Here is a 72,089-nt window from a genome sequence, read left to right on the forward strand (position 1 = left end):
TCCAGATGACAAGAAGCTTTTGAAGAAGTATGATGGGCTGCTGTCTGCTGCCTTTCAGACTTTCCAAGCCGGGGGAGCCGCTGTGTCCTCACTGGCAATTAGGACACAAAGACCAGAAGAACTCAGTGAATTCACGAGTGGGAGTAGCACTGACAACTCCTACTCATCATCCGAAGAACAGGAGGAGATGGAAGGGGAGGAGAGGATAGGGGGAGGAGGCATATGTGGTGGATTATCCCTCGTGAATGGGCCATCTGCAGACTTCTACCAGAGCAGTGGGACAAGTATGGTATGCCCCAAGAAGAAGTGCACCGTCACCGCCTACGTGGGTGGCACCAGATTCGAGATTGTTCAAATCGTCATCACTGAATTGGCTTTCCTCAAGACCTGGGACAAGGACAAGGTGGTCAACCTCATCTGGAAAGACACAGTGGTGCAGAAGAATACAATCGCTCAGCTCAAGGACTACCAGAGAATTAACCACTACCCCGGCATGGGAGAGATCTGCCAGAAAGACTTACTGGCAAGAAATATGGCCAAAATACTCAAGTGCCATCCTCATGAGTACAGCTTCACCCCCAAGGTGTGGATCTTCCCTGCTGAGTACACTCAATTCCAGAACTACACCATGGATCTGCGCAGGAAACACAAGAAGAAGACGTTCATTGTCAAACCCGTCAACGAAGCAGAGGGTCGCGGGATCTATTTGATCCGTAACTGTGAGAAGATACCTGCTCATAAGCACTTAATTGTCCAGGAGTACTTCGAAAAGCCCTTCCTTTTGGAGGGCTACAAGTTTGACCTCCGCATGTACGTCCTGGTTACTTCCTGTGATCCACTACGCATCTTTCTCTACAATGATGGCTTGGTGCGAATGTGCACTGAAAAGTATCGTGCACCCAATGAGGCCAACATGAGCCAGCATTACATGCACTTAACAAACTACTCTGTCAACAGACACAACAAAAAATTCACGCATGGCGAGACGGCAGACAAAGGCAACAAGAGATCCGTTAGTTGGTTCACTGAGTTTCTCCGTGCCAAGAACTATGATGTGGCCAAGTTCTGGGGCGACATCTCTGAACTGGTAGTTAAGACTCTGATTGTGGCAGAGCCCCATGTATCACACGCCTACCGCATGTGTCGCCCTGGTCAGCCTCCAGGGAGTGACAGTGTCTGCTTCGAGGTGCTGGGCTTTGATATCATCCTGGATCGTAAGCTCAAACCCTGGCTGCTGGAGATCAATCGAACTCCGAGCTTTGGGACTAAACGGAAGGTAGATTACGATGTGAAGAAGGGGATGCTTTTCGATGCCCTTACACTGCTCAACATTAAAGCTAGTGATAAGAAGCGTAATCTGGTTCAGCAGAAGGTGGAGGCTCAAACACGGCTCTATGGACACGGTTCCGGGAAGAGGTTGTCAGCCAATTACTCAGGCAGGGAGAAACAGAAGCACATGTTGGAACAAAGGAAAAAAGAACTGAAAGACCATCTGGCACAGGTCCAGAAGCGGATCTCCAGGGAGGAGCATGAAAAACTACATCTGGGTAACTACCAACTAATTTATCCTCCCGATGACAAGTTTCTTTTGGAGAAGTATGAGAGACTGCAGATTGCTGCCTTTCAGACCTTCCTCGGGCAAGGTGCCTCACTTCAGAAGGCAATGAATAATCCTCTGAAACGGTTGAAGGAAGAGGAGATCCTAGATCTGCTGTGTCAGTGTGAGCGGGACTATGAGAAACTGATGGGAAAGGAAGAGAAGAAAGAGGGAGAAGGCGAGGTTGTGGTGGAGCAGAGTAGAGCTGGAAGAGAATTTCCTACAACCTGAGTGAAGGCAAGAAGAGTTTGGCCGAGTGCTCAGGTGGTGTACAATGGAAACCTTCAATCGAGTCACTAAAATCCTACAAGTTACAAGCTTGTCCCCAAATCCTGCAGTTCACTGACTGGATTCATCCCAAGGGAGACAACACCAGGTACTACTAAGCTGTAGGAGCTGCCTCACTGCTCTGCCTCGGTGGATGGTGTCATAGAAAAGTCTTTAGAAAGGTTCTGACGTCTATGCCGTGGAACGATAGGTGTCTGCCGCCAGCGACCTCTTAGTTCATCATTGAAGTAGCCATCATCTTACCTTGGCCATGTCTCCTCGGCTGTGCTGTGCTCCCAGGGCCTCTTTGCTGCCAAGATTGGGCCAGTTCTATGGTCACCACCACCAGCCTGACATTTGACATGTACGTCTTTCATGTTAACCACCAACACATCTGTTGGACAAGTCCCAACAACATTTAGCTGCTTGTACCTGTATAAGTACCTGTATAAGTCAGTGACAAATAAAACTTCTTGAATCTTGAATCTTCAACATTGCCAAGCCTCTGACTGCCATATGTGACCTCTTCATATGGAATTGATGAAGCATTTTATCTTGCTTGGTTTAAGGGTGGCCTGGCCCATCCCAGCCCACCACTCCTCATCAACTGCTGTTAACATCAGACAATGGGTCTTCATTCAGTTTTTGTTTTGATGCAGCATTCAGCCTCAAGAGACTAAATACAATCTATAGTTACCATCTGGAATAACATCTTTGTCGATTTCGGATGCTGGCAGGACACTGGATAGGCTAGTTAGGAGAATAGTTTAACAGTTAAATGCAATGTATGGCTTTTCCAAAGTAGCATATTGCTTATTCTCTGATTCAGCTGTGTTCCTGCCCTCCTCCTGTGGCTGATATACTGTGCCTTTTTATGTTCCTCATTTGCATTGCAACTTCATATCGAACCACTTGTTTGCTTTTTTAACTCTGAATATTGTATATATATATATATACAGTATATACACATATATAAATATCAATGCCAAGCCATATAGTACGAACAAATGTCCTCTTATTTTTGTTCTTATCCATTTGTTCTTATTTGGTACCCATAGGACGTTTGGGATTCACCAATCTTTTCTTAGTTTTGCTCTTCTGTACCAGTATCTATATTTACAAGCTCTAGATCTACAAGCTCATAGCACTCTCAAAGCTCACAATGCTTCACAACATGCTGCGTTGCGACGCATTGTGAGTTTGTAGATCGGCTATCTTCGGCACAGTGTTGAGAGATGCTGTAAAAGGAGATGACCTACATGTACATCGTCGCTGTTGGGTGGAAACATGTCCAAAACTGTTACTTTTCAGGATTAAAATTCAAAAATAGCAAAAGTAGCAGATCTACAAGCTCAAAATGTGCCGCTCCGTTTCGAGCTTGTGGATCTGCTACTTATGATACTTTTATGTGACGCTGTAGTATGATCAAGAAAGGCGTTAATTTACAAAAAACACAAAAAGTTAAAATATGGAGATAAGAGGTTTCTGCCCGACAGCAACGATATAGTATGGAGCCCTGGGGGACTCCTGTCAATGAAGTATAAAGGGTTTGAGTGCGTGGCTTTCTGTGCAACGTCATCAGAAAGCAAAACAGCACTGTTCATGGCATATCTTGCAGCATCACACTGCTCTAAGCTATGTACTGTATGTTTCAGTGAAATTGTCAGCATATAAATTGCAACTTGAACGTTTGGGCGATATTGAGGAATTCAAGTTAATTCAGGATGCTCAGGCAGATTAAGTCGGAGATACTTCCTGGTTTTAAAGTCCTGCCTTGATCTATAGAGTCAAAGGCAAATTAAATGTATAAAGTACTACATCTGAATATTCAAAGATATCAAGGATAAATCTTTTATCAATTATGCCTCTACAAGCCATAAGCCATTCATCAATAATGACAGGTAGATAATGCAATCATTTTATAATCAGATGGGACGCCAATTAGGCTACTACATTAAGATATTTGTGGGGCTTTAGAGAACGTGGAGAAGCAGCATTTATTTTTTATTCACCACATCTGGAACCAGGGACGTGCTGGCCACTGGGAAATGTGGGACAATTCCAGAAAGGCCTCTCCATTCCAGGCCAACCAAAAAACGGCCGAAATTAAGTGAAAAACTTGAAAAACTGCAATTTACGGGCCTCTCTATCTGAGATTCCCAGGCTGAATTAGGGGCCCAGCACGTCCACATCTGGAACAAACTTCCAGAAAACTGCAGGTCTGCTGTTATTCACAGTTAAAGACCTTTCTTTCTGTTTGCCACTGCCTTCCATTTAGTTATTGTTTTCTTTCTCTTCTGCGCTGTAATTTTATTTGTTACTTTTGCTTTTACTTTAGTTATTATTGTATCCTAATGTAATTAGGATACAATAAAACATTTGTTTTATTTACTCTATGTTTTGTGTAAAGCACATTGAATTGCCTTGTTGTTGAAATTTGCTATACAAATAAACTTGCCTTGCCTTGCCTTTGGGATTACAGTATAAATTAAGCCTTTGGCATAGTGAGGGAGGGAGCTCTTCATTGTTGAAACTCGATAAGCAAAAAGGGGGCTGCTCAAAACGTTTGATGGAATTAAGAAGTCAACCTATCTATTCCAGGGGAATTGTTAAAATAAAGTTACTTAATAGTCTTGTGTCGTCTAACATTTACAAACATCACATATTAAATTTAATTAAATTAAAAAAGTAGATGTTTATAATAGAGATTCATAATAATTCCCACAAATATTAGTTATGTCTTTTGTATTGTAACTGTGTAGTCTCCAAGGACTCTGCGCTGGAATTGAAGCCCATTTCCGGGTTCTCTTAAAGGACGACTTCACCCATTTTCAACCTATCTTCATATAATTTGCTATTGCTCATGATAGAATGGTAAAAACTAAATCTACTGTCTGTGTCTCTTAGGAGGGCTGTGAATACTTAAAAAACCCGCCTGCCAGTGACATCATCATTGCGCAGATTTATTATTTAGATTAATGTAAATTAGCGAGAACAATGCCTCGAATCATGAACACAGCGTGCAATTTCTGTGACATTTTGCACGCACATTCCCACTAGGCAGAGGAAGAAATGCCACTAGAATTTTCTTCAAATCAGCCTCATGGTGGCGCTATAACAGGCTGATTCATGTTTTTACCTATAACTGCACGGATCGGCCATCTGTATACAACTTTGTATGTACACTCTTTAGAGGCCAAGGGAAAACCTTTGCCCTGCATTTTTCACATCTGCCTTTTATAGCGCCACCACGCAAATTGGTACACATTATCTCTATAGTCATGTGATCAAGTCGGATCTGTTTGATTTTTCATATTCCATCCTGATTGGCTAAGATTGACATCTAAAGTTTGCAGGAGTGGCCCGTTTTGAACAAAATGCCGCACATCATGAACGCAGCGTCCGATTGCAGTGAAACTTTGCACGCAGATTTACACTACGTTGAGGAACAAATGCCACCCTTTTAACATTGCCCTATTAAAGCGCCACCAGGAGGCTGATTTTTGCAACACTTTTCTTTTTTATATCACTCCTACAAATTTGGTCCAAACTCATCATGCGAATCAGTACACCATTATTTATCTCTATAGTCAAGTGACCAAGATGGTTCTGTCCGATTTTTCATATTCCATCCTGATTGGAGAATTCCGAACATTGCTGGCCCACAATAACCTGCCTGACCTGGCGGAGACCTGTGCTCCGAGGAGCACTTTTTCTAGTTTAAAGTATTGTTTGTTTGTTTGTGTGTGTGTGTGTGTGTGTGTGTGTGTGTGTGTGTGTGTGCGTGTGCGTGTGCGTGTGCGTGTGCGTGTGTGTGTGTGTGTGTGTGTGTCTGGGAGCATCTAATCCCCGGCACTGCTGGACAGATCAGTGATCAGTAGGCCAAGCATCAGTTGACCAAAGTCAGCTTCAAAGTGTTTTTGAATAAATCAATAATTCATTTTGTTTACAATTGTCTCTCAAACCTCAAAGATAAACTTAAAATAAGCATCACTGTAACCTGAAAGCTGGTTGTGAGCAAAACGCAGAACTGGTCCTCCTTGCTGAATCCAAAAGCAGGCATCAGAACAATCACTGTATCTTCTTGTTATCCACAAACAGAATAGAATAGTATAGAATAGAATGGAAAGCTTTTATTGTCATTGCAATGTGCATACAGGTACAACAGTTCCACTCATGATTGGTGCATTAAAAACAAAGTATTAAAAACATTAAGAAGGCTCAAATGGTTCCCGTTTCAATACCCGGCTCTGCTGCGTGTCAAAGTGTCCTTGAGCAAGACACTTACCCCTAACTGCTCCCGATAAACAGGTTGGTGCGTTGCATGGTTTCCTCTGCCGTCGGTGTGAGAAAATGAAGTACAAGCGCTGGAGAAAGGCGTTGTATAATTAAAGTCCATTTTCAATTTACGATTCTTTTGTACTGTGCCAACTACAAACGTTATTTTCCAAAGACTGGATCTTTTGTATTCTACCAAGTACCTATTATTGTCTTGCATGTCAGCAGTAGAGAGAAAGTTTATGGAAAGTTGCTCTCAACAGAACTTTCCAATCAGTGAGCCTTGCTCCTTGATAGTTTAACGGAAGAGGTGTTAGACATCTCTTTAAATCAACACATTCATATTGATAATAACTGATACTACTTTGAACAAGTTTTTGGCCAGACCCAAGGGGTCGGGCTTACATGAGGCTTTGTACCTGTTTCGTCCATACATGGGCATGGTCACTTTGTCCCCCGGCCCCAGCCAAAAAAGTCTGTCCCCCTTTCGTCCCCTTTCGTCACGAACTATTCATGACATCATTATTATGTCACAAGTATTATAAAGTGGTTTGTAGGTGTGTTACATACTAGGACTTCATTCTGGGTCTGGCAGAACCAGGTCTCCTGGTCTTGTTTAGCTTACAGTAAGTTGCACGTGCCTCGATTTGCCCTTTGTGACGTAGTGGTGACATCACATGTTGATGAATGTGGTCCTTTTAAAGGCAGCCATGACAGCTGACACGGTAGGACAGGAACATATAGAGATTGAGGCAGAGAGGGAGAAAGAGAGAAAGAGGGAGAAAGTGAGAGAAATAGAGAGAAAGAGAGACACAGAGATTGAGAAGACAGAGACAACAGAGAGAGGAGAGAGACGAGAGAAGAGAAGAGGAGAAAAGATAAAAGATTAGAGGAGAAAAGAGGAGAGATAAGAGGACAGAGAACAGAAGAGGACAGAGACTGAGAGACAAGGGAGAGAGAAGAGAGGAAAGCAAGCAAGAAGAGAAAGGCACAAGAGAGGAAGAGGAGAAAGAAAGGAGAGAGTGAGAGGGAAGAGAGAGATAACAGAGATGGACAAGTACCCGACCCCGCCTGTAATTGGTGGATTGGTTGCAATAATTGCATTTTTTCTTTTCTTTTGGACCTGGAAGAGAGAGAAGAGAGGGGAGAGAGGAGAGGAGAGAGATGATAGGAGAGGAGAGAATAGAGGAGAGAGAAAGGAGAGAGATTGGAGAGGAGAAGAGAGAAGTGAAGTGGTGCAGGTGAGGGTTGAGCTCTCTAACAACGAACAGCCAATGAGGAAGTTTGAGCAATCATTCATGCTCGCACCCAAGGATACTGTAGCGCTCAAGTGCTATGTTCACAATGATGTGTTCCGTTACCAGGATTCTGACACAGAATCCCCTGAAAAGTCTGAGGCAGAGGTAGAACAGAAGGAAGAGAGGGTTGCTTCCGACGTGTGCCAGTTTGAGTTTTCTCATGTCTATGGCCAGACACTCTTTTCAAAGAAAGACTTTCCAGGTGAGGAGGAAGAGGATGAGGATGAGGCAGACAACAGGCCATCATTGGTGAGGTCAGAGGCCAAGTCTGAAGCTGAGGAGGCTCAGAAGGAGGTTGAGTCTGCTCTCATGGAGATGAAAGAAAACATTCTTCTTGAGCCCCAGCCAGCTGAGAAGCCCACAGAGAAGATGAGCCCCACTCCTAATCAGGTCCGCTCTGCGGCAAACGGCCCAGTGACATGGGTGACAATCGCCAGTAAGAACCTCCCCCTCCCCATCAGCGGGGTGCTGAAGCCAACAGCAGCACAGAGACCTGGAAGCCTTCGTCCTGTACTTAGAGGCCCCAGGCCAGTGCGAGAAGGCAAGAAGGAGGCACAGGCATGGGGAGTCAGGTATCCCGACACCCACCAACTGTTTGTGGGAAACATCCCTCATGATGTGCTCAAGGCTGAGCTCAAGGAGGTCTTTGAGCAGTATGGGACAGTCATGAAGCTTAGTATCAAGAATGGTGGGAAGGTCCTTAACTTTGGCTTTGTGGCGTTTAATGACCCGGGATCTGTGCAGCACACCCTCAGGAAACGTCCCATACAGATTCGAGGTGACTGGCGCCTCAACGTGGAGGAGATGACCCGCTCACACTCCAGAAAGGTTGCAATGAGTGCCAGCCTTGAACCTGAGGCGGAGGCTCACAAGGCAGTGGAGCCTGCTGTCATGGAAAAGAACGCAGACCACCTTCTAGAACCCCAGCTAGCTGAAGAGCCTGCCTCCATCACAACAGACCCTGCCTCCACGGCCTCTGCTGTTCACGCCCCCTCCGCTTCAAAGGTAAACAGCCCGGTGTCATTTGCGAAAATCACCAGTAGGTATCTCCCCCCCAGCGGGGCAGTGAGGTCAACAGAACAGAGACCTGAAGGCCCTCCACCTGTACTTAGGGGCCCCAGGCCAGTGCGGGAACCCAAGAAGGAGGAGGCACAAGTACGGCGGGTCTGGTACCCCGACGCCCACCAACTGTTTGTGGGAAACATTCCTCATGATGTGGACGATGCCAAGCTCAAGGAGTTCTTTGAACAGTATGGGACAGTCCTGAAGCTTAGAATGAAGAGCGGCGGGAAGGTCCCTAACTTTTGCTTTGTGGCATTTAATGACTCTGCGTCTGTACAGAACATCCTCAGCAAGAGGCCCATAAAGCTTCGCGATGAGGTGTACCTCAACGTGGAGCCAATGAAGACAAGACAGACACATGTGGAGGGAGCCAGATACCCTGACGCCCACCGACTGTTTGTCGGAAACATCCCTTACGATGTGCAGGAGGCTGAGCTCAAGAAGTTCTTTGAGCAGTATGGGACAGTCCTGAAAGTAAGTATCAAGAGTGGTGGGAAGGTCCTTAACTGTGGCTTTGTGGCATTTAATGACTCAACGTCTGTACAGAGCATCCTCAGCAACAGGCCCATAAAGCTTCGTGGTGACTGGCGTCTCAACGTGGAGGAGTGGAAGACGTGCTCGGCACGCTCTGACAGGGCGGACAGTGATGTGCCCCCGGGTCTCCCCCTACGATCGTGATGCAGGACAGATGTGTGCCACCTTTGTCGAGGTGCCTGGTCAGCAGCGAGGGGGACCTGGGAGAACCACATGAGATATGGTCTGGTGAAGCTCCTGTTAGATGTGATAGCTAAGACAATATTTATATGATATTAACTGCATTAACCAATAACCATAATTGTAAAAATGTTTTTTTGCCTACAATGACATGCCCCAAATTGTGCCAGGAATAAATTGGTTAATGTCTTCCTCTGTGCAAGGGTATAGGCTACACGTGTGTGTGTGTGTGTGTATGTATGTGTGTGCGTGTGCGTGTGTACTGTATGTGTGTAGGTACGTATGTGTGTATCTAAGGTCATTCGAGCCCGGGTGACACGCATGAACAGACATTGTACTGTTGAGATATAACAGATTGAGGACACATTTGGGAAGGCGGATTACTTGTCAGCCAGTAGTGGACATACCTGACCACAGGATCGACCTATCTTATGTCTCAATAGAAGAACAGGGAGAGTAGGGAGAGAGCACTTCCAACCACCGCAGTTGTGTTTGTTATATCGAATTAACATAGCCTACCCTCTTTTCTATCTTTCTCTTTCTGGAAACAAAAACGAATTTCACCCACTGTTTTACACCTGTAAACCTGTGATGTGGCAAAGATGATGCTGATTCTACTTACCATACAGATTGGTAAAAGTGTTTTATTCACACAAAAAGGTATGGATTGCAGCTTTTAAAGTAATTTTGTTTATTTATTATACTTTGTTTCTTTTTTGCTTTTTTCCCCATCTGCTTAATCAATCATGGCAAATCTCTTGGGCACACTGCCAGTAGGAAAAGGAAGTAACTCCCTGCATTATTATTGTGTTATTCTTTTCTCTCTCTCTCTCTCTCTCTCTCTCTCTCTCTCTCTCTCTCTATATATATATATATATATATATATATATATGTGTGTGATTTTACATTTTCAAGTCAGTGGCAGTTTTATCGGTTGGTTGATTGATTGATTGATTGATTGAATACTTTACTAACAGTTTGCAAAAGGTACAGCTGGTACAGATGGTACAGTTATACAATAATGCTAAAAGGATAACACAAAAAGACGTGAGGGCTTGTTACCATTGTCCTACGTCATGGAGAAGAAGACTAGCCAAGGGAAGTCTGAGACCTGCATGGAAACCGTGCCATTATTAGACCCTGCTTGTCTTTTTTATAAGCCAGTGGCAGGAAACTGTCTTTCCTGTGGAAAATACATCAGACAGTTTCTCCAACCACTACAGCGTTTAGCCTCAAAAGTCCTGTGCACGCTGCCAGCAGACCAAGAAACTCACTTCCCAAATACTATCCCACCGACAATTATTTTTTATCTTCGCAAGGCCGAAGGTATTCATAGTCTTAGAATCCCGCCGATCCACCTTCCCACAAGGCTAGAAATCCAACAATGCAGTTCCACATGGCTTTGTGGCTTTGGGAAAGCATTATGTAATATTTTCAACTTTTTCCATTTCAAGGACCCCCAGTTTGCTATGCATTAGGCCCTGGACTCACTTTTGATAGTCTTTTATCTTTATCTTTTTTTTATCAAATCTGCACAGTAAAATCTACAGTGTTTATTTAACTCTGAAAGTATAAGTGGAACCAAATGGATTACGGGTCCATTTGGTTCCACTCGTTTCAAGCCCTGTCAGACTGCAAGTGTCAGATGCACTCGTTATCAAAAACTCTCACTGTTTACTATGGCTACAGACACACTGGTGTCGGTCGGATGGGTCAAAACATGTTGACGCGTCTCTCAGAGCTCGGTTCCATTTTGGAGCGTCGCCGCCATTTTGGAGCGTCGACGCGTGGCACAGACCATCCAAGAGTTGGAGGCTGTGGTGAGCGTTCTTGTGTGTGTGTCCGTCTGTCTGTCTGTATGTCTGACTGTCCATGGCTTCTTTTTTTTACGGCATGGCTCCTACAGACGAGCCGTGTAGAAGAGGATCTGTGAGTCCCGGGCCAAACTCGTAAACCAATGGACCGATAAGCACCATATTTCTTGCACACGCTGCCAGTTGGCCAAGGAAGTAACTCCTCAGTCCTCATGCTTTTTTTATTTTGAAGTCTGATATCCACATGAGAGCTGCGCTAGTTATTAGTTAAGCAGTCTTGTCTGTGTTCATTTTAACATCTACTCTGGCTTTTATGAGCTCCAGACAGTTTTTAAGTTGCTTGATTCAGTATTTAGATATTCATTTTATCAGACACGCCCCCTTCCCAAACAAACCCATTGTAACTTCAACCATGCTAGTTTAATTGAAATCACCCGTCCTTGATTCTGATGACTGATATTGGCCTTCTAATGTGTGAGGACTGAGGAGGCCACGTTTTTTCAATTACTTTTTTCATTTCCTTTTTTCATTTATTTTTTTAATAATTTATTTGGAAATGAAGAAAACTTATGAAAAAGGTAATTGAAAAAACATGGCCCTCTCACGCATTAGAAGGTCAATATATCAGTCACCGGAACCAAGGACGGCGGCGCGCCTGATAAAATGAATATCAAATATCTAAATACTGAATCAAGTATCTTAAAAACTGTCTGGGGTGCTCACAAATGCCAGAGTAGACGTTAAAATGACCCCAAACATGTTTGAAAGTGAAATATCCCTTTAACAGCAGTTTTAGTCTAAATATTTTAGTCAATAATTGGTTCTTATCGGTACTTCAGTTTCATGATGAGCTACTATAAAGGGCCACTTCGCTCGCTGCAAAGGTGAGTATGTGCGTATATGGTTATTATAAAGAAGGACAGTGGACAGTGTTTACTTGAGGACAGTAGATCCATTTCTACCAGCTAAACAAGTTTTTGTTTGTCAAGGTAGCTTCAGTATTGGCTGGATTCCATACCGGCATTCTATGTTGATGATAAGCATCAGGTATGCGTGCCAATGGACCAATGGAAAGAGTCTAAACAGATACGTACATCTACAGTGGTGTAAAGTACATGTACTCAAGTACATTACAGTACATTACATTACATTACAGTCATTTAGCAGACGCTTTTATCCAAAGCGACTTACAATAAGTGCATTCAACATAGGTAGGGAACAAAACTACTAATCACCAGAAGTCTTAAGTGCATTTCCTGCAAAAACAAGCAACCAAGAGTATACCTAGCGCTAAGGTAAAAGTGCAATATATCAGCTACCTACTTTCTTAAACAGATGAGACAAAATAGCTAAATCAAATGAGCACGAGCTAAAACAAATAAGTGTATCGACTAAACAAGATCCAATAAAATAATACAAAAATAAAACAAGAGTTCGTACAACTAGTTAACAACAAGTAGGCCAGGCAAAGAGGAACCCAGCAAGCACAGTCAGGACCCGGACCAATCAGTGACGTCTCGATTGGGGCTAGATCAAGTCAAACCAAGAAGTCAGATCTGGCCCAGAATATCACCTGATTTCAACCAAAATTAATCCTGATCACAAAAACGTCACTTCCAGGACGTCATCTAAAACATTTCTCATCACCCAAAGTTGCTGTCCAAATGTCCATATGATGTCCCGGTGATGACGTCCTGTAAATGACGTAAAGATCATCCCCATATGGGCTGTGATCTGGCCTAGTCCTGAACGTCACCGGGGTGATGACCGGGCGTCATCATAACGTCATCATGACGTCATTGTGCTTGCTGGAAGGGTAGTGTTTCCTGAAGAGGTGGGTTTTCAGCCTGCGGCGAAAGATGGGCAGTGACTCTGCTGTCCTGACATCAGTGGGAAGTTCATTCCACCACTGTGGGGCCAGAACAGAAAAAAGTCGTGACCGTGTCGATCGACCAGAAGGACCCTTGAGTGACGAGGCAATCAGTCGCCCGAGGTGGCAGGGGTGTAGGCATCGACCATAGCCCGGAGGTAAGAAGGAGCTGTTCCTTTCACTGCCCTATAGGCTAGCACCAGGGTTTTAAACTGAATGCGAGCCGCTACGGGGAGCCAGTGCAGAGAACGGAGAAGGATAGTTGTGTGGGAGAACTTGGGGCGGTTGAACACCAGACGAGCCGCAGCTTTCTGAACAAGCTCCAGAGGTCTGATGGCTGATGCCGGAGCACCAGCAAGGAGGGAGTTGCAGTAGTCCAGGCGGGAGATGACAAGAGCCTGGATGAGCACCTGGGCTGCCTTCTCCGTGAGGAAGGGGCGAATCCTCCTGATGTTGTAGAGGAGGAATCTGCAGGACCGTGTCACTGATGCGATGTTAGCCGAGAACGACAGTTGATCGTCCAAGGTCACACCCAGATTCTTCGCAGTCCGAGTTGACGTCACCACAGCATTATCAATGGTGATGGCCATGTCTCGGTGCGGACAGCCCTTCCCCAGGAGGAACATCAGCTCGGTCTTGTCCAGGTTGAGCTTCAGGTGGTTCGTCGACATCCACTCCGAGATGTCAGCCAGACAAGCAGCAATGCGTGCCTCCACTTGTGTGTCAGAGGGGGGGAATGAGAGGATCAGCTGGGTGTCATCGGCATAGCAGTGGTAGGAAAAGCCATGGGAGTGGATGACAGCACCAAGAGATGTAGTGTAGAGAGAGAAAAGAAGAGGACCCAGAACCGAGCCTTGGGGAACCCCAGTAGTGAGCCTGTGTGGTTCTGACACAGACCCTCTCAGCATCTACTGGTAGGAGCGACCCGTCAGGGTACTTAAGTACTGTACTTAAGTACACTTTTGAGGTATTTTTACTTTACTGGAGTATTTTCAATTTTCAATACTTTTACGTCTACTCCACTGCATCTCAGAGGCAAATATTGTACTTTTTACTCCACTATAGTTATTTTTAAACTTTAGTCACCGGTTACTTTGTAGATTTAGATTATTATTACAAAACATACATTAATCACTTCAGCCCATAGACTGAAAAAGAATGGACCCTGGCTTCTACAGACAGTGAATGAAGCCGATTTTCAGCTATTTGAAATCCGACATCTTTAATATATACAAAAGCAACCGGCAATAGGAACCGGAAATCAATCCCTAAATTAATGCTATTGGTTGGGTAGCTTAACAATCAAGAGCGGGGGCAAGCACTTGGGGTAAGCACTTTATATTTGAAATCTGAACGTTTATATACAGTAGATGTACTGACCGTAAATGGAGAAAGTGCAAACACCAGGTTGAAGTTGATCCATGACTGTAACAGGAGTTTATGTACTGCAGGGTAAAACTGCAGTAGCAGTTAATAAATAGACGAAGAAATTAATTAATATACTTTAAAGTGCGGAATCCGAAACAGGCAGCGCTGTGATTCTGAATTTTGTTACGATTACGGTGATTAGTAGCCTATTATTGACACCACCTGGGCGAGTGAGTTGTGTAACTTTCCTGACGTTAAGCTGTGTATGTGTTCAACAACACAGCCATGCAGCCTTGCAGTTTAAGTGCAGATTTCAGCTTGGGAAAAGCAGCCTCCAACGGGTTTGGGTACGTGGTTCATAGTCACCATTGCGTTATCGTGGTATTCCTATTCTTGCTATTATGTTGGAAATGATTGTGTGTGTGCGGGCGAAATAACATTGACAGCTATGGCAGGGGACGAAAGCTTGCCAGACCTATGCCAGGTTAACAACGGTTGCTAAGCTGGCATTGGACAATCGCTTTTGGGGTGCGGTTTAGCGAAGAGTACAATGGACCACAATGGAAACAAGCCCCCCACCACCCCTGGACTTTTGGTGTTATACTTTTACCATAGTTTTTCATTTAAATCAATCAAAATATGCAATCAATGAATGAAGGGCATGACAGAATTTAATGGAATGCAGTGTCACAAAACTGGTTTGATGCAAGGGGCACCTAACTTTGATCAGAGGAGAGGGGATCAAACTTTTAGGTTGGAGGTCTGATGGTGATGGCAGACTCCCAGACTGTGGATGGAGGATTTCCATGGACTGCGGAGTATGTCTTGTCTGTTGAATACTGTAGCTTAGAGGTTCCCAGACTGGGGCGGTCCCCAGATGATTATCTTAATGTGCAACATTGTTTTCTTACTAAACAGTAAACAAATCAAAATACAGTACTGAGTAAGTGTATACCTCTAAAATGAAAACAAAAATGGGGGAAAAAAACTAATAATAAGACAATTACTACGTCAAAGGTAAACAACAAATCATACTGTAAAAATGTGTCAAACATATAAGCCAAATTATCAAATATTACCTAAGAAAGAGGCACAAATTGTGAAAATAGCTGATCTACAAGCTCACAACACCGGCGTTGTGAGCTTGTCAGCCTGTAGATAGCTATTTTCATAATATTTAACTGTGGAGTCAAACTAAATGCCTCAACGTCCAAGTGCTTGTCAGGGTGGGGGGTCCCCAGTTCAAATATGATTATTTTGGGGGGTCACGGCCATAAAAGTTTGGGAACCTTTGCTGTCTTGTTGTCCTCACCTGATGCAATCATGTACGGGTGCCACCATACCACAAATGTGCACATTAATGAGCTTGTTATCCCGACACATCACCAAAATCATCCAAACAAATTATCAAAAGATGAGATTTGGGATATTTAGGATAGGTAGTGTAAATATATATTTTTTACATTATAATGAAAACACATAATACGGTATAGGCCCCCATTTCTGACACTGCTATACCCGCACCCACGGCCCACTACCCGTGATTTACTGCCCACTACCTGTGAATTAGGGATAAGAGAGCTGGCACTGTCCCTAAACGCTATTTTGCTGCCGCTATTCATTATCCCGACTCCACTATTTGCGCCTAGAGGTGTGGCCGTGGGCGTGTAGTTGCATTATCCCCAAAATTGCTATGCTGATCACACATGTTTGGGAAAGTGTAGCGGAATCTAAAACCACCCGCAATGCCAACTTGGTTTGGTAGAGCGCGCCTGCAATGGATGTCTGCAATGGATGTCTGGAGACGGCCAGGGTGCACAGCAGCACAACATTCAAAGGCTCCCTCTCTCTACTAATTCACAACTAATCTCTGTGATTCTATTTTTCCTATAATCAGCAGAAGGGAGAGTGTCAATTCCTTGTGTCAATCGTGTTTATATAAGATGATCTATTCAAAGAAGACAATTTGTGCGTCGTGCAATGCAATGCTCTCCAAATTACACACTTCAGTTTTATTCATCAATTACGCAGGAAATAATGAACTGATTACAAAAATATAAAATTCCCTCTAATCAGTAACATGTAGGTGATACGTATGTCTATCAAATGTGGTTTTATTGAAAGGCAATCAAAGGCTAGAGCTTAGAAACCAAACGTCGGGTGTATGTTTTCCAATGTTAAATCCCCATGCGGCTGCAGAGCTGAAGAGCTGTGTTGCCAGAATTTGCGAGAGGAATAAGCAACCAGGTCTATGAAAACAAGCCCAAAAGAAGCGACTAATATAGGCCACATGAACACTTCAAACCTATATATGTCGGCCATTAAACAATGTGCATATTTATAGTTGTTGGCTATTTGAAAATAGCTGATCTACAAGCTCCGTTCTACCATTATTTACAAGCAACTTTACAGAAAAACAAGCCCAATGTGGCTTATAATAAGCAGACCTGGCAACACTGCAGACAGGTAATGTGGATAATGGCTTGCGCAGTCTTCTCTTAAAGGCAATGGCATCTGGCACAGTGATTGGTTATATTATTGTAACGCCCAAACCACACCTATGCATAATGTAACGGGTAGTGCAGATGTTTTGCGGGTAAGGGGAACGCCTCTTGCCTAAATCCCAAATTAGTGGCTTTAGCCAGTCTGACCCTTTATAGGGCCCATAGGCTATTATTCAATTTGGGCACTGTTCCAAAATCTTCACACTTAATCAGTGAACACCTCTGATAAGTATTGCAGAACATTTCCTGAAACAGTCTGTAACATATTGTATACTGTGATTACTGACAGTAGGTGAACTGTCCTAATGTAGTAGCAACCCCACCACCCACATCATGTGGGTAAAAACAAACAGATATCCACAACAAGTTTCCAGCGGAGTGGGCGTCAGTTCCGGTTGTAGGCTATACATATGCAGTGCCTCCGACGGATATGTCCCCCACCAGGCTTGTGCATAGGGCCTGTGTGCCCCAGTAAATTCCCACGGAAACAGGTGGATAAAGAAAACCACCCTGGTCTACTTTATATTGACAAAAACTCTCTCTGTCTCTCTCTCTCTGTCTGTCTCTCACTCTCTGTCTGTCTGTCTCTCACTCTCTCTGTCTGTCTGTCTCTCTCTCTTTCTCTCTCTCAGATCAGTATGTCTGCCTCTAACTGGTGAGGGAGTTTCCAGTAAGTGATGAGTTCAGATCTAATAACTGCCGATGTTAAACAAAAAGTGAAAGCAAAGAGGCTCACAGTAAGAGTTCAGGTTTCAAGGTGTAGGTGCCCGGACGAGCCAGCGATCCGGGCCAACAGAATAGTATTTTATCTTACCATAACAAACACACGCACGCAGTGGTGTAAAGTAACTAAGTACATGTATGTACTCAAGTACTGTACTTAAGTACAATTTTGAGGTATTTTTACTTTGCTGGAGTATTTCCAATTTTCAATACTTTTACTTCTACTCCACTATCTCTCAGAGACACATTTTGTACTTTTTACTAAATTATTTGAAAACTGTATTAGTTACTTTGAAGAGTTTGAATATTATTACAAAACATACATTAACGACTTCAGCCCTATATATACTTTGGGGGTTTGAAAATAGCGGATCTACAAGCTCACAATGCGTCGCAACGCGTTGTGAGCTTCTGCTATTTGAATTTTTTTTTTATACATGACGAACTTGGGAAATGGGACATACAGTAATGAGTGCTTTCACTTTTGGTACTTTATATATATAAAGTATATTTTGATGCCAATACTTTTGTACTTTTACTTAAAGTAAAAGTACTTTAAGTAAAAGTACTGAACACCGGACTTTTACTTGTAACAGAGTATTTGGTACCGAGTATTTCTATATTGTGGTATTGATACTTTTACCTACTGTAAGTAAAAAATCCACGCACAGAATCACAGTGTCTTGTACTACTATTAGTAAAACTAGAAGGCAGAATGCAGACCTCATCTGACCTCATACTGTCAGTGTGCACGCACGCACGCACACACGCACGCACGCACGCACGCACGCACGCACACACACACACACACACACACACACACACACACACACACACACACACACACACACACACACACACACACACACACACACACACACACACACACACACACACACACACACACACACACACACACTTGTTTCTTTGTCTTATCTTCCTGCAACAATAAAGAGGATTCTGAGACACCCCTGAAGGGAGGGAGGTTGGGAGGGTGGGAAGGAAAGGGTTGGGTTTAAATGATTACAGCAGCATGAATGTATGGACACAGAAGTGAAAGCAAAGAGGACAGTCTAACAGCAGTCTGCCAACATGAGACTCCTGTTTTTCTCTCAGACTCTGCTGTACACAATGACAGGTAATAAAAAAGCTACTTATTTTCACTTAACACTAGACATACATTTTGGAAAGCAACATTTGTATAGTGATTGCTAAATATTCCAGAATCACAGAAAATATATCTTGATTGGGCTAATGCCATTGTTTGGTAAGTTGATGGAATTGATTGATGGATTGAATACTTTATTAACAGTTTGCAAATAGTGCAGGGGTACGATTATACAATGATGCTAAAAGGATACCAAAAGATTACGCTAAGGGCTTGTTTCAATTGTGGTCCTGTGTATTTAATTCATCTTCGGAAAGAGAGTGCTCTGCTGACTGAGCTTCCTAGGTACACATCATGTTAGTTCAGTACATGGATTTAGTGTGAAGAAATACAACCTAGCAAACGTTTATTGTTTAAGAGAGCCTTTTCTAGAGCCTTATATTTCACTTTTGCTTAGTCTCTTGCATTAGTCAAGCCACTTGTTACTGGAACTCTTAGGCTAAAACTTTTATCTCTCCTTATAACTCCTTAAACACATGCATGCTCATAATGCAATCTATAGTTGACATGAATTAGAGGACTGAACATTTTCCCTGTTCAGTTTATGTTCGTGCAGAGACGCCGGCTGCAGAGAAGGAAGTGCATTCTCTGCCAGGCCTAGGCTTGTGTTTGGTCACTGACATCATATGCATTTCATTTGTTATTGACCACATCCTGACTTCTCATGCTGTTCCCACGACACCCTCGAGTCCCCAGTGTAATCACTGGTTTCCATAATGACCTTACAATCAATATCAGCAAAATATTAACAACAGCAAATAGGAAAGAAATTAATAGAGAGAGATTTTACTCAACTGCCATTTCTGGAGTGGAAAAACATAAATGAATGAATGAACGAATAAACAAATAAATTGCGCATTTAGAACATGTAAGGGTCCTTTTGGAACCCCTTTAAGGAATCATTAGAGTACCTGGAACACTTTGAGAACCACTATAGTGGTTGGAACTTGAAGAACTTGTAGATTCAGTTCCCACTAATAATAAAACATGTTGTCAAATGGCATAATATTAATAAATTATGTTTGTTTTCTTTTTTCTTTCCTATTTACATCTAGCTATGAATGCAGAACAGAAATTCAAGGAGAGGAAATTGCCATTTCACTTGGGAGACAATCTTCGGTTCCAGTGTCCATACGGAGATGACTCGAGTGCGCAGAGATTCTTCTGTAAAGGAGAAAATCGATCCAGCTGTCACCAAGTTTTGAACACCACGAAACACAGAGCCCTGGCGACCAGCGGGAGGTTCTCAATGGTGGACGATCTTGTGCAGAGGAATGTAATGCTCAACGTCTTCGGTCTGAGAGGGGAGGATGCCGGGACCTATTGGTGTGGTGGTGCGAATGATTCTGAAGGAACACCTGTGTTCTACAACAAACTGCAGCTGACTGTAGGTATGTTATCACAATGTGTGCCTCTGCCATTTATACAGTAAGTGCTGTACGTCAACTCCTGACTCTCTCAATTCAATTCAAAGGGGCTTTATTGGCATGAGAAAACAGATGTTTACATTGCTAAAGCAAATGTGAACGAGGATAATCAAAACCAGTGGTGTAAAGTAACTTAGTACATTTACTCAAGTACTGTACTTAAGTACACTTTTGAGGAATCTTTACTTTAATGGAGTATATCCCATTTTCAATACTTTTACTTTACAATACTCCACTAAATCTCAGAGACAAATATTGTACTTTTACTCCACTACAATTATTTGTCAGTTTTAGTTACTAGTTACTAGTTACTTAGATTTAGATAATTATCACAAAACATACATTAACCACTTCAGCTCTCTATATATTTCGGCCATTCGAAAATAGCCGATCTACAAGCTCACAATGCGTCTCGATGCGGCGCATTGTGAGCCTGTAGATCTGCTATTTTCAAAAGATTTGTATACATTTTGAACTTGTTAAATGGAACATTCTGCATAATGAGTACTTTTACTTTTGTACTTTAAGTATATTTTAATACCAATACTTTTGTACTTAAATAAGTACATTTTGAATTCTGGACTTTTACTTGTAGTATTTCTACATTGCAGTATTGATACTTTTACTTAAGTACAAAAAGTATGTACAATCAAAAGAGAATAAAGACATGTGTAAACAGAGCTGTCACATTGCAACAATAAATGTTGCATGTCACTTGGCCTGCACAATCTCTCTCTCCCTGTTTCCTAGTCTCTCTATACTGTTGACAATCAATATAGTCAAGAAAAGACCCCCAGCCTACGGCATACTCAGTATGCTGCCATGAACAAAAAACATGCATGCCCAAGCAGGCTGTGTGTATTTCTCTAGAAGGAAAGAGAGAGATGATAATGAGTAATGTGTCTAACCTGTTTGGCGAGGTTAGGCTACTCAATACAAATAAGTACAACGTTGACCTTGTATTGTAAACTGTACTGCCATGTGCTTTTTCTCTGCAAACTTCTAAACAAAGTATTCATTCAATTAATCAATTTAAGAACAAAAAACAAAACAGAATAATTATATAGCTTAATATGAATATTAAGGGTAAGAAATTCAAACATTGAATAAAGTGTTATGCACATCAAACAATAATGCAAATATGACTCATGGGACTTATACTGAGGAGAGCACTTGATCCAGTTTCATAGTTGCGATTTCAGTTCCTTAATTCTTTCTTTCTCATGTATGGGATGGAAAAGTCTAGACTGAGTGATTTTGAGGTTTGTCCGAAAGTGTCTTTTCTTCGCCATCACTGCGCTTATATTTAAAATGCTGATTCCTAGTACCCCCCCGCCCCCCCACGTACCCACCCACGCACGCACGCACGCACACACACACACACACACACACACACACACACACACACACACACACAGACACAGACACACACACACAGACACACACACACACACACACACACACACACACACACACACACACACACACACACACACACACACACACACACACACACACACACACACACACACACACACACACACACACACACACACACACAATAAATAACTGGTCCCTGACATTGGCAAGTTGGTTAAAGCAAAGAGATGTCAGGTGTCTGGGAGCAGCAAGTGATTTAGATGAAATTTCATGCTGGCTACACCATGTAAATTTGCCATTGTTTATATTTTTGAAAATATAATAATGGTAATAGGTAGTTAGAAGCATTAATCATATATGTGTTAAAAACGTATAAATGTATCAAAGCTGCTTCTTTTATTTCTCAGGAGCTTGCCTTGTGAAATCCTCAGTATTAATTGAACTCAGAGCGTATTTAACATTCAATCTGGGAAAGCATCTGTGTCATTGCCGGACCCAGGGGGTCTGGCTTACATGAGGCTTTGTACGTGTTTCGTCCATACATGGGCATGGTCACTTTGTCCTTAGGCCCCAGCCATAAAAGTCTGTCCCCCTTTCGTCCATACATGGGCATGTTTTGTACCTGTTTTCTCCATACATGGGCAAAAAAACAGGTTTTGGTCACTTTGTCCTTAGGCCCCAGCCATAAAAGTCTGTCCCCCTTACGTCCATACATGGGCATAGACACAGGCTCACGTCATGTGAAGTCTGGGTCTGGCAGAACCAGGTCTCCTGGTCTTGTTTTAAGATTTATTTGGCTATTCAAAAATAGCAGATATACAAGCTCATAGTGCGGCACTGAGTGCCGCACTATGAGCTTGTAGATCTGCTATTTTTGAAAAATCATGGAAATCTTTACAAATGTCTCCTAAATCCTAACAGTTTTCTGAAACACTTATGTTTATGTCTGAAACGCATTTTTTAAAGTGATATACTGTAGTTATAGCAGTGACTGAGATGTAGTGGAGTAGAAGTAAAAGTTCTGGAAATTGGAAATACTCTAGTAAAGTAAAACTACGTCAAATCTTTACTTAGGTACAGTACTTAAATGTAATTAGTTACTTTACACCACTGTTCTATAAATGTAATTATCTAACCACCCACACACATTACCAGGTATTGTTTAACTTCAAATTGAATTATTCTACTTAAAATGGTTTATAATAATAATAATAATAATAATAATAATAATAATTATTATTATTATTATTATTATTATTATTATTATTATTATTATTATTATTATTATTATTGTTACAAATTGCATTGTTTGTTTTGAAAAACAATGCTGAAAAACAATGCTGTATAACTGAATGCGTGTGAGCGCGCATGTGCGTCCGCAACTGGTTCCTGCCCACATCAAGTCACCATTTGACCAATCTTGCCCGGACACCAAAATGAGTTTGACACCCCTGTTCTAAAGAGACCGCGCACACGGACGGACAGGGCCGAAAACATAATCTCAGATAAAGACATAATAACTAATGACTCTTTCTGTGCCTTTCTTGACCTTACAGAGAAGCCAAACATTTCGGTCAATCCTCCAGGAGATGTTGTTGAGGGCAACCCAGTGACTCTGAACTGCAGCAGTGATGCCAAAGCTAAGATCTACACCTGGTACAGAGGAAACAGCTCTATGTACACAGGTGCTCAGTGGGTAAAGGAGGCTGTGTCTGCAGACTCTGGAAATTACACCTGTCAGGTGGCGACAACGCATTATGGATCCCAGATGTCAGAACCCTACTCCTTAAATGTTCAGCGTAAGTAAACTGAGTGTTTGGATACATGTTTCATACTGTTTGACAAACAGTTATGGCTATGCATGAGCAGACATACTGTACGGTTGAAGTTGTCTGGATCAATCCCACCAAAGTTCATGAAAGTTATGACAATTAAATTAGATCACATCCCATATTGGTTCAAAACTATTTTATTGTCAAATACAGGACGGCTTCATATGTTATGGGCTGGCTGGAAACCCTAACCTGGGAGAACAATTAGCCTATACAATACACCCTAGCATTAATATTTAGGGCATGCCATTATAAGCAAAAATCTTTTTTTTAAAAGGCACTCGGTACATCTACAAGCTCACAATTCGTCACAACGTGATTCGTTGTGAGCTTGTAGATCGGCTATTTTTTGAAGATTTTCGACAAACTGGCATAATGGCTATTTATGTTTTTAAAAAAATGTTATATAGGGCTAAAGCCAGTGGTTTTCAACCTTTTCTTACAACAAAAAGCGTCCACCCATCTGACCCCTTTGCGGGTGGGCCACGTGCATTTTCAGAGCATATTTTAATCAATCAATCAATCAATCGATTGTGTTCTGACTTGGATCAATATACTTTAAGTTCCTATTTATCACAATGAAAACTCATTTTTCAACAATGTTTTAAAGAAAACATACCATGCGAAATTTGTTTTACATTATTATTATGTATATTGTTTATATTAATGTTATTTTATCAATATCATGTTTTGCCAATTATTTGGGAGCCCACTTGCAATATCATCACGGCCCCGGCCCCGGCCCCCGACCCCCAAACTGATGGGGTGATGGAGCAGGGACCCCCTACCTCGTAGGATAGGGGGTAGGCTACCACATCTATCTATACATATCGTATATTTATGTATAAAATTGTGTTTTATATAAATAAACGTGAAAAATGGTTGCCTGTTCATACGCACAAGTTGTCCCAGTAGGTGTGCAAAAGGACCTTTCTCAGGGGAAAAAAAAGAAAAGAAAGGGAAAAAAAATCATAAATAGTAGCCTAATGCAGGTGTAAGACCATTGTGTTTGAATTGTGTTATAGGTATAATGCATAGTTTTCTATGCATTTCGGGGGTTTTGGGGGGTTTGACCCCCTAAAAAAAGGATAGGTGTCCCTTATTTTAATCTCTGGGAGTTGGCAACCCATAACCTTGCCATACCTTAGCTTTTGACGCCAACTGACGCCACTGACCTTTCTCTACAAAATATGTATAAACATACCATGTTATTGTGCATTCAATGCTAAGCTATTAAAATATGTCATGTTATGTTTAAGGACAAATTGACATTTTTGAAAAATAAAATAAAAAAAAAGTTTTTAAAGTTTTTAAAAACAAAAATATTTTTTAATCAAACAACAATTTCGCGGACCCCCTGCAGTACCTCCGTGGACCCCCTAGGGGTCGCAGACCCCCTGTTGAAGACCTCTGATTTAGGAGCTATCATAAAAGAATGTTTCTGAGGTCTCCCATGCTTATACCACCAGTTCAAATTTTTTTTCCAAATGTAATCCATAATTTATGAAATAATAATAATAATAATGAAATCATAGATGGTTTCTGCCAGTGACTGCACAGCAGTGTATTTCAGTCCTTATAGGCCTACTTATAATGCCATTTCTTTGTAAGCAGTGAAACAGCGTTCTAGACTACTTGTGGGACTGATTGGACTACTTGTTGTGGTTCTACTGGTGATGATCCTGCTGCTCTTTCTGTATCGTAGAGGTGAGTAGTACTACATTAGATAGATTACATCTCAATTACAATCACCCAGCAACTCTCCATTAAAGATACAGAATACCATGGTACATTTTTTTGAAGGAATCTTATGTGGCCTTGTTTTTACAGGTCGACGTGATGCCAGGTAAGCACATTATTGCTTTATGTATATATTCTCCAAAATGAGAGTAGTAGATTTGTTTTGTTTGCTTCTGGCTGCTAAACATGTGTCTTTTCATTTATAGTCCCACTCCCCATGCAGCTGTATCCTACCATAAAAGTGAGGGTCAAGAACCCTCTGCCTGCATGCTGCCAGAGGGAAAAATGGAATAAAAAATAAAAGTGAGGATCAAGAAGATTGCAATTTTTGAACCAATCATGAGGGCCCTTGATGCATTGATCTCTGCCAGGCCAACAGGCTAGTATAGGGCATAGCAGTGGTGGCCATTTTATGGTGCCACAGATAGAAAGCCCATTAATTTCCCCCATAGAGATTTCCGAAAATATTTATATATATTTTTTAAAGCCTGGAACCAAGCCATCCAAGCTCCTGTGGAATCATGACCATAATCTATGGCACCACAAAATGGCCGCCTCTGCTATGCCCTATAGTAGAGATGCGCGGATGGTTTTTTTTGTCACCCAAAACCGCGTTAACAAGTTCATTATCCATCCGCCATCCACCCGCGGTAATGATATCACCCTATTTATAGATCCGCACCAACCGCACCAAATAATTGTTATTTTCCTGAAGTTAGTTTACTTATAAACAATGTCACTCACCACTGTCGCGATGCAGTGACTGTATACAATCCACAACCATGGTAACAACACGCGCATGTCTTCATTCAGTTCATTGAGTTACTTTCGCTTTCAACCACTTTGTTGCCATGTCGGCTTTTTATAAGCTTTTTATAAGCGACTTTTGTTTGGCACTTGTTTTGGGCTTGTTTTCATAGACCTGGCTGCTTATTTCTCTCGCAAGTTGTCGCAACCTGGCAACGCTGGCTGCCTGCAAAGCAACATGTAGGGTGCGTTCGAAAATACAGCACTGAGCGCACTGGCCAATACAAACTAATAGGCGAGTGTGCTCCGGTGCGTAATTTTCGAACGCGCCCGTAGTGAGCGGCTATTTTGTGCCTGGTGTAAAATGACGTAATATTAAAATACTACAAACGCACACACGGTGAAATTTAGTGCTTTTTAAAAGCTATTATAGGCCTGTAGATTGATATCATTAATTTAATTCCCGCATTATTTCACCCGCGGTTTATCCAATATTAATTAATAATTATATTTGATTGACCCAAATCCACCCAAACTGCGGTTAACTGCGGCAACCGCGGCTAAAACCGCGATCCGCGCATCTCTACCCTATAGGCAAGAGATTATGCTTTCGGCCTGTGTGTGTGTGTGTGTGTGTGTGTGTGTGTGTGTGTGTGTGTGTGTGTGTGTGTGTGTGTGTGTGTGTGTGTGTGTGTGTGTGTGTGTGTGTGTGTGTGTGTGTGTGTGTGCCGGCTAATCTTGTGAACTGCTCAAACAAGCTGCACCAAAACGTTCATGCGCGATAATAGATGCAATGGGATGGCTCATAAGAAAAAACACCAGGCCTCTCTCAGTCTTCACTAGGAGCAAGAGCAACGGACAGTACTCAACATTTAAAAGTGTACTTATATAATGGTTTTAGACTGTAACATCTTTTAATCTTTTTATCCCACGATTTTGCAACCCCATTTTGTTCACCCAGTGCAAAGTCTAAGTAATCATGGGCGCTACACTCCCTCTGCCAGCCTAGGGAGAGCCCAGAGCCGAGCTCATGCCTCCTTCAATGCATAGCCATCTTATCACCTGACAGGGTGGCGTTTCCCCGGTTCGACGTAGCGCGTGGAAGGAACACGTTATTCCAACCAGTTCTTTTGCCCTCCATCAGGCGCCCTGGCTGACCAGGAGGAGGCAGTATAGAGACCATGATTACTGCATGTTTTTGTGAGGGTACCCCCCTACCCTAGGTGACACGGGGAGAACATGCAAACTCCACACAGAAAGGCCCTTTCGCCAACCCCACCTAGGGTATGGCTGGGCACTGATGACACGGAGGAGAGGACACATCTCCAGCGCCCACAGCGTCCTTGGCGGGAATCGAATGCAGGACCTTCTAGCTGTGAGGCGACAGCGCTACCGACTGCACCACCGTGCCCCCAGACTGTAACATCTTAAGCACCATTGTTACATATTTGTGTTCTATATAAGGGTTTTATTTATTGTATTCACTGTTGCACAGGCTTACTTGTCAATTAAGCCTGTGGGTCAGGTAATGCTTGCTTGAGTAGTTGAGGCTACTTGTCAATTAAGCCTGTGGGTCAGGTAATGCTTGAGTAGTTGAGGCTACTTGTCAATTAAGCCTGTGGGTCAGGTAATGCTCGATTGAGTAGTTGAGGCTACTTCTTAATTCAGCGTAAATCTGTGTAATTCAGCGTAAATCTGTGTGTGAAATTCACACACAGATTTACGCTGAATTACGCTGATTTACGACATTCACTCTGTGAATGTCGTAATTCAGCGTAAATCAGAGGGACTCTGTGTGTCAACGTAAATCCAGTACCTCTTGTAAATGTTACAAACATCAGGGGAGATGTTTGATTTATGGGTGGGGGTGTTACATATGTGTGTTCTATATAAGGGTTTTATTTATTGTATTCACTGTTGCATTGGTATGCACCATGACATGCATTCACCCAGCTCAGGTCCTGCTGTGAAGTAGACCTGGCTGCCACTGATTGGCTGGGCACCTTCAATCATCCTGGACCAATCACTGAAGAAGACCTCCTATTTAAGAGCTGTGAGCAGCTCTGTGAATTTGCATTGTGTTACATGCTGTCCTCTGAGTGCTGGGTTGCAGTAGGGGTGCTAAAAGTTTAGTAGCCCTCTGTGCTCTACAGGTGCCCACATTTTGAGTTTGTGAACCTGCTATTTTTCTGTTTTCTGTTTCTATAGTTTCAAACACAACCCTGTGGTATGTATTACAAACCACCAGCGCCAGCTTTTTGTAAACAAACCTTTTGCCTTATTGTCTCCGCCAGGCCGAAGGCATGGCGAGAGAGTATGTTTTACCCCCTGTCCGTCCGTCCGTCCGTGTGTGTGTCCGTCTGTCCGCAGCTAATCTCTGGCACCGTTGGCTTGATCGCAGCAAAACTGTGCACACACACTCCCTGGATGCCATTTCAGAACCTCTGCCCCAAAATTTTCACATGGGCCTGTTATAGCGCCACCAGGAGGCCGATTTGTGCAAACCCCATTTTTTCTCTTTTTTACTCCTACAGATTTTATCCAAACGTCATACAAATCGGTACACAGTATCTCTATAGTCATGTGATCAACCCGGATCTGTCCGATTTCCCAGAATCCATCCTCATTGGCTAAGGTTGGCCTCCAAAGTTTGCAGGATTGGTCCGTTTTGAACAAAATGCCTCAAATCATGAACGCAGCTTGCAATTTCCGTGAAATTTCACACGCACATTCCTATTAGGCCGAGGAAGAAATGCCACTTAAAATGTTTCAAATCTGCCTCATGGTGGCGCTATAACAGGCCGATTCGTGTTTTTACCTATAACTGCACCGATCTGTGTAAAACTTTGTTTGCACACTCTCTAGAGGCCAAGGAAAAACCTTTGCTCTGCATTTTTCACATTTGCCTTCTATAGCGCCACCAGGAGGCCGTCTAAAGTAAAAAAAAAGAATTGATATTAAGCCTTCAGATTTTATCCAAATTTCACGCAAATCGGTACACATGATCTCTATAGTCATGTGATCAAGACGGATCTGTTTGATTTCTCATATTCCATCCTGATTGGCTAAGATTGACATCTAAACTTTGCAGGAGTGGCCCGTTTTGAACAAAATGCCGCAAATCATGAACCCAACATCCGATTGCGGTGAAACTTTTCACACACATTCGCACTTCGTTGAGGAACAAATGCCACCCTTTTAACATTGCCCTATTATAGCGCCACCAGGAGGCAAATTTTTGCAACACTTTTCTTTTTTATATTTCTATATTATATATATATAACACATTTTGTCCAAACATCATGCAAATCGGTACACATTATCTCTCTGGTCAAGTGATCAAGATGGTTCCGTCCCATTTTTCCTATTCCATCCTGATTGGCGAATTCCGAACATTGCTGGCCCACAACAACCTACCTGACCTGGCGGAGACCTGTGCTCCGAGGAGCACTTTTTCTAGTTTAGATTAGAACAGATTAGTTTAGATTCTCATTGTACTTTGGTTTTGATGTAGGTTAGGATAGTTAGAGGGTTAAAAGTAAGGATAGGTAGGTTTTGTTTATTTTTTGGTTTGCGTCTGGGGTTTGTCCATTATGTAAAATTCAAGTGCATCCATTGTAAAATGCTGTATTGAAATTCCTCTTAAACTTAAAATAAACCAAAAGAAGGTCATTCAATAAAACAACAATTCGCTTTTCAACCTGATGTCACAGTCCTTTCATTCCCTAGACTAAGGATCGTAACAACCATGGTGGTTGAGACTTGGTCAGTCCTTTGAATTCTGCAGGGGGGGGGGGGTGGTGTCATCCTGAAGGGTGATCAAATTATTAAGGAATATAGACGATATAGACAACGAAAGCCTAATCGAGACATTGGCAAGGCCCCTTTGAAATTGAAATACCAACTGACATTCTCCAACCCTGAGCAGAGGCTCAGTGGCCTCTGGGCCAAAGTGTGGTGAAAATAACAGCACATGTATGCAGACAAGACAGAGAAACAGGAAAATCACATCTCATCTTGATTCATGGTGTAAGCATTATGAAAGCTGTTAACAATTTTCTAACATTTTCAAAAAATAGCAGAAATGGCTGATCTACAAGCTTACAACGAGTCACTTTTTTATTACAAAGCCTAAAAGGCAAACTTTGTATCTATATGTTCCGATGCAAAAAAACACAATTAAATCGTTAATTATTTGTGTGACAATTAATACATTTTGTAACCGTGACAACCTTAATTGTAGTTATACTGTAATTACTTTGCAATATATTCACATTATATACTGTATACCCTGTACACTGTTCTAACATCCGTTATTATGACAATACTTTTTTACTTACATAATACTCAACTCAACTCAACTCAAAATGAGTACATTTAACATGCCTAGCTCAACCACAGTGTTGTACAGGTTAAAACAAAACAAAGCAATATTATATGAAATATAAACAAACATATAATAACCAAAGAAGTAGAAACAAAAACAAAACATTAGCACCAGTAAAGGAAACACATGCTATGTATTGTCCAAGTGCAGACAAGCGTTTTTGTTTAATATATCTGCTGTCTGGAGGTAGTTGATACCTGTCCCCCTTTCTCTGTCTCCTTATCATTAGGTAGGCCTATTAGTATTTTGTTGCTATTCTTAGCGGCATCTCCTTTTTCTGTATTTGTCCTGTGTTTCTTTACTACTGTACTGCCATTGACAACTGAATTTCTCCTGTGGGATCAATACAGGTCTAACTATATCTAAATGTTGACCAAGTTAAACCTGTTAATCTTCTGAATACATTCAATAAGTCATCTTCTTTTGGCTCCACCAGCAATCATATACTTTGGTTACTTTCAAAAAACTAGTTGAGTAAGACATTCAGAAACTTGTTAAGTCAAATGTGGAACCGTTGAAAGATATGACAACACAGCAACATCTGATGATAATTTCGATTATTTGACTGATCAGGGTGATTAGATTTTAATCTAATGCAGCTCTCTTGTGAGTAATAACACAATGCTGCTGTTGGCACACTAGCGTGACAAACTACTCACCTCAATATCTTTTACATACTGTAAGCTGTTATCTCTGCTCTCATCAACTGTTTATCACCACAACCACATCCTCCATTACACAGTACCAATGTGCAATGTGGGAGTCAACACTTTTCATGCCCTACTGAGAAACCCGATTCATGTGTCGACTGAATGAGTCTCAGAATTCTATTATTATGCTGCTGTCTAACCCCAGCCTCAGTGTTACAAGATGTTGGTGTACTTTTTGGAAACACTGGTATGATTGTCTCTTGTAATAGCTGATGGTTTTTTTTTATGGTATAGGGGTGTTCTTTCTGTATGTTTTTTCATGTTGGATCATTTAACTGGCAAATTTTCCTTTGTGCTATGTTGCTAACAGCTGTACAGCATGGCCATAACACAATAAACACATGAACCTTGAACAGTAACTAGATATATTATAACTCTATGAACTAGAGTTACTGGACAGACACATGGCAAGGATAGATGTTGCTGTTCGTTTTTTCACCGCTAGGTGTCTCTGTCGCTCCACCTCCCTCAGCTCCTTTTGTTGCTATGGCAAGGAGTGACAGCAGAAAGAGAATGAGTAAAGAAAGACAGGAGTGACAGACAGGGGAAAGAGTGAGAAAGAGGGGAGGGAGGGAGCTGCGATAATGTGAGTTTGGTGGACTGAGTCATCCACTCAGTCACATTAGTCTCCTCCTGTTCACAGTCTCCTCCTGATCACAGTAGAGCATGTAGATCTGCAATTTTCAACATCATCATACAGTATGACTAAATTTAAAATAGCTCCTAAGTGGTTGAATACATGGAAATGTGTCATAGACAGGTTTCCAACACAGACAATGATTCATTCTGACCAGTCAAGTCAAAATGCAAGGACATGCGTTGACAACTGTGTGGCAGCGTTTGACAGCGCTCTGGAGGAGCACTTAACACGTCTCTAATTTGGCCTGACAGGCTCCGACAGGCAGACAGTCATTTGAACCCCCAACCCCAACATCATGTTCTAATATCAACCATTTAGTTAGTTGCACATCACATACATGGCATAGCAACCCCCATCTCAAAATGTTTAGTTCCAGAGACCCCAAGAAGCAAAGAATAGAGTTAAAAATGTTCGCTTTCAACAATATATATTCAAAGATTTGCACACTTTTTCACGATTTTTCAAAAATAGCAGATCTACAAGCTCGTAGCGCGGCACTCGGTGCCGCGCTATGAGTTTGTATATCTGCTATTTTTGAATAGCCAAAGTGTAAAATAATGCTTTTTAGCTCAAATGAAAAAGTGACACAGATGCGTTCCAGGTCTTAATGGGTTAATGTATTTTGTCCAAAGTGTTTTACAATGTGCATTATTCATTCACCCATTCACACATCGAGGTGAGGAAACCATGCAAGGCATGAACTTGCTCATAGGGAGCAGTTAGGGATTCAGTGTCTTGTTACTCATGGAGCCGGGGATCGAACCGGGAACCTTCCGTTTCCCAAGTGGCTGCCCCAACTCCTCAGCCACCGTCGCCCGTGTACATGTGTGTGTATGTTGTGTGCATGTGTGTATGTTTATGTAAATGTGCTCTGCAGGTGTGCTGTATTTATGCATTGTGTGTGTGTGTGCGCGTGTGCGTGTGCGTGTGCGTGTGCGTGTGCGTGTGCGTGTGCGCGTGCGCGTGTGCGTGTGTGTGTGTCTTCTGAACAGGTTAGCTTGTCATTGAACAAACAGAGACCAGATGTACAGAGTTGTTGCCTGAAGGCAGTTTGTTGTAAAGTCGATAAGTGTGAAATTGATCATCAGCTGTTGGCTGCTGACTGTGTTTTATCTGCATCAACTCAAAGGGAAACAAAATGAGAATGCTCATAATGACTGTACAAGGACGAACCTGAAGGCAAAGGAACAAACTGTCCCACTGTAAAAAACAAAAAAACATCTTGTACCTACTTTGTTCCTTTGTACATCTGGCTCTACCAAAAATGGCTGCAAAAACGGCTGTAAAAAAAGTTGTATATAATAAGAAGATGCTCTGATGAAGGCTCATAGCTGAAATGCGTAAGCGTTTGTTTATTGGTGTGTGCCAATAAAAAAAAATGGAAATGTGAGTACTTTGTCCTCCATTGATTTGACATTTGTGTTACCTTTTGGGGATTTTTTCAATTCCTACTTTATGTATACTGGATTTTGGGTCTAGCACTCCACTGAGAAAATCCATTGTTGATGCGCAACCTCTTTTTCTCATTTATATAATAAGAAGTCTTGCAATCTCAGTTATTAGTCTGGACTGAAAATGTATCGAACCCAGAATCCAGAAACTGGACCATTCAGCGATAAGGGGAGTGGTTTCAATGACGACAACAACAATTAGCAGCGCCGCATTTTGAATTCTAAATCAAAAGTTACGCTTGAAGATAACATGCTGCTAGAGCATGAGTTCGCTAACATCATTGAAACATTTATAATGAATAACAGAGAAGTTGGTTTTGTTCTACTCCTGACCAGGTTTGGCAACAGTTTGATTTACCAAATGGCCTGCACAGAATGGTTAAATGCCGATCCAATCGACCGCAAAGTCATTCTGGGCTTCGTACACAACCCAGCCATGCCCGTTGAGCCTTGCCAAACCACAGTGTGTGTGTGTGTGTGTGTGTGTGTGTGTGTGTGTGTGTGTGTGTGTGTGTGTGTGTGTGTGTGTGTGTGTGTGTGTGTGTGTGTGTGTGTGTGTGTGTGTGTGTGTGTGTGTGTGTGTGTGTGTGTGTGTGTGTGTGTGTGTGTGTGTGTGTGGCTTTACGATGCTACACTCACTCCACCTGCTGCAGCTCCTGCACCTGCTGTGAAGTGGTTGATTTGCTATACACACCAATGTGCACGCACACAAAAAAGAGGGAGAATGAGAGGGATGAGGTACGGTGAGAAAGCCACATAGATGTGGGACAGAGAACAACAGCCGGAGGAGGGCAAGAGATAGAAAGATAAGACGGGTAGACACAGTAAGTGTCGGAAGAGACTTCAGAGGGGAGGGGACCCCATGCTGTGATCCCCCCCTCTCACACACACAGAACACATTCGAGTCTCTGACTCCCTGCCTGCCTCTGGTTCACTCCCACGTAACAGGCAGCCAGTTCAAATGGTCATAAGACGCTTTTATCAAACCCCCTGTGTGCATAAGACATAATAGTCTTGCTTTGCAATCAGCAGTCATGTGAGAACAAGAGAGGGAGAGAGAGAGAGAGAACCAGACTACCCATAGAGAAGATTAAAATCTGTTTGGTTTTATAAAAACGGTTATCAAGCAGATGAAACAGGTTCAAATCTTGGACTGTTGGGTGGCCTTGTGGTCTCAGGGGCAGTGTTGCTGGAAGCATTATTCATGTGTGAAGCTGGCGAGAATACAGTATATCAATGTTACGACAAGACAACATCCACCATTATGCTAGCCTGGAATCCAGACTGATTCGCTCTGTTCAGCTATAGTGGATTCCAGGGTACCCCTATGCCATAATTGTCTGCGACCTGAAATAGTAGGCTATGGAATGTGCTTATTTGGTTCACTTTTTCAATTAGAAATGTCTAATTAGTCCCCTTTGCCTGTCCTGTTGCCTCAAGAATAATTACTAATTATAATTTAGTCCACACTGCTTTGGGGTATTTTTTGTCACTGTACATATTTCACATAGCCTACGTGAAATTTTGTTCTGTGCATTTACCCATCCTAACTATTAGTAGCAATGGCCATAATTGATGCAGCGCAGCGAGCAGTTAGTCGTTAAGTGTCTTGCTCAGGTCGGGCCAGGGGGTGAACCAGGGACCTTCTGATTCCCAGACGGCCGCCCATTCAGCTATGGCTGTTCTAGAGACCAATTCAACTACATGATTTAACTAATATTAGAGCTTCACTCACATTTTCTCTTGCTCTGTTTTAGAGAGATTAAGTATAGCTGTCTACTCTAGCCTATATCGAGGAGATTAATGTACTGAGTTGGAGTGGTGCAAACAATGTGATATTTCAGCTAACAGCATGAATGGGTGACTATGCGTGACCAATTTCATTAATTTACTCCTACGAGAAAGCAACTTTGGATGTGTGGAGTTGAGATGTATCGTAGAACATGAGTCAAGACAAAATCTCCTTGCAAACTTCAAACAGTATAGATTGATTCATTCTATTACTTTTGGATAGGGGTGAGGGCAGCACTGGACCATTGTGATAGACACACAAGGTCCTCCAACTTAAAACATATTTATTAGCATGACAGGAGGCTACTTAGTATGTTGCCAAAGTAATGTACATACAGAAAGCACACCCATTAGTCTATTTATTTAGTCATCTTTGCCCCTAATATTAGTTATTTTACAGACCCTCACATAGCTCAGATTATGACTCGAACCCTGGAAAACCTGCTGTCAATCACTGTTGAGTGCGTACGGTCACTGAGGCACAGGAGAAAAGATCTGGCGGTGAGTAGCGTGAAGACCAGGGTTTATATCAAGCCCCCAGATCCGAGAGGGAGCAGTGAAGCGAATTGGACATGGTGGCCGATCATATGTACTGTAGGTACTGCAGCTTATTATGGCTGGGGCCAGACACATGAACGAGCGAAAACGGACTCACGAGCTTGCGCACAAGCTTGTGCACGGGGTTGCGCACGGAGGTGATACTACTGCGCATGCGAGACGACACGCAGAGGCCCCAAATAGAGGCCCCAAATAGGCCCCGCCCGTCACATTTCCCAACCTAGAAGAAGGGGTGAAAAGGGAGTAAGCGCTGGGTGAGCAACTCAAGTGAATGGGCGAGGATTTTCGTTACCTCTCTATTATTTTTAACTCTATGGTTTATATACTGTGGAGGTTGATGAGCTGATGGTAGGCAGGAAGGAGACGTGTGTCATACATGTGTGCCCATAGACATATAAAGGTAGACGCCTCCTCTGGCTCTGAAGCGTCGGCACGGCGGGCGCGCTTCCGCTTCCTGGGCAAGGAAGCTTTTGTTCCTGGGGGACAGCTGGAAATTTCCGCGTGCGTCACAGAAGGGGGCGTTCAGTAGGCCAATGAGAGGCAGGTGGGGGCGGGACAACTAGATTCTGACAAGTCCTGGAAAAGACGCGCTGTGATTGGCCAGTGCCCGTTCCCCCCATTTCCGGGGGGGACGGGCACTGGCCAATCACAGCACGTATGGCGGCCACCATACCAAACAGGTCGCTCCAACGAACTGCAGAGGCCAATGAGGTATCTAGGTTTCTATATCTATGGGTGTGCCAATCTGGAAGCAGGAGCCATGCCTACGCCCACTCACACGCCCACTCACAGAGACAGACACAGAGAAAGCCACTATACACATACACATACACATACTCAGACACAGAGACAGACACAGGACACTGACAGAGACTGTTTGCATAATTTATGTTCATATTTATTGGTATCAGAATGTTATTACTGTAGGACAGTAATTATTCTCATCTTCTAATATTCATCAGCTACAACTCTCGCACTGCCAAGGACGACTTATGGTAAATGGTGCATTGGTAAATGGTGCATTTGTTTAGCGCTTTTATCCAAAGCGCTTTACATAGATTGTGCATTACATTCATTACATTCACCCATTCACACACACATTCATGGAGGAAACCATGCAAGGCACCAACCTGCTCATCGGGAGCAATTAGGGGTTCAGCGTCTTGCTCAAGGACACTACAACACTAACTCTGGGGGAGCCCCCCAGCCCGGGATCGAACTGGGAACCTTGCGGATTCCAGTTCACTCTACCCGGCCACTCTACCCCTGAGCCACTGCAGCTCCACTTATGACACTTATGACGAGACAGGATTGGTCCGTTTTGAATTAAATGCCTCGAATCATGAACGCAGCTTGTGATTTCCATGAAATTTCACACGCACATTCCCACTAGGCCGAGGAAGAAATGCCACTTGAAAATGTTCAAATCAGCCTCATGGTGGCGCTATTAAAGGCCAATTGCGTTTTTCACTATAACTGCACCAATCTGCGTGAAACTTTGCACGCGTGCTCCCTAGAGGCCAAGGAAAAACATCTGCCCTGCATTTTTCACATTAGCCTTTTATAGCGCCACCAGGAGGCCGACTTATGTAAAACAATTTTTTTGAGATTAAGCCTTCACATTTTATCCAAATTTCACGCAAATCGGTACACATGATCTCTATAGTTTGGATTTTTCATATTCCATCCTGATTGGCTAACATTGACATCTAAAGTTTGCAGGAGTGGCCCGTTTTGAACAAAATGCAGCAAATCATGAACGCAGCGTCCGATTGCGGTGGAACTTTGCACGCACATTCGCACTATGTTGAAGAACAAACGCCACCCTTTTAACATAGCCCTATTATAGCGCCACCAGGAGGCCGATGTCTCTTTTTTATATTACTCCTACTAATTTTGTCCAAACATCATGCAAATCAGTACACATTATCTCCATAGTCAAGTGATCAAGATGGATCTGTCCGATTTTTTATATTCCATCCTGATTGGCGAATTCTGAACATTGCTGGCCCACAATAACCTACCTGACCTGGCGGATACCTGTGCTCCGAGGAGCACTTTTTCTAGTTTACTATGTATTTTTGTCCGAGACATGTTATTTTCAAAGGCGTATAAAAGCGAACGGGAGGTCGCGATGAATTTTTTTTTCTTCTTTTTGCGGAAGCACAGTGAAACCCTCTGTGATTAGCAACCATCAGGGGATCGATCATACTGGAGATAAATATTCTGTGACTACTTCAAAAGGTAAGAAAATCGAGTTACGTGTACATTTTGCTAAGACTATAGTACTGTATTGAAGTGAAACATAAACAGGGCTAATGAAAGCTCAAGTAATATGCTGACTACCACAGCCTATATTTTAGCCTACTTGTAACACTTCCTACTAGACTTTTGCGACCTGATCTGTTGCGCTGGATGCACTTGGCATAACCGAATGCAGAACCATATTTTACATACATAAGCGGGATAATGAATTGTGAGCAGGTCATTGTTTAGAAATAAACCCTTTCAGGGTGATAAAGACCCCTCCACTTCCAGATATCGATCAATATGAAGGGGGGGGGGGCACTCTCTCTGATCAAAGTTAGGTGCCTATGACTATACGTTATGTTTGGAATACATGTAAACGGCGGGGCAGCCATAGCTGAATGGGTAGAGAGCCCGCCTGGGAAGCAGATGGTCCCAGGTTCGGGCCTCAGCAATGTGTCTCCAAGCTTGGTACTAATGGCGTACACTGCTCTTTAGTTATAGGATGGGTAATGCTGTAGACAAATTTCACATACTGTATGTGCAAATATAGTGACAAAAAAACACCCCGAGGAGTGGGGACCATTTTTTTAAAACTTTATTTATTATTTAACAGATACTTTAAACATAATTGCCACATTCTGGGTGCGTATAAACAGAATGGAAAGTGCACAAATCTCTGCATGTAAACATAGTCATTATTTCACCACCCAGACAACAAAGTGATTTCTTCAGTTTACACAGTGGCTCAGCAGTCTGTGGTATAAGGTGCCAAATTGATAAACATAAATGTGTTGCCTGGTGTGTTGATAAAAAACAAATGCAATCACGTCTGAATCACAAGTATGTACACACTCAATTTTACAACACTCAACACTCAACTTGACATCGCGAACATCCAACTTTAAATAGAGCCTTTGGTTTCTCAAGGTAACAGCTGCCATACGGCCATTAGATGGTCGGTGGGCTGTCTGAGGCTGAAATCTGGAAGGTTCTTGAAGGCCATATCTTCATGCAATCGTATCTTCATATCTTTCACATATTGTTTGAAAATGCAGATTTTCAGATATTAATTTCATTTATGGCCCCAAATACTGACCTATTTTATTGAGAGCCATATGTTTTCTGACTCTTAATGGCAAAATGTGCTGATGACTGGGTCTGTACCTGGTTACTTTCCATATATTTTTCTCAGTTACGGGGATCAAGACAATATCGATCTTTTTTCTTTTTTAAGATTGGGATTAGCTTTTTCTTTTTGGTTATCAACAATAATTATCTTATTGCTATCTCTGGGCCATATGTCATTTGTAGATGCTTTTGATAATGGCCACAGGACGTGCTGGCTGAGAGGACTCCTTCCCTCTCCATTGATCCAGTTTTTCATCAAGTTTTTCTTCTTTCTACTAGTGCTCGGCGCTGCAGCTGCTCGCACATCAATTCTGCATAAGCCACGCTCCTGTTGCACCTGAGCAAACCCTCAATAATTCCCTTCTTCTTCTATTTTCCCTGTAAGAGTATCTTTCACAGATCCTTGCTGGCTGATTGGAACCAGGCCAGGGATGACTTTAAAAAAATTGTAACAAAAACAACTTTCACAGTGTGAAGACCTAGTTTAGCCTCAGTAAGACTTGTTTTTCTGTAGTTTGTTGGCCTGCAGAATCAGAACTGGATACATCAGTTTGTATAGTTTTAAACATTGTGATAAAACTGAACAAAATATTGTTATGTTCCTGCCAAATCTGTACGTGCATATTTGTGTATTTATTTACACAGCCTTCATCAGGGTCACCCTGATGAATCAAGTGAACTTGTCTTTTCCAGAATCCTTCTGTCTCTCCACTTGTCATTCCTTCTGTCTCTCTTTCACTACCGCTCTCTTCTATCATCTCATCTCTGCTGACACGTTGTGAGCTTGTAGATCGTCAATTTACAAAAAAAAACTTGAAAAAAGTGAATAATATAAATATTTTTAAAATATTTTTTGGAACATTTTAACAATATACAGGGGTCCCTGGCACAACATATTTTCAGATGGGATACCTTGACAAATGTGTGAGAACCACTGTTTTTTCAAGCAAGCAAGCACTGTTCCATCTACACTTTAGAAGCCCAAAAAAAAACGCAACCCACAACTACCCTATTTCAAATATTGTTTGATTACTACTAGTTTATATGATGTTTTTGCATAGTATCGTATATTTGTCTTATAGAGCCCTAGGGCCGAAAATGTGGGCCCTAGCCTGGCCCTGGCCCATGGAATTCAGCCCAGCCTGGCCCCTGGCCCGATAGGTGCCGCAATTTTACAGCTTGAGCCTGGCCTGACACCTTTTTATCTATTTATTATTATTTATTAATTATTTTCGAGCGTGCGCCTTCACTGGTGCACGCAGCAGCTGCACTCTCAGCTGCGCTCTCGTGCTCTGATAAAAACAAACCCACAAGAAGTCAAGAACACACACATCACACTAAAAAGTACTTATAGTTGTAGTTTTATTAAACATAACTACAAATATTAGGTAGTTATTAAGGTGCGTTCATGCCATTCGTTAAATTGTATGCCAAAATAAAGCAGTGCGAGACAACTTTTCCTTTATCTTTTGGCTGTCCATCGTTCCACAACTGTGTGTGTGGCTTTTGGTGTGTGTGCTGTTGTGCTGTTTGGTGTAGTTGTTAGGGTGAAATTCTCTGCGCAAAATATTTACCTTATTAATATAATGGGGTCTGTGAGCCCGAGCCTGGGCCCGATGGTCAAATACAGAAGCGGCCCCAGCCCGGCTCGTATTGGCGGGCTGGGCCCTGGTCGGGTCCGGGCGGGCCTGCAGGCCTCTAATTTGTCTGTCATTAAATGTTTCGATGAAATGAAGACACATGGACCCCAATTGAAACAAGCCATTAATCCTTTTGGCAGACTTTGTATAGAACTGTGCTTCCTGTGCCTTTTTTCAATCAATCAATCAATCAACCAATATTTACAAGTGACAGAAAAACAAGCCCAACGTCGCTTATAATAAGCAGACATGGCAACACTGAATGCCAACTGTTTCCATGCTAGGAGAAAAGCAGAGGTGCTGAAAAGTTCACACAGCTGCTGAGTCATGGGCTGAGGTGATAACGATCAAATCTATTACCTTTTATCGGTGCCTTTTAAAGTTTGATGCTCACCATTTTGTCGTACAATATGAATCGACCCAGTTTCATGTTCAAACAATCTTACACTCTGTGAAAGAGTGCTAACTCTGAGAGAACCAAATGATCTGGTTTTCTCTATTTGTAAACTCACAAGTTAAATCAACATTTTACTGTGTACCATGTCATTGCGGATCCCTTGATTTGGGGTATATAAGCAAGGGATAAAAAATGGGGAGCAGGTCCTTATTGATGTCATTGTTACAACATTAGCATGGTGGTGTCCAGCTTTCCACTTTTCTCCTCTCTCAAATACTGGCAGCTTCGTATACCAGCTGCAGCTAATGAGTCTGGACTGCTCCATTAAAAAAGGGCGTATAATAAATCTAAAACATAAATAGGCCTACATTAATACCATATACATTTAACCAACATAATATATTACAACTCTCTATGAACTACAAAAATAATGATTCTTTATCCACACTATACTACAACATAAATAATATTAGCAATTGCAAACACATCACATCATAACCCCCCTCTGCTATCCTGATATGGTCCAGCCCAATCATGCTGGAAACACACAACAGGTACTGTTGAGCAATCAATCAACCTCAACAATAAAACCTCACTAGTACTACACACATATTGCACTCTCTCCATATTGCACTAAGGTGAACTACTAAAAAAGTGCAAATGTGCCGTGCAAATATCATTCAATAAATAAGGGTTATATCAAACATACGTAACAGAGGACCTCTCTGCTACTATATATATATATATATATATAAATCTTATATACCCCAAATCAAGGTCATCAAAAGGTGTATACCTTAAATCATCCAGGAAAAGCTGTACAGTGGCAGCTCCCCGCTGTGACATGGTACACAGTAAATCCTGTGTTAAAACATGAGATTTAAATGTTAATTTAACTCATGAGTTCATGAGTTTTTATTTTTTTGGTTCTCTCAGAGTTAGCACTCTTTCACAGAGTGTAAGATTGTTTGAACATGAAACCGAGTCGATTCATATTATACGACAAAATGGTTCATGCTGAGCATCAAACTTTAAAAGTTTGATGCTTGTTTATGTTTCATGTGCTTTATGTCCAATGGCAGGCCTTGTAGAACTTTTGACAGTGACAGTGAATTAAATTATGTTTTAGAACTAAAAACATTATTATATCAGCAGGGCAATCATAACAATCCACAATGTTCACACTTAATCAGTGAACACATCTGATAAGTAAGCAGAATGTTTCCTGAAACAGTCTGCACAGTATTGTATACTGTGATTACTGACAGTTTGTGAGCTGTCATAATGTCAATTAGCCTGGTAATGGGATGGTTTACCAGGCTAAATGTAAATGCCACCAACTTAATCTGGGTTAAAACAAACAGGGTTATAATAACACTTTTTTTTTTTACCCTGGTCTACTTTAAACTGCCACAACCTGTTCCATTACCTCTCTTTGTCTCTCTCTCTCTCTTTCTCGCTCTCATCAGTGCATTTGCCACCAGGTATGACCTAATGGCCCCTAGAACACACACATACGTACCTCTAATAGATTTAGAGAGAGAGAGCCGTCAAGACTCTCTAACCAAGCTAATCCAGCTTGGTCCAGCCCAATCATGCTGGAAACACACAACAGGTACTGTTGAGCAATCAATCAACCTCAACAATAAAACCTCACTAGTACTACACACATATTGCACTCTCTCCATATTGCACTAAGGTGAACTACTAAAAAAGTGCAAATGTGCCGTGCAAATATCATTCAATAAATAAGGGTTATATCAAACATACGTAACAGAGGACCTCTCTGCTACTATATATATATATATATAAATCTTATATACCCCAAATCAAGGTCATCAAAAGGTGTATACCTTAAATCATCCAGGAAAAGCTGTACAGTGGCAGCTCCCCGCTGTGACATGGTACACAGTAAATCCTGTGTTAAAACATGAGATTTAAATGTTAATTTAACTCATGAGTTCATGAGTTTTAATTTTTTTGGTTCTCTCAGAGTTAGCACTCTTTCACAGAGTGTAAGATTGTTTGAACATGAAACTGAGTCGATTCATATTATACGACAAAATGGTTCATGCTGAGCATCAAACTTTAAAAGTTTGATGCTTGTTTATGTTTCATGTGCTTTATGTCCAATGGCAGGCCTTGTAGAACTTTTGACAGTGACAGTGAATTAAATTATGTTTTAGAACTAAAAACATTATTATATCAGCAGGGCAATCATAACAATCCACAATGTTCACACTTAATCAGTGAACACATCTGATAAGTAAGCAGAATGTTTCCTGAAACAGTCTGCACAGTATTGTATACTGTGATTACTGACAGTTTGTGAGCTGTCATAATGTCAATTAGCCTGGTAATGGGATGGTTTACCAGGCTAAATGTAAATGCCACCAACTTAATCTGGGTTAAAACAAACAGGGTTATAATAACACTTTTTTTTTTTACCCTGGTCTACTTTAAACTGCCACAACCTGTTCCATTACCTCTCTTTGTCTCTCTCTCTCTTTCTCGCTCTCATCAGTGCATTTGCCACCAGGTATGACCTAATGGCCCCTAGAACACACACATACGTACCTCTAATAGATTTAGAGAGAGAGAGCCGTCAAGACTCTCTAACCAAGCTAATCTCTCCCATTCATCTCTGCCCGGAAAAGTGCCCAAATTAATGACGCAGGACATGTCCTAACGAGGCTCCTTAATGAGCTAGTCAAACATGGAGCCAGGCCCCTCTGGTCTGATGGCCTCTGCTCTGCTCCAGTGGTCCGGTTCATACCATGTGCCGTACAGAAACCTAACAACAAGTCCATTCCTGTGTACTCTCTATGGACAGAGCCACGCTAATATTTTCTTTTCACTCCATCGGCCAGAATAACGATGACCAGAAAAAACAGGGCTTTGGAAACCTCCCCAGGCCATGACCCAAATTAAAAATCTTTGCCTCGAGATCCTGGTTGATGAAAGTGTTACTTCTCTTATAGTGTGGACTTGACCCAAAAGGGTAGGGAACTACATTAGCGATGAGATCCTTGCAAGAAGCCCAGTTCACGCTGCAGTGCAACTGACCCAGTACTGACCTCTCTAATGTAATGTCTTCTGGTCTTCTGTAGTTGTGTGTAGAGAACTGGCTATACGTGTCTAGGAAGCAAAGGCAAAAAAATACTTGTTGTTTTTGTGTCTTCAAGTGCAAGTCGGAACCTCCAATTGTGGTTGTTGACATCCGCTGTGGTTGTTTTTTTGTGTTGAGGAATCTGTGTTATAAGAAGGATGGAATATGAAAAATCGGACAGAACCAGCTTGATCCCTTGACTATAGAGATAATGTGTACCGATTTGCATGATGTTTGGACATCATTTGTATGAGTAATATAAAAAAGAAAAGTGTTGCAGAAATTGGCCTCCTGGTGGCACTATAGGGCAATGTTAAAAGGGTGGCATTTGTTCCTCACTATAGTGCAAATGTGCGTGCAAAGTTTCACCCAATCGGACGCTGCGTTCATGATTTGTGGCATTTTTCTCATAACGGACCACTCCTGCAAACTTTAGATGTCAATCTTAGCCAATCAAGATGGAATAGGAAAAATCAAACAGATCCGTCTTGATCATATGACTATAGACATCATGTGTACTGATTTGCGTGAAATTTGCATAAAATCTGAAGGCTTAATATCAAAAAGATTGTTTTACATATATCGGCCTCCTGGTGCATGGTGCTATAAAAGGCAAATGTGAAAAATGCAGGGCAAAGGTTTTTCCTTGGCCTCTAGAGAGTGTGCATACAAAGTTTTACACAGATCGGTGCAGTTATAGGTAAAAACACGAATTGGCCTGTTATAGTGCCACCATGAGGCTGATTTGAAACATTTCAAGAGGCATTTCTTCCTCAGCCTAGTATGAATGTGTGTGGAAAATTTCACGGAAATTGCAAGCTGTGTTGAGATGATTTGAGGCATTTTGTTCAAAACGGAGCACTGCTGTAAACTTTGGAAGCCAATTTTAGCCAATAAGGATGAAATATGAAAAATCTGAAAGATTCATTTGGTTTATTGACTATAGAGATACTGTGTACCGATTTGCGGGATGTTTGGACTGTACTGTAAAAAAAAAAGTTTTGCACAAATCGGCCTCCTGGTGGCGCTATAAAAGGCCCATGTGAAAAATGTGGGGCAGAGGTTCTGCTCTGGCATCCAGGGAGTGTGTGTGCACAGTTTTGCTGCGATCAAGCCAACGGTGCCAGAGATTAGCTGTACACAGACAGAATGACACACACACAGACACACGGATACACGGACGAACAGTGGGAAAACATACTCTCGCCATGCCGGAGACAATTATAGTTGATCTAGCTTTACCATCATTTTAACCACTTTAATTTAACCATCTCTCAGGTCATCCCTGTAAATAACCTTTTCATCCACGCCACCCCTGAATAACATTGTTACTTTATAGCACCTTACATTTATGTCAAATTACGCTATGCAAATATGTAAATCTTTCCCCCTAAAATACAGCGTGTCACAGTGAAAACTTGAGAGAATAATTCCTTTTGGAGACAGATTGAAAATATACTTGACGTTTAACCACTTGAATCCCAGTATCCCTATTCTGGGGGGAATATTAGCCAAACATAACCGATCTACAAGCTCACAACGTGTCGCAAGGTCCGTTTTACTAATTAAATCTAGAGGGTCTAAGTGGTTAAACTGAAGTGATATCGATGAATTCCAAATATTAGTATCCTGCTGTGACACCCCTGGACTTGTGTCACGGCACCCTAGGGTGCCACCGTCTGCCACGGGGCACCCACTTTGAGAAACCCTGCCCTGGAAGGTAGTTAGTTATAGCTCCACACTCCCTAGGAGGGAGGGGCGGGCTTTTTAAGTCCTCCAATTGTCGGGCTCCACCCCCCCCCTCACACACACACACACACACACACAGTCTCTGCAATGTTTTGGAAGTAAGAGATCAAAATAAACAACTCAGAATATAACGTTACTCCAGATGAACGTTGAGTAGAGTTGTCAGTGTTTACCAGAGTGGTGAAAGCTGCTAAAACACAAACAGAAGAGCATTTTCTCCATCTGACCAAACTAAGGTGAGTCTGCAGGTGACTTAGCTTAGCTAATTAGCTGCTTAGCATTAAAGGAATTGATGGAATTGCGTGTAATTTTATTACTTGGTAAAGCAACAACTAGTAAGGATGCAGCATTGTTTTGTTGTGTGATGTGATGTGATGTGAAGTGAATGTTGTATTGTTGAGCCGTGTTTGATTGTGATGCTAAGACAGGCTACAGTATGCAGGCCTAGTCAGTGGTGTAAACTAAAGTAATAAGTACATGTACTATACAATTTTGAGGAGCTTTTACTTTACTGGAGTGTTTTAATATTCAATACTTTTACTTCTCCACTACAATTATTTGAAAACTTTGGTTACTAGTTACTTTGTAGATTTGGATTATTATTACAAAACATACCACTTCAGCCCTTTAGCCTATATAGTTTGGCTATTTGAAAATAGCCGATCTACAAGCTCACAACGCGTCTCATTGTAACACGTTGTGCATAATGAGTACTTTTACTTTTGGTATATTTTGATGACAATACTTTTGTACTTTTACTCAAGTAAATTTTGAATACCAGCCTTGTACTTGTCAGATGACATCTGCATCGTCAATGCCCAGAAGACTGAGGTTCTCACCTACAGTGTATCACCCTCCCAGACCATCCACCTCTAATAAAGTACTGGTGAAGCTAACCAGATGTACGGAGGATGGAGATGGCGGGAGTCGCCGCTGGAAGGCTCATCCGAGGATGCCCTGCCCTAGAACGAGATCTGGAGATCTCTCTCTATCCATGGGTTTGTCTGCATGGGGGATTCCCCCGAAGACTTGGTCCGCACGGTCGAATGGCCGAAGACCTCGTCCTTCTCGGGGGTTTCCCCTGAAGACGGCTGATGAAGACGGCTCAAAGTAGGACCCTCTTTAGGACTGTCACGATTATGACATTTTACTTGACGATTAATTGTCGCTCAAGTAATTGCGATTAACGATTTAAATGCGTATCTGTCGTGCTCTGTCGTACACTGAACTTTGTAACATTATTAATAAAGAATTGTCTGGCTTTTTAGGCTTCGTTAACAAAAGGTGCAGAGGGCAGATATGACAAATAACTTGCATAATTCAATAACTTTAAACTTAAAAAAACATGAATAGTGGAAATAGCAGTCTGCTATTTCCACAAAAAAAATTATGTTTGAAAAGATATTAACATTTTTCAACATGGAAATGATTATGACGATTAACTGAAAAGGTATTGCGATTATCTCAAATACTTGCGATTAGGCGATTGTCGTATATGATGAGGCATTAACTGCGTTAACTAGCAGGCTTGTAGTTGTAATGAAATGGAGGAGAAGAAGAGAGACATCAAGGTTCCCAAGTTCCATGTTCATTTATTCAGCATTCAACAGCATCATAACCAGCCAGGGAGCCAGGGCAGAGCCCTGAGCTCCACACAGCCTCACGTCGTGTGAGACAGTACTAGTCTAACCATTTTAGAGTCACTGTTTTATACACATTAGAATGCATGTGGGATGGGGGTCAGTGATAGCCTCCCCCCACCTGTTGGCCAAACAAATGGTAGACTCACTGTCTCTCTACCTGATTTAGCAGCTAAATGGAGATGTATATCACACTCTGAATAGCAGATGCCAGCTGCAGGCAGTCTGAGTAAACAACAGGTCACACAGTTAGACTGTCTCTGTCACATTATTATTACTCTTACTTTAGCTTTAGTATCATTTCTTAATATGTTTTAACTTGCACACTGTTCAGATACCACACGATCATGTAATAATTGTGACATACCTAATTTTTCCTTTTCCTTTTCCTTTGCTGGATGCTGCTGCTGCAGTTTATGTTGGATGCTGTTCGTGTCATGTGCTGATGTGGTTCAAGATGTAGCTCTGTTGGGGCCCGGTGTGGCAGTGAAACATGTTCAGTGACTGTTTGTTTGTGGCTCTGGAATTGAAGGCTGATGTGAATCTAGACTATGTCGGCTGTGTTGTGGCTGTTTGTGTGTGTGTGTGTGTGTGTGTGTGTGTGTGTGTGTGTGTGTGTGTGTGTGTGTGTGTGTGTGTGTGTGTGTGTGTGTGTGTGTGTGTGTGTGTGTGTGTGTGTGTGTGTGTGTGTGTGTGTGTGTGTGTGTGTGTGTGTGTGTGTGTGTGTGTGTGTGTGTGCGTGCGAGCGAGCGACAGAGAGAATTTGCATTAAATACTTTTTAGACATAGGCCTCTGTAAATCCAGGCCTGGACCTGGTCATTGAAAGGTCACTTTTTGGTAGGTACCAAAAGGTCAAGGGGACTGTGTAAATCCGGGCCTGGACTTGGCCTATTTTACCTTTCACACTAGTCACTGCAGCTATACATCAAGACAATCTACTTTTTAATTTAAAAGTTTAATAGACCAATTATTTGTTTACAAACATTGAGACTGGACGCACAGGTGACTGTTTCATGTGATCAATTCCCAACAGATCCCCAAAACTGCTGTTTTGGGGTGCACTGGTTTCAGTTCATTCAACCTCCTCTTGTGTGTTGGCTAGTGGGGTGCGCCCTAGCGAGACATATATACTTCATCGCGCAACGGTATTGCGCGCCGAGAACAGCTGACTAGGGGTGGGACGATATGAAAATTTCATATCACGATAGTTGTGGCCAAAAATATCACGATATACGATATTCGCTTATAAAATTCTTAAAATGCTAGAAAAACAGTGAAATCACTTGACCTGTCATTTCTGTTAAAGAACATTTATTATCTTGTGTTGTCACTCAGGGCAATTTGTAAACATCCAATACTGGAGGTAGAGAAAGACAATGTAAAGATAAGTAATCTGAACTTATCAAGAATCATTCACACTTTAGTTATTTATTACAAGTTATTTATTTTATCATTCAGAAGTAATCAAAGATGATATCTCTACATACAGTGGTGTAAAAGTACATTAAGTACTAAGTACATTTACTCAAGTACTGTATCTTATTTAATTGTTTTATTGTATTTAAGTTTTTTTCATTTTCCAAAAAAATATTTCAAATAAATGAAAAAGGTTATCGAAAAAACGCGCCCCCCTCGCGTATTAGGAGGGCAGGGTGAGTCACCAGAACCAATGACGGATGTTTTTGATGAATATAGCATGTTAAAAATTTAGTTTGAAGTTATAATGGGTTTGTATAGGAAGGGAAGGCAAATATTGTACTTTTCCTCCACTACAATGATTTGACAACTTTAGTTACTAATTACTTTGCTGATTTAGATCACAAAACCTACATGAACCACTGCAGCCCTATGCATTTTGGCCATTTGAAGATAGCCGATCTACAAGCTCACAATGTGAGCTTGTAGATCGGCTATTTTCAATATTTATTTTTTTTAGAGATTTGATGCCAATACTTTTGCACTTTTATTCAAGTAAATTTTGATTTCCAGACTTTTACCAGTATTTCTACATTGCAGTATTGATACTTTTAAGTAAAAAATGTGAGTACTTTCTCCACCAGTCACCACTGGCTATATAAATATCAATCTGACAATGTAAAGTTAAAACGGAACGGGACGTGCAGCTGCTATAAAATAATGACTTTATATTTTGTTGCGCGCCGTGTGACGCATCAAAAAAAGCCAATCTACAAGCTCACGAACGCGTCAGATCATGAGTTTGTAGGTCGGCTAATTTTTGCTGCACAACACGGTCGGTCGTTCAACTCAGCATATTCACAAACAGCTTATTTTTCGCGTTAACTTGAATTCCACGCTGTAATATGGATGAGGCTTGACAACAACTAGCCTGGGATCCTAACCTCGAATCACCAGGCTTTCCAGCACGGGGGAATCCGTTCGGTGGATGTGAAGTTGTGAGAAGAAAAAAAAGTCAGCCGAATGGAGCGAATCAGTCTGGGTTACAGGCTAGACATTAGACAACAACTTGATATAAACGTGACTTAGTTTACTAAAGATCAGCAGCTCAACATATTGGCAATAAAGCTGGGTACAACGCGCGTTCTCAACGGCACTGCCGTATATTCTCTTATCTCAGCTACGGACACCTTCGTACTAGTGCGTAGCACAACAAGCTAGTAGACTACAGGGACAGTGAGGCGAGTGCAGTGCACTGACTCGCTGCGACGCTGCCTATTACATTACACCCGCCTTCTTTGGAACTGTATCCGGTGCAGTCCACACACATATATATGCATGCTCACAGCTGTTTCCGTTTCCTTTGATTCTCTCTAGGCCGGATATGCAACCTGGCAAAGCAAATGGACACCAACCAAAAACGAACTTTTTTTTTTTTTTTTTGCGATATTTACAGTACCTGCGATACAGTTATCGTGGATGTTTTTTATCGCGATATACGATAATATCGTATATCGTCCCATCCCTACAGCTGACATACAAGCTCACAACTGCGTCGCGGATGTGAGCTTGGGGGTCTGCTATTCTCGGCCGTTCTCTGCGCGCGACACCTTCGCGGAACGGAGCATAAATTAGGCTCAGCTAAGCGAGCCAAGCAGGTTCTGGTGCCATGATCATAGAGCGCTCCCTCCGTTCTTATGACAGCCACTGGAGGTGGGGTTTGGGGGACAAGTGCTTTGAATTGTTATTATTGTTTACACACAACAGAAACCAAGGATTATATATTTCAAGAGCGAGAGATCACAGTAAAAAAGCATTCTTCCTCCACACTGGGAGAAAAACAGCATCTGAAAGTTTGATGGGATGCATTTTCACATACAAGCTGTGACCACTTTAACATAGCATCTTATGAGCGGTGGGGTTCAGTTGGTGCCGGCCTGCGTGCGCATACTAGTTCTTATCAGTGTGACATAGTCTTTAAAGGCGTCTATAGGAAGAAGAAGAAATTCACAAAACAATTTAACAAAATGGTCAACTTAACTTAAAGACGGGGTGCCGTGATTTTCAGTGATTCCCCCCCCCCCCTAAAACATAATCATCAGGTATTATGGTTATACTAGGAGGAAGATTCTTTTCAAAAAAGTGTACAGAAAGTGTTAAAATTAAATTTTTATGTGGACACACCTCCAGTTCATTAAGTATACCTGGTTCTCACCTTAGCACCTCCTCCACCACCTTAGCACCACCCACCTTTCCTAGTCCCTCCTCCTCCTCATGCCCACACCTGTTGTGTTATGATAATGAGGGGGAGGGTATGTTTTTACTGTGTCACTAAAGCGCTGTTTTTCTATTGGCATGTTTGACCCTCAAGGTTTCAGCCTCCAGGTAGAAACTCAAAATAGTCAGAGAAGACATAAAACACCATAAAAACACCACCAGGGGGCTTAATGAAGTTCTATCAACCTCATAGACACATGAAAAACAGAAAAAGTGCAAAACCATGGCACCACCTCTTTAACTAAAAGACCTGAAGCCGATTCTACATGTCTCCTGAATCCCAACAGTATTCTGAAAAAACATATGTTTCTATATCAGTGGTGATCAATCTTTTTCATGTCAAGGACCCCCAAAATAATATATATTTGGCCGTCCGTGCAGGGACACCCAGAAGCAAAGATTTGAGTTAAAAATGTTCGCTTAAAAAATATATATATTCAAAGATTTGCACACATTTTCACGATTTTTCTAAAATAGCAGATCTACAATTTCATAGCGCGGCACCGAGTGTTGTGCAAAAATCGGCCTCCTGGTGTCGCTATAAATAGGGCAATGTTGAAAGGGTGGCATTTGTTCCTCAACGTAGTGCGAATTTGCGAGCGAAGTTTCACCGCAATCGGACGCTGCGTGCATCATTTGCGGCATTTTGTTCAAAATGGGCAGTCTTAGCCAATAGAATATGAAAATTCTAAATTCATTCCATCATCATATGATCATATGAAATTTGGATACAATCTGAAGGAGTAATATCCAAAAATTTGTTTTACATAAGTCGGCCTCCTGGTGGCGCTATAAAAGGCAGATGTGAGAAATGCAGGGCAAAGGTTGTTCCTTGGTCTCTAGGAAGTGCACATACAAAGTTTTACACAGATCGGTGGAGTTATAGGTAAAAACACGAATCGACCTGTTTTAGCGCCACCATGAGGCTGATTTAAAAATTTTCAAGTGGCATTTCTTCTTCTGCCTAGTGGGAATGTCTGTGCAAAAGTTGCAAGCTGTGTTCATGATTTGAGGCATTTTGTTCAAAACGGAGTACTCCTGCAAACTTTGGAAGCCATTCTTAGCCAATCAGGATAGAATATGAAAAATATGAAAAACTTGTTTCGTTTAATTACTTTAGAGATACTGTGTACCGATTTGCGTGATGTTTGGACAACATCTGTAAGAGTACGGTTGAAAAAAGTGTTTTGCTAAAAGTGGCCTCCTGCTATAACAGGCCCATGTGAAAAATGTGGGGCAGAGGTTCTGAATTGGCATCCAGGGAGTGTGTGTGCACTTTTGCTGCGATCAAGCCAACGGTGCCGGAGATTAGCTGTTCACGGACGGACGGACGGACGGACGGACGGACGGACGGACGGACGGACAGGGTGCAAAACATACTCTCTCGCCATGCCTTTCGGACTGGCGGAGACAATAATTAAAGAATGAATTATTGTTACCACATATTAAAAGATTAAGTTCATGGCTGTACACTCTATACAACCATAGACTGTTCTATGGCTGAGTGTCAGGCTAGTTATTATCTATCCTATTCTATATATTATATTTGACTTACCGGTATGTCCTACTCTACAATGTTAACGGTAGACAGAATCTCTGTCTGTCTTGTCTGTCTGTGTGTGTGTCTGTTCCCCTCATATAGACTTCAAACATGTGCCAAGTGGAAAGTCAGTCCTGGTTGTCCAGAACTATCTATCAAACAAACCTTGACTTGTCTTGTCTGGTCTTGGTCTTTTCTTTGCCGCTTTTATGCCCATATATGGAGATCCATGATATCATCAATACAGTATGTCGTCATAATATTGGTGTCATAGACTGGCCTACTAATTTCACTCTCATGTACCTGTACACAAGACATAACAATAAAGAAACCTTGAACCTTGTATACATTAAAATCCCTAATGGGGTTAAATGTAAGGGTTGTGTGAGCAGCAGTGAGCTATTTCTTAAAAATTGATGGCTTTCCCGAAGGAGGCAGCCAGGTTGGCTTCTCTGAAGGCCTCAGACAGAGTTGGATGGGCGTGACACACTCTGGCCATGTCCTCACAGGATGCTCCATTCTGCATGGCTTGTGCCGCCTCATTGATCATCTCTCCTGCTCCAGATCCAAGGATGTGTGAGCCCAGCATCAAGTCTGTCTCCCTGTGACTGAGAATCTTTACCATGCCGTCTGTGTCTGCGTTAGTCTTTGCTCGGCTGTTAGCAACAAAGGGGAACTTCCCCACCTTGTATGGGACACCCTCCTCTTTCAGCTGCTCTTCAGTTTTCCCCACCCAGGCAACCTCGGGATGTGTGTAGATGACAGAGGGAACACAGTTATAGTCTATGTGCACAGCATCACCTGCCATGCCCTCCACACAGATGATACCTTCATCCGAAGCCTTGTGGGCCAGCATGGGTCCTGCTATCACATCACCAATAGCATAAATACTGGGTACTTTGGTCTGGAAGTGACTATTGACAGGAATCCGTCCTCTGCTGTCAAGATCGATGCCCACAACGTCCAGATCCAGGTTACTAGTGAAGGGCCGCCTGCCGATGCACACCAGCAGAACATCGCACGTCAGCATCTCGCTCTTACCACCAGCAGCGGCCTCAACATTCACATCAATCTTTCCATCAGGCCTCTTCGTGGCTCCTGTGACCTTGGTGCCGAGCTTAAACTGTATACCCTGCTTTTGGAGGTAACGCTGGAAGTTCTTGGAGATCTCCATATCAATGCCTATGCCACCAATGTGGCCCAGGAACTCCACAGCTGTCACTTTGGAGCCTAAACGTTGCCACACTGACCCCAGCTCCACGCCAACGACTCCAGCTCCGATGACAATGAGGTGTTCAGGAACCTTCTTCAGAGACAGTGCTCCTGTTGAGGACACGATGGCCTCCTCATCTATCTCAATCCCAGGGAATGGTGTGACCTCGGAGCCGGTGGCGATGATGATGTTCTTAGTGTTGATGACTTGCTCGCTGCCATCGGCTGCTGTGGCTCTCACCTGGTTATGGCCTGTCACCCGCCCAAAGCCACTCACATGGGTTACCTTGTTCTGTTTGAACAGATATGCTATGCCTCCCGTCAGGGCTTTAACTGCATCGTTCTTCTGTGACATCATCTTCCCCAGGTTCAACGACAGGCCAGAAATTTCAATGCCCCTGCTTTCCAAATCCTTGCCGTGTGCCAAATGGTACAGGTAGGAGTTGTTCAGAAGGGCCTTTGAAGGGATGCAACCCACATTCAAGCAGGTTCCACCCAGAGTTGCATTCTTCTCAACACAGACTGTCTTAAAGCCGAGTTGGGCAGCCTTAATGGCAGCCACATATCCTCCTGGACCAGAACCCACTACTGTGACATCAGCATCTATTGCTGCTTTGTCAGCATAGGATCTGGCTGGCAGAACGACAGCCTGGAGTTTGCGTGGGAGAAGGTGGGGCTGCCTTACCAGACTGCGATATAACTGATTACAGCTCTGCATTTTGTGTAAAAACACTACTTATTATGTTTACAGGATCTTTCTTTGTTCTAACGGTTCCTCTTGCAGGGTGCAACGATTATTGGCCAGAGCGGGATCTCTCACTCTGGAGCTGCACTTTAAAGCCAAGGTACCTAGACGCTTGAGTCATCAATATGACATCGGTCCTTTTTAGGCCCATATATGGATATCCCTGAAATTCTCCTCAAGCTGATTGGTTTAAAAACCTACATGGAGATACCCGAACAAAGCCAAGGTACCTAGACGCTTGAGTCATCAATATGACATCGGTCCTTTTTAGGCCCATATATGGATATCCCTGAAATTCTCCTCAAGCTGATTGGTTTAAAAACCTACATGGAGATACCCGAACACCCAGGAGATGTGATACGTTGTGAGCTCACTATATTTTAAATAGGGCTTAATTCATAATGTACTTTTCACCCTTCCTAGAAATGTAGTGGGGTCAAAAGCACAATAATTTGTCTTTCAAATGTAGTGGAGTGAAAGTATAAAAAACTAGAAAAAGTGCTCCTCGGAGCACAGGTCTCCGCCAGGTCAGGTAGGTTATTGTGGCCTCCTGGTGGCGCTATAATTGGCCAATCTTTAAAGGGTGCCATTGGTTCTTGGGCCTTGCACGGCAGTCGGACACTGCATTCATGGTTTGAGGCAAAAAAAAAGTTTTGCTAAATTAGACCTGCTATAACAGGCCAATGTTAAAACGGTGGCATTAGTTCCCAACATAGTGTGAATGTGCGTGCAAAGTTTGACCGTAATCGGACGGTGCGTTCATGATTTGCGGAATTTTGTTCAAAACAAGCCACTACAGCAAACTTTAGATGTCAATGTTAGCCAATGAGGATGGAATATGAAAAATCAAACACATCCGTCTTGATCACATGACTATGGAGATCATGTGTACCGATTTGCGTGAAATTTGGATAAAATTGGAAGGAGTAATATAAAAAAAAATGTTTTACATAAGTCTGCCTCCTGTTGGCGCTATAAAAGGCAGATGTGAAAAATGCAGGGCAAAGTTTTTTCCTTTACCTCTAGGGAGTGCGCATACAAAGTTTTACACAGATCGGTGCAGTTATAGGTAAAAACATGAATTGGCCTGTTATAGCGCCACCATGAGGCTGATTTGAACATTTTCAAGTGGACGGACGGACGGACGGACAAACGGACGGAGGGTAAAACATACTCTCTCGCCATGCCTTTCGGCCTGGCGGAGACAATAAAGAGTGGATTACTCGAAAAGTGTACCAAGTACAGTTTAAATGTACTTTGTTACTGTCCACAACTGAGTATACCCCGTCTAGCACATACTGTACTGTAACCCTTGCTTGAATTCACATCCTCAACCTCCCCAACTCCCATCACAACCACCTCCCTTTCACTACAAGAACCAAACTCAGTCAGTGCAGTGGTTGGGATTGTTTTAATGCAACCTTATTCCACGACCGGGGGTCAATGTCACTCCTGGAGTCATGGCCATATCACCTACCAGTTACTCTTCATTTTCACACCTACGGTACTAAAATATTTAACTCTCCCACATACAGGCACCTGACACTTTTACTGCACACACAAACATACTGCATGCACAGATTGCACACATAAATATACACACACGTATGTACAAACACGCAAGCACGCACACACGCACGCACACAGTGGTGTGTTCTAGGTTTTTTCCGAGGGCATACTATAATAATTCCCTTCCACACGCACGGCACGTGCACGCGCGCATGGTCGCCAAATGAAATATATTGTTAAGTAGTTAATGTGTCAATTACTTCGAAACTCCAACGGTCAGCAGTCATTATCACCTCAAGACAATAGCCACACATAAGCCTTCACCACTGACACCGCATTATCACATGAAAAAGGCTATTTGAACTTCTTGCTGCCCCCAGCCCCTCCTCCTGTGTCTCAGATACGCTTCCTCGGATGGTTACTGGAGGGTATACGATTTTTTTCAAATGTTCTTGGACGGCATATGTATATAGCGTAACACGGTAGAACACACCACTGCCAGCACGCACGCACTCACGCACGATAAACACTACCCGTTCCTCTCTGCCTGACCTACTTGTTGTTAACTAGTTGTACGAACGCTTGTTTTCTATTGTTGTATTGTTTATTGGATCTTGTTTAGTCGATACACTTATTTGTTTTAGCTCATGCTCATTTGATTTAGCTATTTTGTCTCATCTGTTTAAGGAAATAGGTAGCTGATATATTGCACTTTTACCTTAGCGCTAGGTATACTCTTGGTTGCTTGTTTTTGCAGAAAATGCACTAAAGACTTCTGGTGATTAGTAGTTTTCGTTCCCTACCTATGTTGAATACACTTATTGTAAGTCGCTTTGGATAAAAGCGTCTGCTAAATGACTGTAATGTAATGTAATGTAGTAGGTACATACACAGCATACTGTCATTACATCGAATTATAATAGCTTGACATAGACTTTCAGGGGTTGTCCCCCGTCATCAACCCTGCAATTTATTTCTAATAGGGGGCAGCAGTAGCTCCGGTGGTAAAGTGGCTGTCCAATCCCCTGCTCCTCCTGGCTTTGTGTCGAAGTGTACTTGAGCAAGACACTGAACTCTGCCGGTGGTGTATGAATGGGTGAATGTTATGTATTGTGAAGCACTTTGGATAAAGGCACCATAGTATGAAGTGCTCATGCAGCCATCAAGATAACTGTAGGTTATGTCAATGTGCTTGTCAGATGTTGTTCAATAATCACAAATTAAAAATTTAACATGTTCACCATCAGCAAAAGGAGGCAGAAAAGGTTTGTCTCATAAAAGTACATTAAACCAGGTAAGACTTAAGAGCATTTAACTCTTCAATGCATGATGATATACGATCAAGCAGATTCATATAAAACTGAAACTGAAATCTCAATTAAATATAGAATATAGGGCCATAATGGGTAAGTAGCGAACGAATGAAGCAGTTCAGAAGACACATGATTGGACAATGGTAGCCTTGTAGCTAGATGGTGTGAGCCAGTATGACATATGGGTATCTGGGTGAAGAGGAGAGAACACACACTGTGCAGAGCGCTGCAGCCTTGTGGAGTGGAAGGGTTGCAAAAGATAGTTTTATTGTAATGATCCACCGCTTTAGTGCTTTTTTTTCTAGAACAGTATTTCACTTGTATTCTCCTCCTCTCCTCTCCTCTCCTCTCCTCTCCTCTCCTATACGCAGAACAATGGCAGTTTTCCATTCTCTCAAAATGATCAGCTGATTCAATCATACACTGTACAAAAGTTTGATATCGTCACTCAGTCAGGCAAAAACCTTGTTTGTCCAAAACTGTTACTTTTCAGGTTCAATATTTATAAAAATCCACTTAAATACTTTCACTTTAAAAAAAGAAAGAAGTAAAAAATAGCAGAACTAAAAGCTCTCAACGCATCACATCGAGACGCGTTTCGAGCTTGTAGATCTGTAGCCTGGTAAACTATCCCGGTCGTGTGAATTCACTATCATGTGTCTTCTACAGACCAGTCTGTCCCGAAGAGCTGGCTGGGCGTTTTGCAGAAACCAAAAAGTGGAAGAGCCAATCAGCATCTGTCAATCACTGCGCCCTGAGCGCAGATGCTGATTAATTGGCTGTTCCACTTTTTGGTTTGTGCAAAACGCCCACCCAGCGTTTCATGGGTCCAGACCGGTTTGCAGAAGACACATGATAATGTGAATTCACGCGGTTTACCAGGTTAGCAGATCTGTGATTTTTACAGCATTTGTGTGACATTAATTTACAAAAAACTAGAAAAAGTGCTCCTCGGAGCACAGGTCTCCGCCAGGTCAGGTAGGTTATTGTGGGCCAGCAATGTTCGCAATTCGCCAATCAGGATGGAATATAAAATATTGTCCATCTTGATCACTTGACTATAGAGATAATGTGTACCGATTTGCATGATGTTTGGACAAAATAATATAAAGTAATATAAAAAAGAAAAGTCTTGCAAAAATCGGCCTCCTAGTGGCGCTATAATAGGGCAATGTTAAAAGGCTGGCATTTGTTTCTCAACGTAGTGCAAATGTGCGTGCAAAGGTTCACCGCAATGGGGCGCTGCGTTCATGATTTGCGGCATTTTGTTCAAAACGGACCACTCCTGCAAACTTTAGATGTCAATCTTAGCCAATCAGGATGGACTATGGAAAATCAAACAGATCCGTCTTTATCACATGACTATAGAGATCATGTGTACCGATTTGCGTGAAATTTGGATAACATCTTTAGCATTAATATCAAAAAATGTGTTTTACATAAGTCGGCCTCCTGGTGGCGCTATAAAAGGCAAATGTGAAAAATGCAGGGCAAAGGTTTTTCCTCTAGAGTGTGCATACAAAGTTTTACACAGATCGGTGTAGTTATAGGTAAAACACAAATCGGCCTGTTATAGCGCCACCATGAGGCTGATTTGAAAATATTCAAGTGGCATTTCTTCCTCGGCATAGTGGAAATATGTGTGCAGAATTTCACGGAGATTGCATGCTGTGTTCCTGATTTCAGGCATTTTGTTCAAAACGGAGCACTCCTGCAAACTTTGGAAGCCATTTTTAGCCAATCAGGATGAAATATGAAAAATCTGAAGGACCTGTTTCGTTTAATGTCTATAGAGATACTGTGTACCGATTTGCGTGATGTTTGGAAAAAATCTGTAGGAGTACTGTGAAAAAATGTGTTTTGCACAAATCGGCCTCTTGGTGGCGCTATAAAAGGCCCATGTGAAAAATTCACATGGGTAGGTTCTACTGTGGCATCCAGGGAGTGTGTGTGCACAGTTTCGCTGCGATCAAGCCAAGGGTGCGGGAGATTAGCTGTCCACAGACAGAATGACGGACGGACGGACGGACGGACGGACGGACGGACGGACGGACGGACGGACGGACGGACGGACGGACGGACGGACGGACAGGGGGCAAAACATACTCTCTCGCCATGCCTTTCGGCCTGGCGGAGACAATAAAATAAAAAAGTGGAGATACAAGATTTCTGCCTGACAGTTCTTACAGGAACAAACATTGTAACTGCGCATCAGCAGTTTGAAATAGACAAACGCCCTCATGCAGTAGTTACTGTATGATGTGTGTCTGTGGACACACTTTCCTACAGTTTAATCATCACATAACTATCACGATAAGATGCTTACATAACAACAAAACAGCTTGCATGCAATGCCATGTTCTATATCAATAGAACACATAAGCCAATGTCATGGAGTTCTTTGTTCAATACTGCTCACATTGTAGTGGGCGGCTATTGTTCCAGACACAGCGATCCCTGCCATGAGTGGTTCACTGATGCATATTTAATGATGTAAACCCATGAAATGTTGATTAGCCTATTTATGTATGAGTGCTTGTCATGCCGCCAATGTCAGGATGCAGCTGCATATTGTCAGTGGGGTTTATTGGCGTTACAGTGTGCTTGCTACAATACACACGCCAACAAGGACCTACATGTGTGGGAGGCATATGCTGCATCAAACTGTGTCACATTATATTGAGAGAGAAGCTTAGTATGCTAGCTACAAAAAACAGCGTCTTATAGTCTGCTTTGTCATTTCAGTGTTATTGTTTGCCAAAAACACATCCTTTTTTCAAATGGGTTGAGAAGGGTTTGTTTTGGACACGGTTTTGTAACTTTAGTCGGCTGTTTACAGCTGTGTCCTTTTATCGGTGTCCCTTACGTGTATTGCCTTTACAATCATTACAAATCAGGCTGTTGAATGCAGTGGTAGTAAGTACTCAACTCCAGTTCTTCAGTCAAAGTAGATACTGGTCAAATATTACTCAACTACAAGTGAAACTTTATCACAAAGTCAAAAAAGAAATACTAATTTTCGTTTTCTTTATTTTCAGAAATGTATCAGAAATGGCTCCTCAAAAACAAAATGTGTGGTTCTTTGAGGCACCTTAACCACTTAAACCTATAGCATCCCAATTTAATAGTCAAACATACTGCAGTGTGAGCCACTGTTCACACATGCACGTGCACGCGCACACACACACACACACACACACACACACACACACACACACACACACACACACACACACACACACACACACACACACACACACACACACACACATGTAACAGCTCGGATGCAACATCAGTCTTTTCTATTGTTTAATGTTAATTAGATCATTCCATTGTGTGTTTACATGCATGATGATACAGGCTGTGACTGTCCTGTCAACACTGTCCGTGAGTCACTTGTTTAGTTGCGGCGGTCGTCAAACCACTTCAAAATAGCGCTTAGGACACAATGCATATTAATCATAAACAGTGCATTCACTAGATCAGAGTGAAACACTGCAGAAAAATGTGTGTGTTTGTATCTGCGAGTACATGCATGGATATGTCCCTGTGTAAATACACTGTAGGCTATGTATGTACTGTATGCCTCACAGACACGCTTTCTGAAGCTCTATTGAGGCTAAACTCCCAGACAGGTCTGTGTGTGTTTGGGTGTTTGTGTGTGTGTGTATCACCGGTGTTGGCGTCAAAACAAGTACTGTTTATCGGCCTCCCATGTAAATCCACCTGAGTCTTTCTCTGTTGGTGATGTGTGTGTGTGTGTGTGTGTGTGTGTGTGTGTGTGTGTGTGTGTGTGTGTGTGTGTGTGTGTGTGTGTGTGTGTGTGTGTGTGTGTGTGTTGGTGATGTGTGTGTGTGTGTGCGAGCTTTGTCGCTGCCTGACAACTTGGACATGCATCTCCTAGCCCCCCCTTATCCAGAGAGACTTAAAAATGATGTGCAGGACATGTAAGAGCAGATTAAACTTGAATCTCTGCATTGTACAACCCACTGTGTCTTGGAGTTAAAAGGAAGAGGAATTATCATCACTGTATGACAAAAAACATTATGGGAAAAGAGAGTGTACAAGATTAACAAAGACAGCAAGCAAAACTAAATCTACTACTACTATTGACATATCAGTGGTGGGAAAAACACACAACCCCATAAATTGAGTCAAAGTAGTATAGCCTGCAAGGTCGCAACATCTCAAATATAGCAAACAAAATAGCCTATAATCTTGTTTTTATTCTTTCAGGGTAAATAGCTTACTAAACTACCTGAATAATGCTTGTTGGACAGTCTGGAGTTGACAGATCATACATCTGTCCTCAACTGAAGACTACATCCTGTGCTTTACTTCAGTGGTTCTCAAACTTAATTTCAAGGACCCCCAAAACAGACCGTTAAAGGTCCATTTGGAAACCCCTCTAGGAACCCTGAGGGTCCCTGGACCCCACTTTGAGAACCACTGCTCTACATACAGTATCTTCAACTTGTGTTTTATGTTCATTTCTGGCGTCATGCTCAGTGGTTCTGGAAAAATAATATTAGAACATACATAATATATATTAATATTAAAATCACTAACATGAATTCTGTTTAACCTTTGCAAAGCATTCTCTGCTGCAGTGCTTTCCCTTTAGATGTATATTCAGTACAATTACATTTACTGTTGTGGTATCTGAAAACCACAGACTTAAAGGTTCTATTCCACTTTTGTAGTTGCCAACAACGCCATATTGTAGATAGTTTGTTGTTCCAGTGGTGAGTATGAAGGGTTGTAGAATGAATTTGAGTCTTCACTAGTCAGTGAGGTTACTTTGCTTCCGATTTATTGCATAGTACAGAGTTCCACAGCCAGCCCCACAGCCTCTCGGCTTGGAGTGACACACACAGATAGTTACAAATACATCCCCTATATAGCAGTGGTCACTTTGAGATCTAAAGAAAATGCATGTGTGGGTGTGTCAGCCCTGAAAAGTAAGACCCCACCCAGACAATCAATAGATCACACTTTGAGTACCTGATTCGATTTGCAACTGTATAAGGCAGGAAGGGGGGATGGGAGACCCATGCTCTGTCGCCCAGGTAAGACAAAGAAAATGCTAAGAGTACCCCACACCCAGCTCAGACAAACCGGCACCTCTCTGTCTGAATCCCCTCTCCTGTCTGACTGTAGGCTCCTTGTGAGTACAAACATATGACTTAGATTTGCATCCATGTTTATGAAATATACATCACTGTCAATCGGAGTCCCAAAGTAGGTCTATTTATATGTTGAAACTACTCCTGATGAAATATTACTCCACTACAAGCTTGTTGGGGGAATGGGCAGATCTTATATGTTTCCAATCCCTTTACGTGATTTAGAATTGATACAACCTGTATATTCTTGCTCACAAATCTAGCATAGGCAGCTCTAATTTGACATTTAATCACCGCTAGTAACGGAACATAATTTCAAACAATTAAGTTCAGCTCAACTCTCTTCATTGCCTGAGGCAATCGAAATAGAAATAGGACGTTCAAACCACACTTTCATAACCCATCAGTATGTAACAGCAGACCTTTGGTGTAGGAGAGAGACCTGTGTGTTTGATGGCTCCCAGCAGGTAAAAACGTGTGTGTGTGTGTGTGTGTGTGTGTGTGTGTGTGTGTGTGTGTGTGTGTGTGTGTGTGTGTGTGTGTGTGTGTGTGTGTGTGTGTGTGTGTGTGTGTGTGTGTGTGTGTGTGTGTGTGTGTGTGTGTGTGTGTGTGTGTGTGTGTGTGTGTGTGTCCATTGTTTACTTTATTCTGCCTGGGGGTAAGTCTGGCAGTGAGTGTATTTTCCATATAGGATGTACACCCTATGGCCACCGTACAGGAATGCATTACAAGGTACTCCACTACCTTGTGTTTTTGAAATAAAGATGAGACACGCACCAGTTCATTGCTCCTATAGCACGGGGCTCACTAGGGAAGAAAAAAAAGAGGTCACCTTCATACAGAACTAACGTGGGTGGTTATAAAATACTGAGGCAGTCTGGGAATGTAAGACTGCTATTATACAGTGATGGAAGAAGTACTCACATATTTTACTTAAGTAAAAGTACCAATACTGCAATGTAGAAATACTCTGTTACAATAGTCAGGGAATATTATCAGAATAATGTCATATCTTGGAATAAATTCCTTACCAAGAAATGTCTTCACCAATGTGTTTGTAAAGGTGTCTAGTAACACATCTCACAAAGACTGAAATGCAGTTTCCCTAGGGGAATTTTTGACAGCTGCTGAAAGTTGGGGTACCCACCATAACCTTATGCGGGGAAAAAAATGTAAATGTAATTCTGTTTTAAGTAGCATGTGAGGTTTGCACCAAAACCACTCCTTAGGCTAAAAACGGCCCAATCTCAATGGGCTTTTTACACAAAAACATTACCTGGAAAGGGTTGGCTATGGCCGTTTTTAGCCCAAGGAGTGGTTTTGGTGCAAAACAAATTCTTGCAATGGATTCAGAATCATAAAAACACCCTAGTTTGACCCTCACATGCTACTTAAAACAGAATTAAATTTAAAAAAAAATCCCCACATAAGGTTATGGTGGGTACCCCAACTTTCAGCAGCTGTCAAAAATTCCCCTAGGGAAACAAGACATTTCTTGGTAAGGAATGTATTCCCAGATTTTTTAAATATCCCCTGACTACAAGCAGTATTCAAAATGTACTTGAGTAAAAGTAAAAAAGTATTGGCATTCTACAAGCTTGTAGATCGGCTATTTTCAAATGGCCTAAATATATATAGGGCTGAGATGGTTAATGTACGTTTTGTGATAATAATCTAAATCTGCAGTAACTAAAGCTGTCAAATATTTGTAGTGGAGTAAAAGTACAATATTTGCCTCTGAGATGTAGTGGAGTAGAAGTATAAGTACTGAAATTGGAAATAATCCACTGAAGAAAAAAATACCTCAAAATTGTATTCAAGTACAGTACAGTAGGCTACTTGAGTAAATGTACTTAGTTACTTTACATGTGGTATTTTGTCTGTTTGCTTTGGTTTGTTTGCCTTGCAATTCTACCCAATATGCACTGTAGACATTATATTACAATTTATATTCATATTTTCATTATTTGGTTAAGGAGGAGCCTATAGGATGTGAATAACATTAATCTAACATAGCCATCGGTCCCAGTTTAATATCATGTTTCATGTACAGTAGATTAATAAAGCGTGCTGCATTCTTAAAACCGTGCAGGAGAAGTTAATATGCATCTGTCCATCACAATACGTATGCATTTGATTTCATTACATTTTCCATTCTACTTTTTATTGTTATCTTATTATGTGATTTACTTAACCACTTAAGCCATATTTTATGCTGATCAGCTATTTGAAAATAGCAGATCTACAAGCTCATCATGATGCAATGCGTTGTGAGGTTGTAGATCTGCTATTTTTGAAATAAAATGAAATATAAGGGTCAGGGGCATAATTTGGGACTACGTCCACGCCAGCCAGGAACTATACAATGCATGCCCCTGCAAGTTGCAATGTCCTAAACTAAAAAAACAATGTTTTTTTTCTAAGGTTTTTATGAGCATCAAAATATGAGCATCAAAACAATATTAGTTTTTATTAGCACATGCATTCCATGATTTTTTATTAGATTGTTTGATTTATTTGATTTGCACAGAATATGTAACAATATATATATATACATTATGAATAATATACTAGTTCTTTCCTGGGAAAGATGGCAGATGGCGTAATTGGCAAAGGAGACCCCCATGAGGCAGAGGGAAGGCATTCAGAGAAGAACTCATTAAAGAGTTTGTCTCTGAGGCAACAGGTGCTGCTTCTTTCGGACCCACAACCACCTGATTCCCTGAATACTTTGGGGGCCAAATGCTCAGCTGGATGAAAACCCCTATGCTCTGCTCAGCCTGCAATGTGTTCCTCTGTCTCAACTCCGCCAGGAACTGCTACAAAAAGCACCATCAGAAACAGTAACCCCCCCCCCCCCCATTCTCCCTTCACCATGCCCCACCTCACTCTACAGCAGTGGTTCTCAACCTGTAGGGCGGAGCCCACAGCAGGGCCATGAGGGAATTGCACGTTTTTTGCTGTTATTTTTTTACACCTGTAAACCTGTGATATGACATTAAAGTTGAGTTGAGTATACTTTCATTTTGACGTGCCACTCAATCGCAGGGGAACAGCTCCAATGCTGGTGTAAAGATGATTTGCAGTGACATCACCATACTGGATGTCTATCTTGCAATTTTTTTATTGTAAAATACATACTATAGTTTTGAAGCTCAAAAAAGGTGGGTTGATAAACTAGCTTGTTGTCAGCGGCACATTGCAAGATTACATTTTTTATCCCTCTCCCCAGCATTCAAATATGACATGAATGCTGGCGATTTGTCTACAAACATATTGCTTTCAGGGAATAACTATGCCAAAGGCTCCTAGATTTTATGAATGTAGGAATGATGGATCATGTGAATACATTCTGTGCTCTGCTGAAAAGAGAAGCGTTTAGCTCAGGTAACACGTTTCATAGAGGGCTCACATTAAATGTGGATTATTTGGTGTAATACATGACTTAAAGGGACTACACCATGAATCTTAACTTTTTCTTCTTTTTTGTGTGTTTTTGGTCTCCTCTACCTCTCTTCTATCCACAAAAATACCCCAGTTTGAACACTCAGGCTTTCACAGCAAATCTGGGGTTTTCTGTGAATTGGTCTCAAAACAGGCCAAACTGATTTTCACCCTGACGTGACGTGACGTCACGTCAGGGTACAATCCCTCCCGTTTTTCAGTTCCAACCAAAAATATATATATATATATTTTTTTAACTTTTTCCACACAGAACCAGGAGATAACATGCATACAAACTGGCTCAATAGCGCCCCGTGCCAAACAGGACAATGTGGTATTGCAGGTGAAAGTGCTTTATAAGCCAGAGAGAAGTTAGTTGGAATGAGTATATCTGAGGCTCAAACCTTTTGAAAAACATTTGAGGGATATAAAAAATATGATATTAAATATATATATATATTTTTAAATTCATGTTGTAGATCCTTTAAAGGTAACATCTACAATACAATCATTGACTGCTGTTACCGCCTCTCCAGTCAACAAAGGCCCAAACAGAGCCTGAAACATATTAAAGTACGCCATGACTTTGAATACCAACAAATGTGATTATAAACAAAAGAAGAAAACCACACACAAAGTCCAAAATAACCTTAACAAAGGGGGTAGGAGATCCAAGCCAAAATAAACAAAAATGGGGAACCATGCAATGGGCTGTCAAATTCAGCTCTTCCCCCTAAACCAAAACCATAAATTAAACTGAACCAAAACAAAATCTGAAAACTAGACTACTGGCGATCTCCCACCCAAAACTAAAATAATAAAACTCAACATCCCAAAGCCATACTGGGGGGAAATCAATCAATTGTGGAAAAAACAAAGAAATAGAAGGAGTAGTCAAAAGCTGTGCTGCATGCAGTAGTGTCTGTGTTTCTCCTTGCTGTGCTCCTCATCTCTCCGTTTAGCCTGATAGTTAACTGGCTGCAAGTGTTCCACTCTTAAAGCAGGCAGACAAAAGTGAGAGGAAAAAACACAGTCGAAAGGTGTGTGCATGTAATGTATTTTCTTTTTTAGTGGATCCCAGGAAGAGTAGCTGCTGATAGTAGCTAATGGGGATCCAAATAAACAATAGGCACACCCCCCATCTCTCTCCCCATTTCCTGTCAGCCTACTTTCCCTATCCCTCTCTAAATAAAGGCATAAAAAGCCCCCCAAATTTTTTTTTTAAGTCATACAATGCAGGTCCACAAATAACGATTTTTAGCAGCCTCTGCTGGTCATTACCGTCACTGCAGGCCGTCCGTTTATTCCTCTGTTACCCAGAATTCCATTTGTTTTCACCGGAAGACGGAAGCGTTTCAAAAAGCGTTCTTTTAATTGTTTTATACGATCTGTGGATCGTTTCTCTTAGCCGGTGGAGCTTTAGTTACCGTGAGCTGTGTTTTCTTTTTCTGTTGTTTTTCGATCTTCAAATCATACAATCTCTTAAAATCAGCGTGAGTTTCCTTTTTGTTATTAGCGCGGTAGTTCCTGGCCAAACAGGAAACCGGTGCGTTAGTTCCTGGCCAAACAGGAAACCGGTGCATTTCCGCTTCCGTTTTCCGGCCAGATGACGTCATTTTCGCGGGAAAGTCCCCCCCGACACCGTTCAATAGAAAATATATATAATTTATATAAATAAAAGGCTTTCGGGGGTGAAATTCATGGAGTGGGTGTTGTGAAACATTTGCCACTCACAAAAGATTTAGTTTTATTGAAAAAGTTACCTAGTATTACTTTAAAAAACTATACAATAAACACATATAACAATGCAAAATTGTTTTAACATGATTGTGCCATTAAAGTATTTCATTTTTAGTGTGTGATTACAATGCCCCCCAAATATAAATGACTCATGTGACAATCTGTTCGATTTCTACATAGAAGTTCTTCTAATCCACTTCTTCCAATCTCCACACCATTAGTCTGCTTCTTCTCAGTGTTCGGGGTCAGAGATTACTAGCACATAACCCACCGTTGGGGTCAAATCTTTACCACTCGTCCCTTTCTTTGTTTATTCGTCTCCAGACGTGAAGACGCTGTCAAAATCAAATTTTCAAGCATGATCGTGATCAGAATGATCATGATCATATGATCATTTAGACAAGATAAGATTTCCATGTATCACATTTTATATTCCTATGGTACTATACACTAAATCTTTAGTTGGATGCTCAGCGAGGCCCTAATCAGAATGATGTGAGTCTTTCTTGCTCTTGCTCTTACTCTTTGGATGGGGAAGCGATCAACAGGTAAACTACATATTGGATTAGAGTACGGTCTCCTGGGAAAATCTAATTATTTTTTCAAATCAATGCTTTAGAAATTTGGTGACAAAACATCAACAAAAAACAACAACCTTAAGTGTCGTTTCCATCTGCTCTTGAATGTGAAACGAATATGGACCTGTGTGCGATACTCATTCGGAATTTACTCGCTCTATGTGGAGACAGGCAGAGAATAGAATGTTTGGTGGAACAAGAAAATGTAGGGGCATGCCATTTTATATGATCATTTTCAAAAACGTTCTATGTTAAAAACCTTCAAAACTAGTGCAAATTGCATATCTACAAGCTCACAACATCACATTGTGGCACATTGTGAGCTTGTAGATTTTGTAAATAGGTCTTATGGCCTCTTATGGACAAGGCCCCTTTTGGTCAACTATTTTATGACATTGCATATTTGTCATTATGCTTTCTCTCAAGCTGGTCAGGTAACTTCTCTTCTTTGTGTTTCTGTGTCTTCTCCTGATTTCTATGTGTGATTTCTGATTCCCAAAGGGAAAAGGCAAGGTTACACTTCTCTTTCTCTTCATTGCTCAGCACCTGGACTGCAGTTGCACCACCTCACACTAAGTTCAAACCTAGCCTAGTTATAGCTTAACCCATTCAATCCAGGGACGCATCTCTGTCATTTTAGATTTCTTTGGCTATTCAAAAATAGCAGATCTACAAGCTCATAGCGCGTCACCGAGTGCCGCGCTATGAGCTTGTAGATCTGCTATTTTTTTTTTTTTATCGTGAGAATGTGTGAAAATCTTTAAATATATTTATTAAAAAATATATATATATATTTAAAGATTTGCACAAATTTTCAAATTAAAAAAATATATAGCAGATCTACAAGCTCATAGCGAGGCACTCGGTGCCGCGCTATGAGCTTGTATATCGGCTATTTTTGAATAGCCAAAGAAATCTAAAAATGACACAGATACTTTCCCGGCTAAATGGGTTAAATGGCCTTTTAAAAGCCATTTAAGCTATAACTAGGCTAAGTTTGAACTTAGTGTGAGGTGGTGCAACTAGCCCCTGTTCTTCCTCCACTGATCTCTCATATTTCAAACCGTTGGCCTTAAAATTACCAGCAGCTGGCCAATCACCTCTTGTCCATTTCATCCATTTGTCCTGTAACCCACAGCTATAGGGCCGTGTTTAACTTTCATTATATCTACAGGGCTGTGTGGCATCTCTGCAGCACTTATTACCCATGTTGAACACGCTAAATATTGTTATTAGCACTAAAACGATATGTAAATATGCCAATCTAAAATGAACATTCAAATTGCAATTACCGGGACAACCAGCACTATTCAATAATGAACAATTACTGAAAACCATAACATTAACAATGCTAAACCATCAGCTAAAGTGATTTTTATTCTTCACTCTAAGCACAAGCAGCAATTAAAAGCATTTGGCATTCATTATAAAACACAGGATAGGGTGGAACACTGAATTGTATAGCCTTGCATTCTTACAGGTGTGTTCCAGGATAAAATGTTCTAAGTGTGACCTCATATCACTTTCTAATATCCTGGACCTGGAGGCCTTTCTCTGGTTTCAGGACAGCAGCGCCCAGCGACCGTACCTATGTTCCCCAGGTTCTATGTTCCCCGCAAAAAAGGTTCTATGTTCCCCACTTACCAAAAAAGGTTCTATGTTCCCTGGGTTCTATGTTCCCCTTTTACCTAAAAAAAGGTTCTATGTTCCCCGTTTACCCCAAAAAAGGTTCTATGTTCCCCATTAACAAAAAAAAGGTTCTATGTTCCCCGCTCACCCAAAAATGCAGGAAAAATACATTTTTAATTTCCAATAATTACTAACATCTCTGAACACACACAACTGAACATAATGGGGAGAAATTACTATCAGAAACTTGCCCACCCCTTTCCCCTGGCGGCCATCTTGGTGATATAGAGCACCTTGTAGCAACTCATAATGTAATAACGGCGTAATAACAGTTCATAATATAATAAACTAAATGTCATAAAAGCTCGTAATGTAAAAAAATCATGAGCGATAGAGCAATAACAGGTTTTTGCATAATATAATAACGTAATAATTTGTTACATTAAGATTTGACTTCACCAATTTTCAACCTATCTTCATATAATTGGTTTGCACTAATGGTCATGATAAAAGAGTATAAAAAAATCTACTTGGTCTGTGTTACATAATAGGACAGCTGTGGACACTTCAGAAAACCACCTACCAGTGACATCATCGTCAGGTTTTTTTTTTTAAACAAGATTTTGTTTAAACATATATACATTTTTAACGTGAGAACAATGCCTTTCATTATAGCATGCTAACTTTCCATGAATAGAAAGCCTGCAGTTTCTATTAGCATGGATTCCCTATTGATGATGTCACTGGTAGGTGGTTTTCTGAACTGTCCACAGCCCTCCTCTGAAACAGACTGAGTAGACAAAAATTTTACCATATATAATAAGCATTGGTGAGGACCAATTACAGTGAAGATATGTTGAAAATGGGTGAAAATGGGTTGTCCTTTAAGCTTGCATAATTGTCTCCACCAGGCCGAAAGGCATGGCGAGAGAGTATGTTTTACCCCCTGTCCGTCCGTCCGTCCGTCCGTCCGTCCGTCCGTGTGTGTGTGTGTCCTGTCCGTGTGTTACCAGCTAATCTCCGGCACCATTGGCCCGCTCGCTGCGAAACTGTGCACACACACTCCCTCAATACCAATTCAGAACCTCTGCCCCAAATTTTTCACATGGGCCTGTTATTGACATTACTCCTACAGATTTTATCCAAACGTCATGCAAATCGTTACACAGTATCTCTATAGTCATGTGATCAACCCGGATCTGTCCGATTATATTCCATCCTGATTGGCTAAGGTTGGCTTCCAAAGTTTGCAGGATTGGTCCGTTTTGAACAAAATGCCTCGAATCATGAACGCAGCTTGCAATTTCCGTGAAATTTCACACGCACATTCCCACTAGGCCGAAGAAGAAATGCCACCCATTTCACATTGGCCTGTTATAGCGCCACCAGCAGGTCTAATTTAGCAAAACACATTTTTGGAACAAAATGCCACAAATCATAAATGCAGTGTCCGATTGCTGTGAAAGGCCTAGGAAGAAATGGCACCCTTTTCACATTGGCCTATTATACCGCCACCAGGAGGCCACAATAACGTACCTGACCTGGCGTAGACCTGTGCTCCGAGGAGCACTTTTTCTAGTTGTATTTATTTTTGTGTGTAAAAAACGTTGTAACTTTTTTTATATGCTTTATAAATTAAGCACTTTGAAACTGAAGATGATGGCCAATGTTGATGATAGTAAAAATGATAATAATATCGTATCGATTAGAGCCCGACCGATGCGAGATTTTTGGGTCCGATGCCGATACCGATTTTGAGAGTCCTGGACCACCGATTGCCGATGTTTTTGACCGATATTTTGTAATCAAATAAAATAATAAAAAATAATTTTCAAAAACGTATAAACTTCATTTTTTCATTAAAGTTAAGAATACAAGATTGAGAACATTTAAATAAAATGCAATCACATTATTACAAATAAACATGAATACAATTATTTGAAAACTTTAGTTACTAGTCACTTTGTAGATTTTAATTATTAATATTATTACTAAACATGCATTAACCACAAGTCTTCAGCCCTTTTTAAACTTCGGCTATTTGCAGTGGTGGAAAGTAACTAAGCACATTTACTAAATTACTGTACTTAGTACAATTTTGAGGTATTTGTACTTCACTTGAGTATTTCCAATTTCCAATACTTTTACTTCTACTCCACTACATCTCAGAGGCAAATATTATACTTTTACTCCACTACAAGTATTTGAAAACTTTAGTTATTAGTTACTTTGAATATTTTGATTATTATTACAAAACATACATTAACCACTTCAGCCCTATATAGGGCCATTTGAAATTAGCTGAACTGCAAGCTTGTAG

At 41.7% G+C, this 72,089-nt stretch overlaps 3 protein-coding genes across 7 annotated transcripts in view; 2 read left to right on the forward strand and 1 right to left on the reverse strand.

Moving 5' to 3' along the window:
• The window catches only part of LOC308085911 (uncharacterized protein), a gene marked incomplete at both ends in the record, with an annotated part of 3,273 nt that extends 1,445 nt beyond the window's left edge, over positions 1 to 1,828 (forward strand). Inside the window, one exon of the mRNA XM_080429227.1 lies at positions 1 to 1,828. This exon is cut by the window's left edge and continues 1,445 nt beyond it. Within this exon, the coding sequence (XP_080285353.1) occupies positions 1 to 1,828 (1,828 nt within the window).
• A 16,753-nt stretch (positions 1,829 to 18,581) lies between these two features.
• Positions 18,582 to 29,489, forward strand: LOC308086046 (natural cytotoxicity triggering receptor 2-like). Of its 5 annotated transcripts, none has more exons than XR_013933220.1 (7): positions 18,582 to 18,633; positions 19,719 to 20,054; positions 23,027 to 23,269; positions 24,917 to 25,009; positions 25,133 to 25,148; positions 25,249 to 29,303; positions 29,338 to 29,489. XR_013933220.1 is itself a non-coding variant. In XM_080429374.1 (7 exons), exons 1-6 carry the CDS (start codon positions 18,588 to 18,590, stop codon positions 25,334 to 25,336), a joined length of 822 nt encoding a protein of 273 aa, XP_080285500.1. In that variant the 5' UTR covers positions 18,582 to 18,587; the 3' UTR covers positions 25,337 to 25,345; positions 26,751 to 29,489. The 5 variants fall into 5 exon arrangements, 4 of the variants coding, with proteins under 4 accessions (XP_080285500.1, XP_080285501.1, XP_080285502.1 ...); XM_080429374.1 differs by having other exon boundaries at positions 25,249 to 25,345; positions 26,751 to 29,489; XM_080429375.1 differs by having other exon boundaries at positions 25,249 to 25,345; positions 26,799 to 29,489.
• A 23,390-nt stretch (positions 29,490 to 52,879) lies between these two features.
• On the reverse strand, positions 52,880 to 54,403 carry LOC308086045 (dihydrolipoyl dehydrogenase, mitochondrial-like; the record flags this gene model as incomplete). Its single annotated transcript, XM_080429372.1, has 1 exon — positions 52,880 to 54,403. One exon carries the CDS (start codon positions 54,401 to 54,403, stop codon positions 52,880 to 52,882), a length of 1,524 nt encoding a protein of 507 aa, XP_080285498.1.
• Between the last annotated feature and the right edge of the window lie 17,686 nt (positions 54,404 to 72,089).

Source organism: Gymnoscopelus braueri (genome assembly GCF_963280865.1).
Source record: "Gymnoscopelus braueri genome assembly, chromosome: 5".
NCBI classification, from domain to species: Eukaryota; Metazoa; Chordata; class Actinopteri; order Myctophiformes; family Myctophidae; genus Gymnoscopelus; species Gymnoscopelus braueri.

Bases quoted from the DNA above. Each gene is read 5' to 3' on its own strand.
- LOC308086046 (XM_080429373.1), top strand. From the start codon at position 18,588: ATGAGACTCCTGTTTTTCTCTCAGACTCTGCTGTACACAATGACAG. The intron at 18,634-19,718 runs GTAATAAAAAAG...ATTTACATCTAG, and splicing joins TCTGCTGTACACAATGACAG to CTATGAATGCAGAACAGAAA. The intron at 23,270-24,916 runs GTAAGTAAACTG...CTTTGTAAGCAG, and splicing joins CTACTCCTTAAATGTTCAGC to TGAAACAGCGTTCTAGACTA.